This window comes from Solanum lycopersicum, chromosome 8 (assembly GCF_036512215.1).
Source record: "Solanum lycopersicum chromosome 8, SLM_r2.1".
NCBI classification, from domain to species: Eukaryota; Viridiplantae; Streptophyta; class Magnoliopsida; order Solanales; family Solanaceae; genus Solanum; species Solanum lycopersicum.
Genome location: NC_090807.1, coordinates 5209872 through 5266837, shown reverse-complemented (window position 1 = coordinate 5266837; position 56966 = coordinate 5209872). Strand labels below are relative to the sequence as shown.

The 56966-nt window shown below is 35.1% G+C and overlaps 1 protein-coding gene across 3 annotated transcripts; it reads left to right on the top strand.

The window, feature by feature from the left end:
* Positions 1–21284: 21284 nt before the first annotated feature.
* On the top strand, positions 21285–43800 carry LOC101256311 (protein LONG AFTER FAR-RED 3). 3 transcript variants are annotated; one of them, XM_004244722.5, is made up of 15 exons: positions 21285–21546; positions 21627–21787; positions 25094–25195; positions 30638–30710; positions 37661–37767; positions 37851–37974; positions 39220–39414; positions 40319–40404; positions 40967–41074; positions 41313–41408; positions 41499–41597; positions 41721–41795; positions 42046–42177; positions 42277–42392; positions 43346–43800. In XM_004244722.5, exons 1-15 carry the CDS (start codon positions 21450–21452, stop codon positions 43539–43541), a joined length of 1767 nt encoding a protein of 588 aa, XP_004244770.1. In that variant the 5' UTR covers positions 21285–21449; the 3' UTR covers positions 43542–43800. The 3 variants fall into 3 exon arrangements, with proteins under 3 accessions (XP_004244770.1, XP_019070861.1, XP_019070862.1); XM_019215316.3 differs by having other exon boundaries at positions 42046–42392; XM_019215317.3 differs by lacking the exons at positions 21285–21546; positions 21627–21787; positions 25094–25195 and adding an exon at positions 27376–27399 and having other exon boundaries at positions 42046–42392.
* The last annotated feature ends 13166 nt before the right edge of the window (positions 43801–56966 follow it).

Below are 56966 nucleotides of genomic sequence, written 5' to 3'. Positions count from 1 at the left end.
AACCGATTATTAACCCTTATTTAACAAATATTAAAAGGTATCTTTATAGCATTCTGATCAACATTAATTAACATTGATCCTGATTCCTGGTGAAAAAGAATTAATATAAGATAATAATAACTATAGTGATTTGATATAATGCATCACTGCATTGAATAGTGTTCTCCGTTTCTTATTAAATATTTTTGAGTTTTGAATATGATTTTTTTTGTATAAATTTTAAGAATCTCATAGCGTACGAGTGAAATTACCTTTTGTCCCTACTTTTTTTCTAATTATATAAATTCCATATTTTTTATATATTTCCGATACATAATTAAGGATTCGGATACACTATTGTTGATACATCATATCTTCATCTGTGACACTTATTAAGAAAAATAAAACTGAAAATTATATCAAGATTTCATAATATCCATCTGTTCCGCTAATTAGAAAAAAACTTAAAATTAAATTAAGATATCTTAAATTGTGTTTTTCCATTCTTGATTATAGTAAACAATTCAGTCATATAACGTAAAGGAACCAAAAATTCAAATTTCTTCTCCCTTTTCATTGAAGAACCTTCAAAATTATGAAGAAATTCTCATGTCAAAGAAATTGACAAGCGTCAAACAATGATTCTGATCGACCTTTGCTTGAGCACGTAAAAAGTGGCAGTAAGTGTCTTTTCGATTCCACACAATAAATCTCTACTTGTGAAATTGATATTTTGGAGCAACTAAATACATCAATTAATTTGGAATTTTTTGATTGAGTGGATACTAAATGCTAATCATTGTGAGAGTTGTATCTATTTGTGCTTCTTTCATATTCCATTGAGAATCTGCGATTGCAACTTTCCAATTTTATATGCATCTTTTCAATGAAGAATGTGTAACAATTTTGTTTTTAAGAAATAAGTAAATAACAGGTTAGAGACTATTATATTTAGATCTCAACATGTATGAATTGATTCTTCTCTCTTAAGGAGCTTCTTACTATCCGTTGTCATATTTATTGTATCATGTTGTTGATTGTTAATGTGTATCTCATAGATGTAGTAAAGTGTGTACAAAAAGATGTATTAGATACTTATTGTATTAATTCTATATTAAAATTAGTGATTAATGTACCTTGTTCTTTTTTGCGGCTACTAATTTTTTTTGAATGATACATGAGACATTAGCTGCTTTGTAGTGAATTATCATATAATGTATCACTAACTTTTAAATATTTGCAGATACTTACATATTCTGAATTTATTTTTTCAGTGAATGTTGTCAACCCTATAATTTAACAAGTTTATAAATCCTCTATCATGAGACAAGAAGATAAAGTGGTGGTACACTTGATCTTTCAAAGTGATGTTGGGGTGTGTCATGGAAATATGATGAATTTTAAAGCCATGACAATGTGCTTATAATGCAAATTTATGAAGTACATATAAATGATTAGTCCATTCCTTGAAGAGAATGTGACTTGTGATGAGTATCGTGAATGCTCGACCATTCTATAAGAGAATTGATCCAGATGTAATAAAATCATTATGGGTTGGATATATGCCACAACTCACCTCTATGGGGGGTTTGAGAAAAAAAATGATATATGTCAAAACTCACCTCTACGGGAGATTTGAGAGGAAACAAATTTTATTTGGCAGAAATGGCTAATCGTATTGTACATTTATAGTCACTATGGTTTTTTTATTATGAACTACCGAAAGGGCAAAAGAAAGAAATAGTTCTTGCCTATAAGGGTTGTGGTCATTATTGTGTGGCAATACAAATTTGTCATTGGTTGTGTACCTATGGTACAACAAAAGTAAAGCAAGACAGACGTCTTGTTCGTAATGATTTTGACCATGACAATAATAATATAATTTCCTCCTTGAAGGAGATGCTCACCATAGGGATGGTGTCATGCAATATGTGATAGTACACAAAATTAATTGCAAGCTCTAACGAGTTGTGCTATTATCAGAGGAATAATATTGGGGTTGTAGTAAGTCTCAAAAGAAACTTTTTAAGTTCCGGATGAATTGAAAATAAATATTGAGACTATAAATCACTCAAATCGAAGAGGGTTTTAAATATTTATGTAAAAGATTACCCCACATTTCCTCTTGTTTGTTGTAGACAAACATGCACATGCTGATGAAATCACATGTAAAAGTAAATTATAAGTGTACTAAAATAAAGATCAGTTGGCATGGCTGGTTGACCATTTCGATTAAATGTGATGCAAACGTAATTGAGAATTCAGGTGATTTATATGATGAAGAAATAAAGATTCTTCAAGAATTCTCTTGTTTTGCTTGTTTTCTTGATAAAATGATCATTGTACCAGCTGAGGTTGGGATTGTAATCCCCTAAAACTTTTTGAACATATAAAAGGGTGAATATTGGTCCATTCACCTGCCATGTGGATCATTTGCAACTATATGATCGATGCATCTATGTGATGGTCACATGTTTTTTTGTTGTCAACTTACAATTGGTTTTGTAAGGTTGTTTGCTCGAATTGTTAAAATTGAGAGCAAAGTTCCAAACTATGAAATTATATTAATAATGCTGGTTGATTTAGCAGAAACTGTATGCCTCCAATTATAGTTAAATCATGGTTATGAGAACAAAACTCCCAAATAAGATTTGGTATGAGATAATTTTATTTAACATGTAGCAACACATGTATGCATCAAACCAACAAGGTTTCCCCATTAAAATTGGTCCAGGGTCAGGAACCATATAATTTTCATTTAAAATATTGAATGTGCGGTTATGATTTTAATTGTTTCACCACGCACAAAAATGCACTTTCAAATAAGGTTGGAATGAATGTTAGATTTTCTAACATTAGGGGGAGAGATGATTAACAACTGAAAATTATGTGTGAGGTTAATTATGAATTATCTAGATCCTCGTTAAATAAATATGTGAACTTAAAGTTCAAGGGATAATTCAGTTGCATAATGTTGCAAATCAGTTGCCAGATGAATGCACTGACCCTATGATATAATTCAGCTGTAAATGCTCCAATGTGAAGTCCTTGAAGGACAGAGTCTATGATACGCCGGAAGCGTAATAGACCAATCGATTTCAAATATAAAATTCCTTGAAGAAGGAAGGAGCAAATGATCAATATGGTCATGATAATGAGGCAAGTGCTATAAAAGAGCACATTGACATAACACTTCATAAAATCTTGAAAAAGGTTCAGGTACCTGAAAAATAAAGAAAAATGAAGAGATCTCGAAAAGTTATGTCTTGTTGGAATTGATATCAAATAACCGTCGACGTTATCTTTGATATGAGGTAGTACTCAATGATATAAATTGTGACGAGGATCTTGAATTCAAATCTGTCATATAGTGTGGACAGATAAATGGTTGACCAAGTAAAATGCACAATTCAAGTATATTTTGTTTCACTTAGAAAAGTGACATTTTGGACTGGTAGTCCATAAATCAAGGTATAATGGCAGTGGGGTACAAATAAATTATTATGTGATAGTATAATCGTAAGATATCAAATACGATTTATGCCTTGGGGCATAAAAGTTTATCGCAAAAATCTTGACATTATTGGGGATGTTTTCTCCTATGGTGAATGCAATAAGGTTTGTTTTGATCTGGCAACATATGAAAAACTTGAATGCATATAATGAATAATGGTCATGTCTAGCTAGACAATGAAGGTTATATGAAAATCCTTGAAACAATCGAAGTGTCTGAAGCATATAAGAGTTTGAAAGAAACTTTTTCAATAAAACTTCAAGAATCCTTATATTGATTGAAATAGTCAAGGAAGAAAAAGGGTACAAAAGAATGACCCTAATTGTCCTTGTATTTTTATGAAAAGGTCTTGGTAAGACAAAATTTTGTCTTGACCTACAAATTGATAATTTGACGAATGAAATATTTGTCTAACAGTGCACATACACTGAAAAGTGTTGATGCAATTTTATATGGATAAATCACATTCATTGAGTACCCCAATGATTATGAGATCACTTGACATAAATGATGATTCATTTTGATCTCAAGAGAAGGATGCAGATCTTCTTGGTGATGAAACTCCATATTTTAGTGCAATCTGGGCACTAGTGCATCTTAACTAATAATATTTGACCAGATATTTGTTTTACAGTAAATTTGCTGGCAAGATTCAGTTTATCCCTGATAAAAGGACATTGAAATGGTGTTGAACACATGATTGAATATCCTCGAAGGACCATAATTATGAGTTTATTATATTTCGAGGAATCCAAGACAAAATTGATTATGCAGATGTAGAATATTTATATGATCCACATAAAGCACGATCTCAAACACGCAATTTGTTTTCATGTGAAGGCACAATAATATCCTGGCGATCAATAAAGCAAATGTTGCTACGCAGAAATAAAAGCCCTTCATGAAGCAAGTCGAAAGTGCGTTTGATTGAGATAAATGACAGACCATATTCAGGAAATGTGTGATTTTTCTTTGAAAAAGAATATATCAACCACAATGTACGAAGATTGGAGACAACATCACAAGAAATTAAGTGATAATACACGTTGCACTCTTTTTCCCTTGACCGAGGTTTTTTCTCACTGGGTTTTCCTGGCAAGGTTTTTAATGAGGCAACAAATAGTGCGTATCAAAAGATATGTGTACTCTTTTTCCTTCACTAAAATTTTTTCCCACGGGGTTTTTCCTAGTAAGGTTTTAACGAGGCACAATATCTATGGACATCCAAGGGGGAGTGTTATAAATCCATTGAATGAGTGGATAGTCCATAAAGTAAGTACATGAACAACTATCCATATTCATTAGGTTTCATGAACCTTTTTGGATAAGAATGTATCTATTTCTAGTACTTAATATGGTGATTTTTCAACCTATAAATAGGATCGTTCATTCACTATTGTATGATATATAGATGAGACTTACATATACTTGAATAAGAAGAAAATTCCTCAACTTCTAACTACTTCTCTCGTCTTCTTCACTTTATGATTATATTCTTATAAGCTTGATTTTATAACAATTATTACTGTTTTTAAATATTTTTTTTAATTTAGTAAAATGTTATAACATGCCATTGTTTATTGTTATAACTTGAAAGATGAAAAATAATCTCATAACTTATTTAAAGTGTCCCCCTACTCCATCAGAGAGCTCATTTTCTCATTTTAAGAAGCTATTATATTTTTAAATAAAATAAATAATCAAATTAAACATGAAAGAATTTGAAAATTTCGTCGAACACAACCTAAGAAGATTAATTAATAATATTGGGTCTCCCTTTGCCAACTTCCCAAATAAACCCTTTTTGGAACGTCATAAATTACATGTACAAAAACAAATTCATTTTGCTTCACAATAACACATAAATAAATTATTTTTCTTGAAACTACTTTATTTCTTTACGTGATATTTTAAAAAATAAGAATAAATAAGATGAAAATGGTTCGTGTCCTACAATTACACTCAATGATTGTCCAAAAGAAAATAATAAAAAAACAACGGAAAAAAACATAAAAGTAAGTAACAATACGTGATTTTATGAAAATATAACTAATTTATCTCTTAAAATTACACAAAAATACCCCTTTTTGTACGCTTTGTTACAGTATACAGTACAACTTTTACAACCCTTTACAATTTCCACTTCTAAATGAGTTAGGAACCTAAATAAGCTACATAAATATAAAAGTAACTAAAATAAGTCACTATTTTAGTGTGTAACTAAAATAAGCTTAGTGGAAAAAAAAAGTTTCACTTTATTCAATTTTCTAAACATTTTCCGTTAGTGTCATAACGTGTATTTTTAATATAAAACAGAACTTTTTCTTACACTTTATAAAGTGTAACTTTTTCTTCCACATTATAAAGTAGAACTTTTGCTTACACTTTACAAAGTGGAAGAATCTTTCACTTTGTAAGAAATTGGAACTTTAAACGGTATGCCTTGTAAAAAATTAATTGGATATTTAGCATTGTGTTTGGGAGGATAATTATAATAAATGGTATTTCTGTCATGTATAATTTCGTCATCCCAATAAATTGAAACTTTAACTGTAGGTGTAGAAGACATTTTTCTTGAGATTGAAATGAACAAAACTAAAAGACTTTATGTTGTAGGTTCAATCAACTATGTTTAAACGTCCTTAAATAGAGATCGAAAGATTTTTTAGAATAAAAAAATAAAAATACATAATATAATTTTTTTTCGTTTTTATGATATGTTAAATCATATAATTTGTTTGACAACACTGAAAAAGCTTCTTCAAAATATGAAACGTGAAAAATATTCCTCTTATAAAGTGTAAGATTTTCTTCCACTTTATAAAGTGTAAGAAAAAGTTCCACTTTGTAAAATGGAAGAAAAAATTTGACTTTATAAAGTGGAAGAAAAAGTTGCGTTATATATTAAAATATACATTATGACACTAACGAAAAACGTTTAGAAAATTAGATAAAGTGAAACTTTTTCTTTCACTAAATTTATTTTAGTTACATACTAAAATAGTGACTTATTTTGATCACTTTTCTATTTTTATGGCTTATTTAGATTTCGAACTCCTTCTAAATAAGGGATCAAAGAAATTAAGACAAACATAAAACTATATTGCTGATTTTTTTTTTACAGTAATAGAAAAAGGTAAGTAACATCATAGAACTTTTTTTTTAAAAAAATAGTCCAGAGGATAGTTATAAATAATAATACATGTCTTTATTAAAGTAAAATCAATTTATGTGTTATAAATTATTAAAGGGAAAAGGATAAAAAATGCCCTTAAACTATTTGAAATAGCTCATATATACCCTTAAATTTTATTTCGACTCAAAACTACCCTTCCCACTATACTATTGGGTCAAAAGTACCCTTCTTATTAACGGAAGTTGTTAAATGCCACGTGGATGCCATATGGATGCCACATTGCTTGCCAATAGGATTTCACTGCCACATAGACTAAATAGAGGGGGTCAAAAATACCCTTAAACTATCTGAAATATCTCATATTTACCCTTAAACTATATTTTGGCTCAAAACTACCCTTCCCATCAAACTATTGAATCAAAAGTATCCTTCTTATCAATAGAAGTTGTTAAATGTCATGTGGATGCCACATTGCATGTCAATAAGGTTCCACTGCCACATAGACTAAATCCCTAAATTCTAATTACTTCTCCCCTCATTTCATTATTTCAGAAATGATATATTCACCCGTTCTTCCTCATTTCGCGGCTAGGGTTTCATACTTTTCTTCGTGGCTGGGTTTAAGTGGATATTCATGCTTGTAGGTTGGTAAATATTTTATTTTATTTTATTATGTTTATGATTTCAAAGCATGATAGTTAGGATATCACAATTTTTCCTTAATTTCGCAGCTAAGGCTTCGTAGCTTTCTTGGGGGCTGAGTTTCAAAGTGGATATTCATGGGTGTAGGTTAGTAAATATTTTTTCTTATTTTATTACGTTTACAATATCAAAGTATGATAATTAGAATTTCACAACTTTCCCGTCATTTCGCGGCCAAGGTGTAACGACCTGTTTAGTCGTTTTGAGCAACAGATGTTATTTCTGGAAAACTGGCTGAGATGATGGATCCCACGACGGACCGTCGAGGGGGTCTCATTTCAAAACACTTAGAAATTCTGAAAAATGGGTACTGAAATCGACTCTCTGAACTTCGTAACGGAATGGCAGGACGGACCGTCACAGGCGTGAAGGACCGTAACAGACTCTTTAAGGGAATTGAGTCTCTGAACTCTGTGACGGAGCAGCAGGACGGACCGTCGCAGGCACGACGGGCCGTCACAGGCTGCGTAATCTCAGGCGGAGTCAGATTTCTTTAATGTTTTAAGGGACGTTTTTGACTATTCTTGCTTTAATTATAAAGTTAGTGGGTTAATGTTAATAAGTCTAATTACTTGGGGGTTAAAAGAGGTAACCTTGAGTAAATTAGTGGGTTATTATTGCCATCTTTTATTCTTAATTATATGATAATTAGGGTAAAAGAAAGAGGGTTTGAATAAAGAAAATAGAAAGAACAAAGAGAGAGAGAGGATCGAACGAGAAGAGGAAAACACAAAGCTTTGGGGAATTTGCTTGCTTGATCACTAATCTTCGGTGGAGGTAGGTTATGGTTTTTACACTATTCGTAATTAACTCTTAATAGCGAATGATATGTATTGGGTAGTGTTGTAAACCCTTCTATATGCTTAATTGTGTGTTTGCATGTTGTGATTATATAATTGTGATGAGATAAGCATGATGAAGCTATTGAATTCTAAATCTTGAAAAAGAAACCCTAATCTACTTTGTTAATGATGATGCCTTAGTGTAAAAGAAGGCTTGATGAACGAAAGTAGTGAGATTAGGGGATCGGGTGCCACGTTCCGTACCAGGATAGTATATGAGGATCGGAGTGTCACGTTCCGACACCAGGATAGTATATGGATCGGATGTCACGTTCCGGTACCAGGATAGAATATGGATCGGGTGTCACGTTCCGACACCAGGATAGAATGAGGATCGGAGTGTCACGTTCCGACACCAGGATAGTATATGAGGGCGGAGTGTCACGTACCGACACGAGAGGAATAAAGATAATGAATTTTGAAAGATGTTAATATACTCAATCTAATGAACCTAATTCCCAAATGAGTATGATGAGGAGGCGTGAGTCCTCATTGATGTGCTTGGTGTTGTAACCAAGGGTTATGGTCATTGTAAATGCTGCATGCTAAGGATATTAGTTGATTTTATGATGTTATCTGATATATACTGTTTTCTATTTTGAGTTGGCCGATGATACCTACTCAGTACTTGTGTTTGTACTGACCCCTACTTGTATTTGTTTTCTTTGTAAATTGTGGAGTGCAGCAAACGTACCGTCGTCTTCAACTCAACCGCAACTCTAGCCAGTCTTCATTACTCCGGATATCAGGGTGAGCTAATGCTTCTAGCTTGGACTAGATCCTCCTCTTCATGTCTTGATGCCTTGAAGTTCCGGCATGGACTAGCTGTTTATGCATTTTAGCTTCTTAGATACTCTTAGATTTAGCAATTTGAAGTAGATGTTCTTGTGATGATGACTTCCAGATTTTGGGGATAATAATAGTTGTTGAGTTTTTAGAAGTTATTGAATTGGTTTTTATTAATGAGTTTAAGTCTTCCGCATTACTTTCTGTTGATATTATATTGAAATGTTAAGGTTTAGATTGGTTGGTTCGCTCACATAGGAGGGTAAATGTGGGTGCCAGTTGCGGCCCGATTTGGGTCGTGACAAACTTGGTATCAGAGCCTTAGGTTCGTTGGTCTCATCACACAAGAACGAGTCTAATAGAGTCTTAAGGAACGGTAGGGGGACGCCTTTACTTTTCTTTGAGAGGCTATAAGACTTTAGGAAAATTCCATTCTTTCTTTCTTTCGTGCTATTACTTGGGTCCAATTGGTATCTAGGTGATACAAATTGGTATCTGACCATCTTCACTCTATGTCGCAGATGGTTAGAACTAGAGCAACAACCGCGCCAACACCAGCACCGGCGGGACAGGGTGCGTCTGAACCAGCCACTGGGGCTGTAGCTAGAGGAAGAGTAGCGGCAAGAGGCCGTAGAAGAGGTCGTGGGAGGACGTCCTCTAGAGGAAAAGGACAAGCACCTAGCCCATCTGATACTAGGGCGGTGACTCCTCCACCGACTGAGGAAGTGTTAAGAGAGGGTGAGGAAGGGGAGAATGAACAAGTACAGAATGAGGGATTGCCACCCCAACCTACCCCAGAGATGATCAATTAGGTTCTTGCTTATCTTAGCGGGTTATCTGATCAGGGCCAGACACCTCCAGTGTTTTCTGCACCAGCACCTCAGGTTCCGGAGGTACAACATGCGGCTACTGTGGCTCCCCGCATGGATGCCTCATTGGAAATAGGCACGTTTCCTCGTCTGACTACAGGGCCGATAATGACAAATGATCAGCATGAACTTTTCAGTAAGTTCTTGAAATTGAAACCTCCAGTCTTCAAGGGTGCTGAATCTGAGGATGCGTATGATTTTCTGGTTGACTGTCATAAGCTACTACACAAGATGGGCATAGTAGAACGGTTTGGTGTTGAGTTTGTGACTTATCAGTTTCAAGGTAACGCCAAAATGTGGTGGCGGTCACATGTTGAGTGTCAACCAACAGAGGCACCACCTATGACTTGGGCATCATTCTCTAGCTTGTTTATGGAGAAGTATATCCCCCGGACTTTGAGGGATAGGAAAAGAGATGAGTTCTTAAGCCTAGAGCAAGGTAGGATGTCGGTTACTGCTTATGAGGCTAAGTTTCGTGCATTATCCAGGTATGCCACCCAACTTTGTTTCAGTCCACAAGAGCGGATTCGCCGTTTTGTGAAGGGGTTGAGGTCAGAATTGCGGATTTCAGCCTTACAGGTAACGGCTACGGCAAAATCCTTTCAAAAAGTGGTGGACTTCGTGATAGAGGTGGAAGGAGTGAAGCCAGACGACTTCACCATAGCATCGACATCAAAAAGGTTTCGAAAGGGAGGTGAGTTTAATGGTTCTTACTCCAGAGGACAGGGTTCAGGAGGTTACTCAGTCCGACCAATTCAGTCCTCACTACAGACTGTAGTTGGGGGTCCACCTCAGACTGGTCAACATTTCTCTGAGGTTGGAGGTTATTCCCAGACTTCGTCATTCTCACAGAGACCAATGCTTGAATCCAGAGAATGTTATGGATGTGGGGAGACTGGACACATCAAGAGGTATTGTCCAAAACAGAATTACAGACCTCCCATAGTTAGAGGTAGAGGTGGTCATGGAAGAGGCCGTCATTCTGGAGGACGTGGTGGTCGAGGTAATGGTGGTCACCAAAACGGCCGGGGTGATGGGCAAACTGTAGCCACTACAACACAACATGGTAGGGGCAACGGACAAACAGGTGACAGGGCCCATTGTTACACCTTTCCTGGGCGGTCTGAAGCGAAGACATCGGATGCTGTTATCACAGGTAATCTTTTTATTTGTGATTGCATGGCTTCTGTATTATTTGATCCTGGCTCCACATTTTCATATGTATCTTCCTCATTTGCTAATGGTCTTAATTTACATTGTGAATTGCTTGACATACCTATTCGTGTGTCTACTCCGGTGGGTGAGTCATTAATAGTTGAAAGGATATATAGGTCTTGTTTGGTGAATTTTGTGGGAAACAATACTTATGTAGACTTGGTTATCTTAGAAATGGTTGATTTTGATGTAATTCTGGGTATGACTTGGCTTTCTCCGAATTTTGCGATCTTGGATTGTAATCCTAAAATAGTGACGTTAGCCAAGCTTGGGGCAGATCCGTTAGTGTGGGAGGGCGACTACACTTCCAATCCGGTTCGTATCATCTCCTTTCTTCGTGCTAAGAAAATGGTTAGTAAGGGTTGTTTAGCGTTCTTGGCACATCTCAGGGATGATACTACCCAAGTACCTCCAATTGAGTCGGTTTCGATAGTTCGCGAGTTTTTAGATGTGTTTCCTGCAGACCTTCCTGGTATGCCACCGGATAGAGATATTGACTTCTGCATTGATCTTGAACCGGGTACTCGCCCCATTTCTATACCCCCTTATAGAATGGCTCCCGCGGAGTTAAGAGAGTTAAAGACCCAACTTCAAGATTTGTTGAGCAAAGGCTTCATTAGACCAAGTGCATCTCCTTGGGGTGCTTCGGTGTTATTTGTGAAGAAGAAGGATGGGAGTTTTCGGATGTGCATAGACTACCGGCAGTTGAACAAGGTAACTATTAAGAACAAATATCCCATTCCTCGCATTGATGACTTGTTCGACCAGTTACAAGGTGCTTGTGTCTTCTCTAAGATTGACTTGAGATCCGGTTATCATCAATTGAAAATACGGGCAACGGATGTGCCAAAGACTGCTTTTCGGACCAGGGATGGGCATTACGAATTTGTAGTGATGTCTTTTGGTCTTACAAATGCCCCTGCTGCTTTCATGAGCTTGATGAACGGGATTTTTAAGCCATATCTGGATCTCTTTGTGATCGTATTTATTGATGATATATTGGTATACTCAAAGAGCAAGAAGGAACATGAGGAGCACTTGAGAATTGTATTGGAAATGTTGAGGGAGAAAAAGCTTTATGTCAAATTCTCCAAGTGTGAGTTTTGGCTAGATGTAGTGTCCTTCTTGGGGCATGTGGTTTCTAAGGATGGGGTGATGGTGGATCCTTCTAAGATTGAGACAGTGAAGAATTGGGTAAGACCTACTAATGTGTCAGAAATAAGGAGCTTTGTTGGTTTAGCTAGCTATTACCGTCGATTTGTCAAGGGATTCTCTTCCATTGCTTCCCAATTGACAAACTTGACTAAGCAGAATGTTCCATTTGTATGGTCGGACGAATGTGAAGAAAGCTTTCAGAAGCTCAAGACCTTGTTGACTACCGCACCAATCCTTACCTTGCCAGTGGAAGGTAAGAATTTCATTGTCTATTGTGATGCATCCTATTCGGGTTTGGGTTCAGTACTAATGCAAGAGAAGAATGTAATTGCTTATGCTTCGAGGCAATTAAAGGTGCACGAACGTAATTATTCGATCCATGATTTGGAGTTGGCTGCGGTAGTGTTTGCATTAAAACAATGGAGACATTATCTATATGGGGTCAAGTGTGAAGTCTATACGGATCATCGTAGCCTACAGTATATCTTTACTCAAAAAGATTTGAATTTGAGACAGAGGAGGTGGATGGAACTACTGAAGGATTATGATGTTACCATCTTGTATCATCCAGGAAAGGCTAATGTTGTGGCAGACGCCTTAAGTAGAAAGGTAGGGAGCATGGGAAGTCTAGTTCACTTGCAAGTTTCTAGACGTCCATTGGCTAGAGAGGTTCAAACCCTAGCTAACGACTTGATGAGGTTAGAAGTAAATGAGAAGGGAGGATTGTTGGCTTGTGTGGAGGCAAGACCTTCTTTTCTTTACAAGATTAAGGGAAAACAGTTTGAGGATGAGAAACTAAGCAGAATCCAAGATAAAGTATTGCGAGGAGAGGCTAAGGAAGCACAAATCGATGAGGAAGGTGTTTTGAGAATCAAGGGAAGGGTATGTGTACCCCGCGTCGATGATTTGATCAACACTATTCTGACAGAGGCTCATAGTTCAAGGTATTCTATACATCCTGGTGCAACCAAGATGTATCGTGACCTAAAGCAACACTTTTGGTGGAGTAGAATGAAGCGTGATATTATTGATTTTATTGCCAAATGTCCAAATTGTCAGCAAGTAAAGTATGAACACCAGAGACCCGGAGGAACACTTCAGAGAATGCCCATTCCTGAATGGAAGTGGGAAAGGATTGCAATGGATTTCGTAGTTGGTCTTCTAAAGACAATGGGTAAGTATGACTCTATTTGGGTGGTTGTTGATAGGTTAACTAAGTCTGCTCATTTCATTCCGGTCAAGGTGACTTACAATGCAGAGAAGTTAGCCAAAATCTATATCTCAGAAATTGTTCGGTTGCATGGGGTTCCACTCTCCATCATATCAGATAGAGGTACGCAGTTTACTTCTAAGTTTTGGAAAACATTGCATGCGGAATTGGGTACTAGGTTGGACCTTAGTACTGCGTTCCATCCTCAGACCGATGGTCAGTCTGAGCGAACGATTCAAGTGTTGGAGGATATGTCGTGCCTGTGTGATAGAATTTGGTGGTCATTGGGATAGCTTCTTACCCTTAGCAGAGTTCTCCTACAACAATAGCTATCACTCAAGCATTGATATGGCCCCATTTGAGGCACTATATGGGAGAAGATGTAGGTCTCCCATTGGGTGGTTTGATGCATTTGAGGTTAGACCTTGGAGTACTGAACTTCAAAGAGAATCGTTAGATAAAGTGAAATCTATTCAAGAAAAGTTGTTTGCGGCGCAAAGTAGGCAAAAGGAATATGCAGATCGAAAGGTTAGAGACTTGGAGTTCATGGAGGGTGAACAAGTCTTGCTGAAGGTTTCACCCATGAAAGGGGTGATGCGTTTTGGTAAAAGGGGTAAATTAAGCCCAAGGTATATTGGTCCCTTTGAAGTACTTAAGCGAGTAGGGGAGGTGGCTTATGAGTTAGCCTTGCCTCCAGGGCTGTCCGGAGTGCATCCGGTATTTCATGTGTCTATGTTGAAAAGATACCATGGGGATGGAAACTACATCATTCGTTGGGATTCAGTTCTGCTTGATAAAAATTTATCTTATGAGGAGGAGCCTATTGCCATTTTAGATAGAGAAGTTCGCAAGGTGAGGTCAAGGGAGATTGCATCCATCAAAGTTCAATGGAAGAATCGACCCGTTGAAGAAGCCGCTTGGGAGAAAGAGGCTGATATGCAAGAAAGATACCCACACCTGTTTACAGATTCAGGTACTTCTTTTCGCCCTTGTTTTTCTTCTTATGATCGTTCGAGGACGAACGATGGGTAAATTGGTATCTATTGTAACGACCTGTTTAGTCGTTTTGAGCAACAGATGTTATTTCTGGAAAACTGACTGAGACGACGGATCCCACGACGGACCGTCATGGGCACGACGGACCGTCGAGGGGGTCTCGTTTCAAAACACTTAGAAATTCTGAAAAATGGGTACTGAAATCGACTCTCTGAACTTCGTAACGGAATGGCAGGACGGACCGTCACAGGCGTGACGGACCGTCACAAACTCTTTAAGGGAATTGAGTCTCTGAACTCTGTGACGGAGCAGCAGGACGGACCGTCGCAGACACGACGGGCCGTCACAAGCTGCGTAATCCCAGGCGGAGTCGGATTTCTTTAATGTTTTAAGGGACGTTTTTGACTATTCCTGCTTTAATTATAAAGTTAGTGGGTTAATGTTAATAAGTCTAATTACTTGGGGGTTAAAAGAGGTAACCTTGAGTAAATTAGTGGGTTATTATTGCCATCTTTTATTCTTAATTATATGATAATTAGGGTAAAAGAAAGAGGGTTTGAATAAAGAAAATAGAAAGAACAAATAGAGAGAGAGGATCGAACGAGAAGAGGAAAACACAAAGCTTTGGGGAATTTGCTTGCTTGATCACTAATCTTCGGTGGAGGTAGGTTATGGTTTTTACACTATTCGTAATTAACTCTTAATAGCGAATGATATGTATTGGGTAGTGTTGTAAACCCTTCTATATGCTTAATTGTGTGTTTGCATGTTGTGATTATATAATTGTGATGAGATAATCATGATGAAGCTATTGAATTCTAAATCTTGAAAAAGAAACCCTAATCTACTTTGTTAATGATGATGCCTTAGTGTAAAAGAAGGCTTGATGAACGAAAGTAGTGAGATTAGGGGATCGGGTGCCATGTTTCGGTACCAGGATAGTATATGAGGATCGGAGTGTCACGTTCCGACACCTATATGGATCGAGTGCCACGTTCCGGTACCAGGATAGTATATGAGGATCGGAGTGTCACGTTCCGACACCAGGATAGTATATGGATCGGGTGCCACGTTCCGGTACCAGGATAGAATATGGATCGGGTGTCACGTTCCGACACCAGGATAGAATGAGGATCGGAGTTGTTAGTAATAGTTATATTTAAAATATTTAAATTTTAACATATTTAATAAGTGCATATAAAAAAATATTTTTCTTAAGAAAATCAATGAGTTTTATCACTACTCTGCACACTCACTAATATAGAATCAAAGAAGATGATAGGTAAAATTTTGAAGAATAAAAAATTTAAACAATAAAACACAAGATGTTTGGCATAAACATTTTATCCATTAACACAAAATTAATTTTAATACGTAAATTCCAATTTAAAATAACTTAAAAAGGTCATGAGACTTCTGTTATTTAAATGTGTGTGAAATTTATGATGAATTTATATTTTTTTCCCTATTTATGATTGTGTAAACCTATTTTATTTAAAAATTAACAACACGTTTTTGTATAATATTAATTATAAATTCAATTTCGATAATAATTAAATTAAATGAAAAATATAATATATCAAACTATAATTTTAAATTAATCCCCCAAAAACTAGTCATATAACATTTGAAGTAAAAATATTAGTTATAAAATATGCATGAAAAGAGTATAAGAGGTCTCAGGTGCTTCATTCAGAACCTAGGAGAAAATAGTTCATTGGATTAACAAATTGAAAATAGGTGATAAGTATCATTATAAACTGCAAATAAAAGTATTGAAATTGTCAATAGTCTTTTTGTTAAAATAGTTTATATATATTTTTAAATTAAAACTATTTAGTTAGATTTTTTACAATCATATGAATTTTGCATGATTTTAACTTATAAATTTAGGTCTCATATACTTACTCTTGATTTAAGTTTTAAATGAATATTCATATTCTAGGCCACTAAATGTAGCATTTACTTTAAGATATAACATTTATTGAATATGTCTTGATCATAAAGATCTTGAACAAATATATCATTAACACTTTGTTTGGATTATTGTTATCCATTGTATCATAATGTATTGTACTGTACTGTACTTTATTATATTGTATTATATGGAAGATACAATATTTGGTTAGATTGTATTGTTTGTTGTTGTTTAGTAATATTTTAATTGTTTGGTTTGATTGTATCGTACTGTATTGTAATTTAAAAATTTACTTAAATATTCTTAATTATTCTAGGGTAGGAGGTTTGACTAGGTGTAAATTATTAAGGTAAAGGACAAAATAGTATTTTAAAATATTATGTAAAGATATAATTGGAAAAAGAAATTAAGTGACAATGCAAACACACCAAATTAGTTGTTTCATAAATATGGATTTTCATTGTTACGTAACAACGAAATTTAACAATGATCCAAACATAGTGTAAGAAGTATTTTTGCGTGCATTAATTTCACCATCTCTTTTAACCATTGTTATTAGATATCATCACATTTACCACCTGCATCATTATAATTATATCAACTTCCACTATTACTAACACTGTTACCACCCCTTCCGTTTTCACTATTGCCATCGATCAATCCTTATTTATTACTGTTGGTGTAAATGTATCACGAATACAATGGATTACGATTGAAATAAATTCACAAAAATGAATTAAATTTTTTAGGTTGAGACGTGGATAATCTTGCTTTCTTTAAGGACATTCAAGTCCACTGCGGCATAATCTATTGATCCAACAATGTCACTTTTAACTTGTCTCCTCCAGGATACAACAGTCCAACAACGTCGTATAACTAAAGCAACTCCGTTAGTTGAAGAGTCTAAACTCCATATAAGAACAATTTCCTTCAACATATAAAAATATACTCTTTTGTATAGTGAATATAGTTGCCGACTTAGAATATTTTTCTTCATCTCAATTCTCTTTTTCACTACATGACTAACCTCAATATAAATTTCTCATATTTTCTTACATTATTTCTCTTCCTTCTAATACAAAGTAAGACAACATTATTTATAAGTGAGAAATTTTTCCTTATAATGAATAGAAAAATAATGGGTGGTAAATTGAGTAAATAAATGGGAAAATGCACAAGTATCCCCTTAGACCATAACTGAAATTTCAGAGACACACCTTAACTATACTAAGGTCCAATTACCCCGCTGAACTTAATTTTTTTGTAATTTGTGCTCCTTTTATCTTATGTGACACACCACGTGACTCTATGCAATTGAGGCGGGTGGAAGGTATTTGAATGACGTAGCCAAAAAGGTGCACAAAATTACAAAAAAAATAAGTTCAAGGGGTAATAGGACTTTAGTTTAGTTAAGGTATGTCTCTAAAATTTCTGTTATAATCTAGAAGGGTACTTGTGCATTTTTCATAAATAAATAGCTAAAAGGTTATATTTTTACAAGGTATAAAAAATCATGAGAATAGTGGTTACAAGACTAGTATCACCTAAATTATTCACATTTTTGTCAACTTATACCCACTAACATATGCATTTTATATTTTTATTTTGATATTAAAATGCATAAACACCAATACTTACTATATCAATCACCTTTACCATCATAAATAACACCATCAACGCGTTGTCAATCATCTCACATTTTGCAGCTACCATCAACGATACCACCAACTCCTACATCAATCAATTTTGTCATCAATATAATTAACTCTCACATCAATCAATTTTATCATTAAAATCACAACCAATTGCACTACAATACCGACTATCACCACCGCTATTACTAAATACTAACACCAACTAATTTTGTTAAATTTATAATTTTTCGTCTTTATTTATTTATTTATTTATTATTATTAGGTATAAATTTTATTATTCATATTTACATTTTACATGTTTTGTTTCTTTTTGTCAAAAATGCACCTATTTTTTTTTTTTTGAGTTTTATATCTAAACTATTGGAAGTATGAGTTTCATAGCTATACTATCACTTGGTAATTTGAAAAACACTTCTCAGTGATGTGTATGATACGCTGTCTCTTTTATTAGCAAAAATATTATCACGTGATATTTCATATGGATAAAATATTTTTCTTTGATAAAATTAAATAAATATTAGTATTAATTTTAAAAGATAAAAATTTAAGTAAATATACTAAAAAAAGAAATTATTAAAAAAAATAATTTAAAATAATTTTCTCACTCACCCCACCATTTATCCTCACCCCATTGAACTGCCCATCTTTTCTTTTCTTTTTTTTTTTTAAATTTTCTGTTAAAAGAATATTTTAAAGAAATTCAGACCTCAACCCCTCCCCCACTCCGTCCTGATAAGATTTAATATTACTTTTATTTTAAAAAAAAAATTAAAATGCTTCTCCATCCCATCTAATCACGTGCTCCTATTATTATTTTTGAAACAAATATCTTTTTCGTTTTGTTTAAAATATATACATATATTTTTAAAATAATATTTCTTTTACTTGCGCATTAAATATAGTACGAATAAAAATTTAATTTTTAAGAAAATCTTGCTGCAAGTTAAAAAAAATTACTATTTTAATAAATGTATAACACAAACCAAGAAAAAAATTTGGACGGGATGATTATGGGCAGGGGGTGGAATATTTTTTTCCAAAAAATTAAAAGAATATCTAAATTATCATTTAAAGAGAGGGGAAGGGAGGGAGGAGGGGAGAATGTGATTCATTGGGATAAAAAAAAAATTTATTTAATTTTTGTATATTTTGTTTACGTGGAATGTAACGTGATAATATTTTTAGGTTTAAATCATTTGGGGTTCTTGAAGTTGTTTGAATAATTGACATAGACACCTTAGCAAGGATTATTACATATTAGATACTTTACAATTAACATAAAATGAAAAGATATAATACACAAATATTACCCTAAGTAATTTGTCATTAACTGACAATAATGACGTTTAACATTGAATGCGCACATATAGACACTTAATTTGTATAAAATTAAACAAATAGACTTATTGATCCTACATGAAATTTTTATACTATACATGACGTTCTACGTGTATTATGTCATGTAGGACATGTATGTCTACTTGTTCAATTTTATACAAATTTAAATGTCTATTTGTACACACTTAAAATTAAAAAGACATAATTATTCGCTAAAGTCAAATTATCAATCATATTTATATATTATATCAAATAAAAACTTGCTTTAAAAATGTTATGCGTGTAATTCACACATTGTTTTAAAATAACCACAAATCAAATGTCAGATGGACCAATCTAGTAATAAATATAAATTCTCAATTTTAAAAAATAAATTTTTTTCTGGCCTTTATTTAATAATCCAGAAAATTGATTGACATCTTTCTTAATAAAATATCCTTGGCTCAAATTCATTCTCTTATTACCAATTATTTTCTATCTTCTTGAGATTTCTGTTTCAATAATTGCGTTCATAAATTATTTTGAAACTAAATTTTCAACGAAGAGAAACCAAAAGTAAATTAGATTTTTAATATCATTTTTAATAAGTTTAATGAATGGCGATGTTTGTTTAATTGTAGTGATAAAAAATAAAGATGGACAAATATCAATTAGTTCTTTTAACTCCACTGTTCAAATTTTTGCAAATTAAGTTAGCAGATTTAGTTTTTTCTTGACAAAAAATGAAGAGAGAGAGAAAAAAAAGAACAGAAACAGAAGGCTGAGAAGTAAAATCTTTAGAATAGAGGGTTGAATAAGAAAATCAATGGTACATGAGTGTGGGTGGGGTTGTTTTCTTCTTTTAAAGAGATTAATGTTGGATTAATTTTATTTTTTCAATTATTTATCAAAAAATAGATACTAACTTATTTAAAATAAATAAAAATAAAAATCAGAAGATATTCACGCGCTTAGTATTATAGATATACACTTGGTTTGTCATATAAGTGTTTTGTGTTTAATAGACGCACATTTTAAATAATTTAGGTATTTAATAGGTAGAAGTCTTAAATAAGATATTTAAGTGAATCATGTGAATAACTTTAAGAGATAGTAAATAACTTGAACCATATTTTTAAATAAAAAAGATACGTTTCTCAAACACATACACACTCTCTCTATATAAAAGAGAATCTTAGACCACCTATGTGGTACCATCATAAATAAAAAAAAAAATTTATTTATTTTCAAAATTAGTCTTTCTCTTTCATGAAAAATTGTGTTTTTGTATAAAAAGTTGCAATTTTACTAAAAAATTATGACTTTTATGAAAAATTATGATTTCAATGAAGAGTTGTGATTATAACGAAAAGTTATGCATTTTATGAAATGTTGTGACTTTTCCAAAGGATTGTAACTTTTCAGATAAGACACAACAGAATTTTTTTTTTACACTACTCTTTGTTGTCTCATTTTAAAATAACTTCTTCTTCACAATTAAATTTTTGTGTTCTTTGTTCATGTTGAGTGACTCACTCACACACCATTACATGTGTTATATATCCTACTATATATTTTTACAATCATTATTTTATACTTATCTTATTAGGGATAAATGACAAGATATAATAATTTTCATTTTTCTTTACATTATTAATGATTGTTACTCAAAAATCTTGTATGTAAGATAGTATAATGTCTTTAATTTTAATGCATGATAAGTTTTAAGTATCATTTTTTTTAGTTCCGTGACATTAAATTTCCGCACGAAGCGCGAATAATCTTACTAGTTAGTATTTTCTCCGTTTTACAAAGAGTGATCTAATTTGACTTGTACGAAATTAAAAAAAAAAAAAAATAACTGTTAAATCTTATAATCCTAAATTAAAGTTATATCAAATATATAAAATTGCTCTTTAATATAGCGGATTCATACATGTACGTATAGAACTAAAACTAAAATAGGACCAAAAAAATGTCATTTTCTTTTAAAAAGATGAAGTGAGATAATTTAGCACCAAACTCAAAAATAAAATAAAATAGTTTAGACGTGTTTTATCTAATTAATGAAAAATATATGTGAGGAGTTAGACAGCCAGCAAATGATTCTTCGAAGAATATCCCAACTTTTGCGAAAAAAATTCTTGTTGTTGAGATGAATGCCTTGTGGGTTATTGTATCTGCTTCTTTTGTCCTCCTTCTATCTGTAGCTTCAATTCCTCTTCTCAACAACAATGGAAATTACTTGACATGTACTTATCAATGCTTCTATCACTTTTTCTTTGTTCATTTTTTCAACTATTCAAAATGGATCCTTTTATTAATTTTGCAGACTTGCTGAACTGGAGAAGTTCTTCATTTTTAAGTGAAGGGGCAGATTTGTTGGTGACGAATGGGACCATTTATACCAGTGATGAAGCTCTCCCTTTTGCTGATTCTATGGCTATTGGCAATGGTAGAATTCTTCGAGTTGGGAATTACTCTTCTATAAAGGTTCTTTTTTTTATCACCAGCTTTCATTGACTAGATTCTCATAAAAGTTAATTTTAAAGGTTTTCTGGAGAAACCCCTTTTTGTGAAGTCTAAGAGTTTATGTTTGGATGAGTTATTCAGTCTCGTTTCGACTTGACACGAATTTTGAATGTTGTGGATTTAACCTAAAAATATGTAGAATATATGTTATAATCTTGTGGTTTTAAACCTGGTGGAAAGTTGAAGTTAAAGAGTCGTAAGAAAAAGGAAAGATCATTCTTTTTTGAACTAGATTAAAAAGGAAAGCAAGACAAACGAATTGAAAAAGGGAGTGACCTCTTTATGGGAAGAATTTTGTTGGAATTTTTGTGTGTGAATGTTTGTGAAGAGATAAAGCTTGTAATACACTAATATAAACGAATCACCTATTGAGCCCAAATTTGAAAAATCCATATCCTATAAAATTGAATATTCCATTGTGATAGTTGACATCTATAGTATAGGTACAGTATAAAAGATACAATTGTATTGAGGAGGGACGAGATTAAAAGCGAGTCCTTAGAATATTTTCGTGTGTTGAAAAAGTAGTACAACTTTGCCTTAAGGATCAACATACATATTTTGGACATTTCAGCAGGGAAAGTAGGAGGAGCATTTTGTGATGGACAGAGTAATAAGTTCAGATACATCTTATCCTCCCCGAAATCTCACTTGTGGGATTACAATGGGTATATTGTTTTGGTGCTACAGTAATAGTTTCAAATAAATAGCAATAGAACACTTCTTTTTAAAATGGTAACTTTGTGTCTATTGATAGAAACATATCAGTACATGGACTGTACTAGGGCCATATTTTTAAGTAAATCTAGATCCTATGGTCCCATGTCTATACTGAATCTAACACATCAATAATAGATACAAAATAACTAGCATTTCTATCCTTCCAGATTGTCCACCATATGCTGGCTGGTATACTTCTCCACCTAAATCTGCTTCTTGTCAGAACCACAGCTTCTTCCCAGCTTTGAAGGGCCTCTGTAGCCGTTCTTGGCATAGTCTAGGAGAAGCCTCTAAGGTTTATGAATAGCCTCCAAAGCTGACATGTGATCTTGCAGTGAAGGAACAAATGTCGAACAATTTCTACTTGTTCTCCGCAAGAAACACATCTCAGACAGAAAATTATCCCCCCTTTTCATCAGATTGTTTTGTGTAAGAACAACTTCCTTAGATAGGAGCCAAATAAAACATGATAACTTATAGGGTATACACTTTCCACATAGTTTCCAGGGCCAGTTGACATTCTGTTGATTGTGATTATTCAACCATCTGTATGCTTTGCCTACCCTGAAGGTTCATTTGTTACTGCCCTGCCACCAAAGCTCATCTTTCCCTTCTTGTGTTCCTTTAAACTGGTCAATAGTGTTAAGGAAATCTGCAACTCTTGTGATTTCCCAGTCAAACACTTGTCTTCTGAAACTGATTTCCCACCGATCAGGTGTTCACATTCTTGCAATTGTTCTTTGCTGATTATACATTAAGTCTAGACATTCCTCAAAATCCCATGTCATGCCATTCATCTCCCCAGAAGCTTGTCTTTTCCCCATCTCTAACCTTAACCTTGGTTTTGATCTTGAAATCATCCCACAAGGCCCTTATAGATCTCCACAGATTATATGGGGAAATTACTTCCTTTGTCATCCACCTATTTTCTTCCACATACTTGGCTTTGATGACTTTTCTCCATAACGGATGTTTGTCGTTAGGCATATTTCCACAACCATTTCATTGTGAGGGCCTTGCTATGATTCTACAGATTTTTAATACCCAAACCCTCGTATCTTTTTTCTATGATCAGATCATTCCACTTTACCAGATTGTAACCTTTCCTATCCTTGTTTCCATGCCTTAGGAACTTCCTTCTGATTCCTCTAAGAGACAAGTATTGCCCCTTCCATCTAGCCAGTTTCTTCTCACACTTTTCTATTACATTGCTCCAGATCTCTTTAGACATTGATTTAGCACCCAAAGGCATCCCAAGGTATGTAGTTGGGAGAGCCCCAACTTGTCCACCTAGGATTATGTTTAGTGTCTCTATGTTATGTACTTCATTAATGGGATAAAGAGAACTCTTTCTCCAATTAATATGCAACCCAGAGATTCCTTCCTTCAAACAGGACCAATATTACTCTTAGATATTTGAGTTGTTCTTCTTCTGCCCCACAAAAGATGAGTGTGTCATTAGCATATTGCAAAACAGATAGCCTTTTGTTGCTAGCAAGTGCTTAAAATTCAGTAAAACAAAGGAATATTATATGTAAGGTGAAATGGCGTGGCTTTTTAGGATAAGTAAGAAGGTTTGGATGCGCAATAACAACATACACATTGAAATCCCACAAGTGGGGTTTGGGGAGGGTGGAATGTACACATACCTTACCACTACCTCATGGAGGTGGAGAGACTGATTTCGAAAGACTCTCGGCTCAAGGTTTGGATGGGCAACCACAACATATACAGTGAAATCCCACAAGTGGGGTCTGGAGAGGGTAGCATGTACACAAACCTTACCACTATCTCATGGAGGTTGAGAGACCCGAAAGACCCTCGATTCAAGGTTTGGATGGGTAAAAATTGCAAAAAAGAAGTACTACTATTCAAGTACTTTTTATAAACGTGGTGTCAGCTAGCCAACACACAACTTGACTGATTCACGGGATACTTGCCACCTCCCACTAGCAACACCTGCCAGTTAGGAAGGACAAATGAGAATAAATCACATAGTGTTTTGTCTCTAATGAAATTTGAACTTGAGACCTCATGGTTCTCAACCCACTTCATTGACCTCTAAGCCACACCCTTGTCTAGTGTCCTTGGAGTAGATGCAAGTTTTGCATCTAATTCAAGCCCTAAGCAATCTTTGAGGTTCATTAGATTGCAGCTTGCATGTAGTTCCATTTTCACTATTGGTTCTGAAGATAAAGCGATTGCTATTTGATCATGTCTATTGCCCTTCTCAACCGACTGATTTCATGAACTTTCCTCTGGGTATATGTTGATGCCTTCATGAGATCACATTAATGAGACCCAATTATATATATCTGCTGGTGTTTCTCCCACTTTTAGTACTTGTGTACAATTAGGATATGAATGTCTTTGCTATCTTAGAGCTAATGTGGGATTATTTTTGGTTTCATGGTGCACATTTGATTTCTAATTCATTTATCCCATCAGCTTTTCTCAAATGCTAAAGAAACACAATATGAAGATTCAAGTAGTAGATGAAGCATACACTCTATTTAGAGCTTATGTTCAATTTACATGTAAATGCAGGAATTGGCAACAAGTTGGACCAAGGAACTAAATCTAGACGGAAAGATTGTGGTCCCTGGATTTATTGATTCCCATGTGCACTTCATCCCTGGGGGACTACTGGTTTGCATCTGTCCTACCATCTCATATCTGTGTTTTTAGTCAAGCTTAATCATTTTTCTAGGTTCTTGACAAAGTTTGGCTGCAGATTCATTTCCCATGTATTGTGTCTTTGTTTCCTATCTCTGTCATGGTAGAGTAAAGGATTGACCAGTTGAGAATGAATTTTCCTTAGAATGATGATGAGAACATCTTTACTATCCTACTTTGTTGAGGTGTAAGGATATGATGCTTGATGAATGATCCTGTGAGAAGTATGGACTTAGGAAATGTTATTAAGATTCACATCTTTATTATTACGTTGAACCCTATTTATAGTTATATTCTACACAGTACATGATGATCTTTTTCCAAGTGGGACACATTATACATTTATATTCTAGCGCCCCCTCAAGCTGGTGCATATAAGTCATATGTACCAAGCTTGTTATTGATGCAACTAATACGAGTACCAATGAGGAATATGGTGAAAATATCTACAAGTTGCTCATTTGACTTCAAAATTTTGGTTATAATATCTCTTGAAAGTTTTTTTTTTGATTTAGTTAAAGTTAATATTTCTTGAGAGTATCTTATTTAGTAAAGTGACAGTCAATCTTAATGTGCTCGGTCAGTTGGTCCTCTCATGAAAAACCGAATTGACTTAATGTGAAGAGCCATTTGATTATCTTATACAAGTTTCATCTGATTGATTTCTCCAAATATGAGATCTTTGAGTATCTGTTTGATCTAAATCATATCATCATATACTATTGTAAGTGGGAAGCTCTAACTTTAAAAGTTGAATTACCATTTTGCCCCTCCACCAAATTAAAATAAATTGATTTATTTTTTAAATACTAATATTTAATTACATAATGATATAATATGAAGTCCAACAACTACACTTTAATGTTTTAGTTATGACATTAAAATCATAATTAATTAGGTTGAATTAAATTAGAGTAGAAAACAATAATGTATGTACCTCTTCGAATTTTGTGATTCTTTGAATTTTGAAATTAACATAAATTTATCTATCATGAAACAATAATGTATGAAACTCTTCAAATTCTGTGATTCTTTGAATTTTGAAACTAAAATAAATTTATCTATCATGATTCATTATGCACCATTAAAAATTTTTGGTAGATGAAAAGACAATCAAATATCACTATAAATACATGTTAATTGTTTCCTAGGTCATCACATTATTTTCTTTTCTATCATCTACTATTCTCTTTTGTTCTTCTTAGATTTATGATATGAATACAAGTTGTTAAGAAGCTAACTGAGGAGAAGAACAAATAACTTCATTCTGAAATTAGAAGAGAAACTTTCTTAGAATATAGTTCAACTGTTAATTAACATTACAAGATATGACTTATATATTTCTTTAGATTTTTCTTATGGATTATGATTTTATGTTTTTCTTTTTCATTTTGGAGTTACGGTATGGTTGTGCAAAATGGATTGGTATGCAACCCATATTTATATGTAATTATGTATTATTTTGCATTGATGAAAAGAAAAATTCCTTATTTTCGTGTTATTTTTTTAAAGTGTTATTTAATTACAAAATTTCTATTAATACACGAGTTTGATAATATTTGAATAGTTTATGCAAAATATGCTTTTGTTTAAATAGAAGTACTTTAAATAAATACATGATAGTGATGTTAGGGAAAGTAATAATGATATATATATATATATATATATATATATATATATTCGTAATATTCACGTGCAAAGCACGTGTCGAGAACTAGTAGGTCATTAGTTGCTACGACCATTATCCGATATTCTGTTTCTGCACTAGATTGAGCAACCACATTTTGTTCTTACTCTTTCAAGACACCAAATTACCTCTTTTGTTAACTTTGTAAAAAATAAAGACACCAAATTACCTCTTACTAAAACACAATATTCAGACGTAGAACATCTACCAAAAGGTGATCCCGCAACATCTATGTATACAATGATCTGCTCATAGCCTCGATGCCTTGAGATGATTTTATATCGCAGAATGCGGACAATTGCATCCAAATGAATATCACAGGGAGAATCCAAAATGTGACTTATGACACAAAAAAGAAATATCAAGTTCAATTGCTGTTCGATCATTCAACTTACCATTTAATCACCTTTATCTTCCAGGATCACAAAGTGGCTTCCACTGCCCTGGCAAGAGTATAGCATTCAAATCCATCGGAGTGTCAATAGATAAGGTCTAGATCCTACCTTCCCCAGTTCCCACTTGTGGGAACATTGGCTTTGTTGTCGTTGTTGTGTGCATATCTGATGAATCATTCCTTGGCAAGTCATAAATGGCTAAAATTGGGAGGATAAGTATTCTAAGACACTATTACTATGAAAAGTATGAATATATGAATAAACACTAAATTGATCTTGTATTTCAGCACAAAAACTCAGGAATATAGAAAACAAGTCCAAAAAAAAAAATCACTAAGATAATCCAAGTACATCTTGAATAATCATCAATGAAACAAACAAATAATGAAATCCTAAAGTTCAATGGACTTTACTAGGACCCCAAATATTCGAATGAACTAATGGAAAATAGACTTTGCATGGATCTCAGAACTATGTGAGAAAGTAGTGCGGCCCGCGGGTGTGTTTCCGAAGTGGACACATCTCACAGTCTAATGTGGACAGACTAGACAAACTAGACAATCTTTGTAGCTTGAATAAAATCGGATGTCCCAAACCTCGATGAGTTAAGTCTGGAGCATCTGTAACTGAATTTGCTGCAAAGGAATTAGGAGAGGTAAGGCAGTAAAGGCATTGTGATTATGCCTTGCACCAATTTTCTGTCTCGTACTATGGTCCTACATAACAAAGAATCATTAAGAAATATTATGTCACAACTTAGAGCGTGAGTCAATGATTGACAAAAGAATCAGGGGCATAACAGAGGATAAGAGATTATTTTGCCCAACTCTTTGTGCTTTTGTTTGGAATGTCTTGGCTAAAGTAACATCGGGAAGAGACCATGAATGAATAATATTTGACCAAAGTGATTTATTACAAATAAATATGATTAGAAGCATCTGAGTCCATGATCCATGGTGCAAGGGTATTAGACAGTGAAACACAAGAAAAATAATTATGAACGATAGAAGAATTAGGTTGAGCACCCGAGGCTACTTGTAGAGATGTCTGTTTACTTACTTGATACTAAAGGCATTCATTATATTCCCCTCTAGATAAAGTAAACCCATGATTAACTGCAGTCTTAGTCTGAGCAACATGAACATTCTTAAGTGATCGACCAGGCTGAGAATAACATATTTCACTAGTATGCCAATCCCATTACAATAAATATACTTGGATCGAGTTCGTCCAAAATGACTTCCTCTTCATAAATACTCCATAGACTGGGACGTCTGATTTTTATTGTCTGAGACGTGAGAATAGAGAAGTAAGTGGTTGGTGAGAAAACCACTTCTTGACTGGGGGGTGGCACAACAAGGCGAAGAAATAGAGAGAATAGTTCATCGACTATAGGAATGGTAGGACTAGCCAAAATTTGGTCATGCACCGAATCAAGGTCATTAGGCAGTCAGTGAATGAACTAGACATATTGTCTATTGTTGCTCCTGTTGTTTTTTGATACTAGAGTTACTGACATCAACTTATCAAATTCTTCCATGATTGCCTACACCTGTCTCAAGTAAGTAGGCATATCCAATTCATGTTTCTTTGATTTTGTTATCTGGGATCTCACATTAAAAAAAACGAGATTTCATCAGTTGAAATCAAGAGTTGAGCATCACCCTTCTCCCATGGTTCTCGTGTCTTTTCATCTCCATCACTAGCCTTTTGATCAAGTGACCTTGAACACTTTGCACCATAACTCAACTGAGGAAGTCCAAACTAATTAGTTTGAACTCATAATCAAGGCATCTAAATTAATCATAGGACTAGAATTTCCAACTCCTATTTTTTCAAACCGAGCGCATCAAATTCGAAAGACATAGTTGGATTGAGAGTTCTAATCAAATAATCACAAAGAAAGGGACTGGAAACTTGCTGGTTGATAGAAGTTGGCAGGAAAGTCACCGGGAAATAATCTTAAAGTAGTGAAGAGAGATCTAAAGGCTCAGGCGAGTGGCTGGAGAGATCTGGAAAACATGAATGTGGCCGAAGATGGTTACTGGAGTTGACAGATTACGATTCCTGCGATCGAGAATTGACATAAACTGCATATTCTTGCGTGGAACTACTACATAACCTTTAGGGAACAAGATCTGCTTTGGAAGGTGGTTGGAGATGACCTTACGCGACAGCCCATTGATTTGATGTGTCGCCGGCGCTGCAGCTTTTGGTGGCACGTGAGTGTGTGTGGGCGGTCCTCTTTCTTAGTGGTTGACTGGGTTTTTCATTGGCAGGTGGGGGACCTCTTGTGATGTTTTCGCACAACATTCGAATGATACATCATCCTATAGAGTTTTCTGAAAATTGAAGCACATTGATTGTGTGGCTGTCTTTTCTTTCCCAGATATTTCTCACAATGTTCTGATACCATGTGAGAAGTAAAGACACGGAAAACATTATAAAAAATTGTATTTACATTATTACACTGAGCTCTATTTATAGTTATATTTTACATAATACATAATAATCCTATTTTAAGTGGGACACGATATACATTAATATTCTAACAGATCCTATGTGAGTTCATGAATTTCTCTGGAGAAGATAAATATTATATTGCATTATCATCACGAAAAGAGCGGTATACAAATCTCAAATTGATTTTGGATTTCATCATAAAAACTGTAAAAAATAGACAACTTGGATCGATTTTTCATCAAGAATATCCATGTGCACTCGAATAATATGATCATCAACAAAATTGACAAAGTAATAGGAGTCCAATGCAGAATTCACCCGTCTTTGACCTATAACATCTGAATAGCCTAAATAGACTTGAGATTCATGGACGATACAACAAAAAGGCCAAGTCCAAGACGACAAAAGGATCTAGAAATATATTTGCGAAATGAAAAAAGAGCCATGGACTGAAAGAATGCACGAACTTCACCAATCTTGACCACTTTCGCTCATTGCTCTTTATGCCAAAAAAGGAAAAAGAAGAGAGAAGCATGACACATTCTGATTTTAGTTTGTGCATGGGGACAGTGGATCCTTTAAATATCTTTTATTTCTCTACTTTCACAACATTCAAACAAGGCAAGATGGAAACTTGTTGCACATCCTATGTCTATGCTTTCTAGTACTGATCAACAGAAGAGTTGTTACAAATGATCAGACTCTCAAAATTTTAGCTTTTGAACTCTATTCACACTTAGACCACGTATACATGTACGAATAGTTACTGAAACACTCCATCAGTCAAATGCTATTAATTTGTTATGGTAGTTGCTCTACAAATTAAGGCATAATATTGTATTTGTCCTGACCTGTTATTAATGTTGGCAGATGGCACTAGTGGACCTTCGTGGAGTAAATACAAAAGATCTTTTTGTAGACAAAATTAGAAAAGCAGTTGCAAGTAAGTTTGTGGTTGTTAAGCTGCTCATAAAACTACAATCTTTATCACTTTGACACTTTCCATCTTTACCTTGATGATACCAGTTCAACCCCTTTCTTGTCACTAGATAAAATATTGTATATTCCTCCTTGGTAGCAGACATTTTCAATTATTTTCCCATTAATTACAAGTTTGAAAGGGGCTAATTTTGACAATAATTATTGAGGAACTGGAATATATACTTTGATTTGTATCTGTATGATTCAATGTAGTTTACCCAATAACACTGTTGTTGAAAGATCAATTGACGAGCATTTAAGACCTGAAGCTTGGTGTAGTGCAGGGTTGGCCCTTCACTTTGCTCACACAGTGCTCAAGTTCAGGCATCAAAGGCACTAAAGCATATGTTTGATCGCTTCTGGACTCTGTTTTTGAAGAGGGGGGCTTTAAATATTAGGTATAGCTGGCAAAATGCTATATAGATGTATATGTTAGTTATAACTGCTTTCAAGATAGTTTGTTATGTGAGGAGACAAGAATGCTCTTAGTCACTTTTCCTGAGATAACTCTCTTCCCTACTTCCTGGGGGAGGGGTTTCCTCTTTCCGGTGTTCTTTGGCCGGAATTCGATTTCAGTCCTTCTTGACTTCTTCCTTGAACTATTACCTATGTGATAGTTTATTTCTCAAATTTAGTCCGTTAATTTTTGGTCCTTATCTATGGGGGAAAATAGGATTTATTTTTATGGTGGCTTCAAATCATATGATATTACTAGATGGAGATCTGAAGGGAACAGTGTGATATGAATGGGCTGAAAGGAGCAGAAAAAAATCATGTAATGGATCTGCTTCACCCTCAGGGAAGCATCTAATGATAAGAGAAAGTCGATTAAATAATGGAGAACTGCAGAAAGAGAGGCGGAACACTATTGCATTAAAAAATACAATGAACATGGGAGATTTGTGAGTATCACATCCACTAATAACCGCGCTGGGGGGTGGGTGGGGGGGTATGGTATCTGTCCTTATTATGCCTAAGCTTGCCACGAATGCAGGGTGGTACAGCATAGCTATCAAAATTGAAAGCTACGTTAAATGCCCCAAATTTGGAAAAGGCAGGTCCACCAAGAGTTGCTGAAGCTTCCTACCCCTATAGAGCTGTCAAGGATAGTAAATGGCTGTCAAAATCCATCAGATTGGCAGAGAGAAATAGCTCGGAGGAAAACATTGAAGTATATCTTAGAGAAAGTCATGAGAATGGGCTATTGAAGAGATGTCTAGTGGGACATCTGATAGCGGGAAAGAAGGAGAAACCTACACTGTCAGTGGTCAGATGATGGTCATCCTTAAATGGAAAAAGGTTTTTTGGTGTAAACATTTATGAGATGTATGGGGGAAAATTTCTCTTTGAATTCCCCAACAGGAACCTTAGAAGGTTAGTGGAATTGGAAGAACCAAATGTTTAACCCGGAATGGTGGTTTCTGTTTGTAGGATGCACCCACAACAACATCCTGACAAAGAAATCATGCGTAAGAATCGTTGGTATCCCTCTCCATCTTTGGTCAAGCCAAGTTTTCCAAGAAATTGGAAACCTTTGTGGAGGATAGGTAGCTATAGTGGAAGAGACAAAACTGAAGAATCATATGACGTGGGCGAGAATCTTAGTAGAAAATGATGGAAGAAACATACTCAGAGAAGTCTCTATCTCCAGGTATGGGGTCATTTACCATTTCCCGATATGGGCAGAGAGTCACGTGAGAGTTGAGTGTCGCCGGAAGTTGGGAAAGGTGATCCTAGATTAGTTGGAGAAAAAACTTTCATTCAAAGGTCCATTGGCTGCAAATCCTACAAAAAAGGTACTCAATCCCTTATTTTAAGGGATTTCCCAGATGGAGAACATGTGGGTGGACCCTGGCGCTCAGCTGGCAATGAAGAAAGAAGGGGGAAGCATGTGAGAGGTACATGCGTCATTTAAATAAGGGGAAAAATTGGGCCTCCATCAGCAGCCCCATACAAAGAAAAGAGTTGTCAGAAAACTTGGGCCTGATTACTCAAGCCAAGTGATTTTCAATGACACTTTAGGGCAGAAGATGAAAGTTGTAATATATCACTTGATTCTCTTGAACCTCAACACTGTCGAGAAACAGAAAATACACACATGTAGAGGGCCAATCAGATTATTCACGAGGAGAGGGAGATGACAAACGTAGTGGGAGAAACAATAATCGAATAACTGCATCACTTGATAGAAGAGAATGATATGAGCATGATGGATACAGAATTGGAGGACATCAGAACTTCAAAAAATAGGAGACAAAGATCGATCACCGAAGTAGCGGAGTGGGAGATAGAAGAAACAGAACCACTATAGACTTGGCAACATGAAGTGGTCAGAAATAAAGAAAAGGAGACATTAGTATGGTAACAACAAAACTTAATCAAATTGGGGAAGCTTTTGGGACTGATTTCCAGGTCATGAAGAAGAGGCCCTTGAACTGCTATTACAAGTGGACAGTGCGAGACAAGCAAGAAGAATAGAAGCAGAAACACTGTGCAAGAAAACAAAATATCGAGGCTGCCAACAGTTGAAAAGCCTAGTGAATTTCAATGTCAAGTTCAAAGATAGTGGGAATATGAGTAACGGGAGAAATATGACTATGTGATTTATGAAATTCAAGTTAGTGACATGGAATGCAAAAGGGACTGAATGATAGGACAAAAGAAGATTTGTAAGAGTGTTATGGAGGGGTGGAATGCAGATATCATTTGTTTGCAAGAAACCAAACTAGAGAGAAATATGGAAGAAAAGGTTAGAAAAATTTGCCAGCGAAAGCAAGGGGTTTTCCTTCTGAGTTGAGCTCGTTGCACCGGGCTTGCCTAGTGCAGGTTAGCTCTCCCATGTGATTTGCGAGCTATTGCATAGGAGTAGGGGCTTTACCCTATGCGCACCCACAGGGAAGGCTGGGGTTTCCCTTCTCATAAAAAAATTTTTGGGAGTTAGATGGATCAAATATGCAAGCTTGGAGGCTAGTGGAACTAAAGGGGGAATTTCAATGCTATGGGATAGTAGGGCCTGGGAAGGCGACATTTTGGAAACTGGTATATACTTTTTGATCTGTTTTGAGTCTCAATTTTATAACTGCTCTTGCCATATCACGGGGGTGTATGCCCCTAACTATTTTATAGAAAAAAGATCTGTCTGGGAGGAAATGGGGCTACAAGGGGAATGAAGAAGTTTTTGAGAAAAACTTTCATGCAACATTCATTGCACTCATACTAAAGAAGAAATGAGCAAATGAACTAAGGCACTTCAGACCTATAAGCCTGATAGGTAGCATCTATAAACTACTCTCCAAAGTACTGACTGAGAGGCTGATGTTAATGATTGGAAAATTGGTTGATTCCCAACAGACCGCATTTATTAAAGGTAGACAGATCATGGATGTTGTGTTGATTGCTTATGGAGTTGTAGATTCCAGAATCAAACAGAAGAAGCCTGATATACTATGCAAGTTGGACTTAGAGAAAGCATATGATTATGTCAACTGGAGGTATTTATTGAAGATTCTGGATAGAATGGGCTTCGAAAAAAAAGACTGAGACGGGTAAAGTATTATATTTCAACTGTCAAATTTTCCGTGCTTACTAATGGAGCCTCTATAGGATTTTTCAATACTCAGAGAGGTCTCCGGCAAGGTGACCCTTTGTCACCTTTTCTGTTTTTAATCATTATGGAGGGGCTGAATAGTATGATTAGAACAGCAAATAATAGAGCTTGGTTGAAAGGTTTTGATGTTGCCAGAGGGTGGTAACAGTTTGGAGGTGACACACCAATATGTAGATGATACCCTAATTTTTTGTGATGCTGTGTAACAACAGTTGAAATATCTGAGTGTTATAGTGATTCTGTTGGAAGGGATGTCAGGATTACATATCAACCGGAGGAAGAGCTTTGTGTATCCATTCAATGAAGTCACAAATATGAACTGCCTAGCAGTAATCCTTAGTGGGGCAATTGGTACTCCGCCAACAACTTACTTGTGCATGCCTTTTTTGATGAAAAATCCAACTCTGTTGATATATGGAATGGTGTGCTGTAGAAGTGTGAAAAGAAATTGGCTTGATGGAAAACTCAATATATGTCCTTCGGAGGCAGACGGACTCTCATCAATTTAGTCTTAGGTTCCTTGCCCAACTTAAATGATGACCTTGTTCCCAACACCAACAAAAGTCATCAAGAGATTGGATAATATCAAGAGAAAATACCTATGGCATGACAACAAGGCGAGGAAATGCTTCAATTTGGTGAAGTTGAAAGTAGTGATAACTGGCAAGAAGGTAGGCGTATGGGGATAAAGAACTTGAAGGTGCAGAGTAAAGCTCTCAGAATGAAATGGTTGTGGAAGTTTGCCAATGAAAACCAGATGCTATGGGAAAGGGTAATAAGTGCAAAATCTGAAGGTGAAGATATGTAAATGACCAAAGAAGTGACTACACCTTATGGAGTGAGTTTGTGGAGATCAATAATAGACATGTGGGATGAAATTAAGAGTAATGCAAGGATCAAATTTGTGGATGGAAGCAAGACATGATTTCGAAGGATGAGTGGCATGAAAAGGGTTACTTGGAATTACTTTTCCCTGACATATACAATATAGTTCTGGGACAACACAATAGTATAGTAGAGTTATGGATAAATCAGGGGTGGAGCTTCAATTTCAAAAGTCATTTTAATGACTTGGAAATAGCAAAAGCGGCAGAATTTCTCAATACTGTGGAAGCTTTTAATGGGCTACAAACAGGGGAAGATGTAATGCAGTGGAAGGGAAATAGCAGAGGGGAATTCGAAGTTAACTCAGCCTACAAGTTGATGGATCAGACAAACCAACAAACATACTGTTGGTCATGGAAATGTTATATCATGAAAGCTTTTCAAATTCTATGATCAGGAAGTTCTTGAGATGAGTTTGAATGCCACCTTCATAACCTTGATTCCTAAGAAGAAATGTGTCAGAATTGAAAACCTTCAGACCTAATGCTTGATTGGAAGCATCTACAAATTGTTCGACAAAGTTTTAATAGAGAGAATGAAAGGGGTCATGGCCAAACTTGTGGATTCTCAGCAGATGGCTTTCATCAAAGGTAGATAAATTATGAATGTGGTATTATTTGCTAACGAGATTGTGGACTCTCAACAGAAGCAAAAGAAGAATCACGTGTAAGCTTGACGGGGAGAAGACATATGATCATGTAAATTGGGAATACTTGTTGAATACTTTGGAGAGGATAGGTTTTGGAAGGAAGTGGACCCAATGGATCAGACAATGCATGTCCACAATAAGGTTTTCAGTCCTCATACATGGATCCCCTGCTGGATTCTTCAGTGCACAGAGGGGACTCAGACAGGGAGACCCTCTATCTCCTTTTCTGTTTTTTAATTGTTATGAAGGGTCTGAATAGCATGATTAAAACTGCAAAGGTGAGGGGATGGTTGAGGGGTTTTGAGGAAGAAATGGAGATAATAGTGTATAAGTGACGCATTTGTGATGTGCAGATGATACTCTTATTCTATGTGATGCTGAGGAAGGCCAACTCAAGATTTTAAGGGTGATTTTTGTGCTTTTTGAGGGGTTCTCAGGTCTGCACATCAATAGGAGGAAAAGCTATATGTACCCTATCAATGAAGTGCAAAACATTGTGTATCTAAATACAATACTGGGCGGGGAAATAGGTGTTTTTCCAACAACATATTTAGGAATGCCTCTGGGGGATAGATCTGTCTTATGAGATCTAGAACAGGGTGGTAGAAAAATGTGAGATGAAGCTAGCGAGGTGGAATCACATTATCTGTCCAGAGGTGGGAGAATGACTTCGATAAATTTTGGCCTTGATGCACCTCCAACTTATATGATGTCAGTGTTTCCAATTCCTCGAACAATCATCGACAGATTGGACAAAATTAGAAGAAAGTTTTTGTGGCAGGGAAACAATGAGGAAAAGGAGTTATAACTTGGTCAAATGGAATGTTGTAACTGTGGCTAAGAGACAAGGGGGATTGAGTATTAAGAACTTGAAAAATCAGAGCAAGGCTCCCAGAATGAAATCGTTGTGGAAGTTTTGCAATGAAAATCAATTTCAGATGTTTTGATTGTATAGAAAACAATCTGCAAAAATTCAAGATTAATTGCTTGTTGCTACTGTGTTTTTGGTGTAATCAATTATACTCCAATGACACTACCTCCCTAATTGATGTACTAGACTCAATTTAGGTTCTGTAGCTGGATTTGATGATCTTATTGTAAATATGGCTTAGTGCCTATGTACTGTTATAGTAATATACAAAGTTACCTGTTTCAAAAAATATGTAAATGTATATGTTAGTGATTTAGAATGGGACACTGGAAATATGTATGCAAAAGTGGTTACCAAATTTGAATAGATTGAAGTTATGTATTTGCATCTGAAACATAAGCTGACTCATTCTTTTATATGCTCAATTTAGTTTAAAATTTGTCGTGACTTTGGATAAAGATTATGTATAACGAGCAAATGTCACACGATATACCCTTTTCAGCTCGCCATGATTTGGCAATGCTAAAGATTGGCTTTTGCCTATCAGATACAAATTATCTTTCTTATTATTTTTTGGAAATAGCATATTTGTTATTCTTTCTTTGAAATGATCTTCCCCCTCTCTAGCTCTTTTGGGAAGAGCAAACTTTTACTTATTGAAAATAGTTAACTACCACGCCTTTAGGTTCTCTCCTTTTATTGTCAGGGATAAGTCAACCAAGTGTGAAATATGCTGACAAAGAAAAGTATGCACTTGGAAGAAAAAGAGGCTCAATCCTGGAAGTCCATTAAGGATTTTGTCTAAAGAAAATGAATGAATAATATTATAAAGTATTGGCTGTCTTGAATTGACACTAATCAGTATCAATTTATCATGTTTTTCTTTGGAAATTTTAATAGATGTGAAACATGGTTCTTGGTTACTGGGTGGTGGTTGGAATGATGATATTTGGGGAGGTGATTTACCAATGGCATCGTGGATTGATAGTATTACTCCTCATAATCCAGTAAGACAATTTCAGGAAATTACATTCTTTTGCTTTAGAAAATACATCAATGTCTTTTTTAAGATTTGGTATTTCGCATGCAGGTTTGGTTAACAAGGATGGATGGTCATATGGGCTTAGCTAATACATTGGCTCTAACACTTGCTGGAATTTCACGTAACAATGACAATCCAAATGGTGGAGCTATTGTAAGAGATGATGAAGGGGGTAATTCACTTCTCATCTTCATATATCACTCTGTTTCTTTGTTCATCAATGCAGATCTTGACATATAGCCACTTACCAACGATTATTAGGTAGGTCATTGAAAATATAATCTCACTTGAACCTAGATTATTTTCAGTTCACCTAAAGGTTCCACCTATTAGCGTTAATCAATAAGGGTCACATTTAGTTTTTGAATTATACCTAAATTAAGTCCATTTCTATAAATAAATGCTTTTATTTAGGAGAACTTACTGTTGATGACTTGATTCTTTAAAATAAATTAAAATTTCCTACTGAATTTGGACCATTACTTGCAACTGGAATTTGTAGGTGTTGCCTTCCTATGTTTTCTATGTTGCTAAATCACTGAATGATTCTTTTTTATTTTATTTTGGTTAACCATGTCAAATAGTTTGAAAGGATTTTTGAGTTTGGAATCATTTTTAATAAATATAGTAGTTTATTGAACTGATGGCGACGCAGTTTAAGATATTTACAGAAGTAAAGTATCCCTCCCCAAAACATGAATTTCTATAAAGAGCATTCAATCATCGACAATAATTGGAATGTCATATTTGCACTTCACAGAAGAAAAAACATTCAACTAATGTGTACAAAAGATATTTTCAACTCCTTCAAGAGCTCTTGTTTTTCTCTCCTATCTTTGTCCTATTGGTCCACATGAGTACAAAAGAGCTACTCTCCATGCTCTTCTTCTCATAGTTTTGGCTGCAGCAACTGAACTTCAAACATTTTCCACAAGATATAGTATGGCCAGTATGCAATGGAGCACCGAATCAATTAATGATTGACATCCTCTCTTACTTTCTTGACATAAAGCACCATCTGGTGTAGATTATCCTTCTCAAATTCTGTACTGTTATGGTGGCTCCCTTGGCTCTGTTAAAGTGAATTAAGATACTTATCTCGGTGTCGTAAGAACCCTTATTGAAGAGTGAGGAGATTCCCTGTCTCTCCTTTTAGAATTATGACATAGAAAGACTTAAATGCGATGATTCATTCCTCTGTTGTCCCATTTCTCATATTATAGTAATCCAAGCAACCTGTTGAGCTCTTCCATCTCTAGTGTTGCAGGTTTCTCCTAAAATTCAGAGATTGACAGCCTTGTAAATAAAAATAAAGTATCCAGATCAACTGCGCAAATTTCAATGATGTTTGCTAAAATTTTACATGTTCAAATAAGTTTATAGAAGATCCTTACTTTCTTCGGGTCCTTTACTGCAGAACCTACTGGTCTGTTGATTGATTCTGCTATGAAGCTTGTCCTTCACCACATTCCAGAAGCCACTGTTGATGAAAGGAGGGAAGCTCTTAAAAGAGCTAGCAATCATGCATTAAAGAGGGGTGTGACAACAGTTGTGGATTTTGGCAGATATTTTCCAGGGGCTTCTCCTGAGCAGTCATGGGAAGACTTTTCAGGTTTCAGTTCCTACAAAAAAAATCAATTTACTCTCCTTTTTAGGAATACTATGGTATGGTTATTTTTACTAGAAAGGTCAATGCCTCTTTATACTTATAATACGGAACTTTAAACATTTCAAAGATTAATTACTCGATCATCAGAGATGAAATAAGCAAGTTGGATCTGCTTCCTAGCTTTTCAACTAGGACATAGAAGTTTGTCTATTGAACATGTAAAAAAAAAAGTTCAACAACTCAAGTTTCTCTTAATTCACTTTCACTGCCCGCGGTATCGCAATGGACCAGGTTTTTGAGAGATTGCTCCATAATACAGCAGGATCGAGGTAATGGGGGACTAAGTTGATGTTAAGCATCTGTAGGCCTCATCCTTAAAACCTGATCAAAGGAAATTTTTCCAGTAAAATATAACAGTGTGTGCCATGAGTTTGGCAAGATGTTATTAAGATGATGAAAGAAGTGCGGGAATTAAACCAGTTATTGGAAATTTAATCACATTTACAGAGAAGAAATAAAGGAATAGAACATTTCTGCTAATATGCAGATTAATTAAGGTCTAAGGTAAAACTGCAATGATATTATTCCAATATAACACCCCCCACCCCTCCCACCCTGGTTTTCTTGCTTTCTCACTCTTTTGGTGGAACTTGGAAGTTAGAATTCCTCAAAAAATAATTAGAAACTGCATCTACTTCTTGGAGGGGAAGGGGAGTCTGAAAGGGGCAGCGGGATGACAATGAGAGGCCCCAAAGAAATGATTTGGGGCTGGGTGGTCGAATGCTTAACACTGAAGATCTGCCTCAAACTGCCTCTCTATCTGTCATGCTCATTTAGTTATTCTTCTAGCTACGGGTGGAACATTTATGTAATCATTAGCTTAGTAACACTTCCCTTATAATTGCAGATGTATATAAATGGGCAGATTTATCGGGAAATATGATGACCAGAGTTTGCTTATTCTTTCCAATGGAGACATGGTCGCGGTTAGTGGTATGGCATGATTAACAAAGCTTTACTTTTAGAGTTTTTCCTTCATATGAAAATCTGTTTTTTTAACAAACCAGTCAACATTACTCATACGCTACCCTTCAGAATATGTAAAAGTGAAAAGGATCAAATTTTCCCCTCTACTATGCAAAAAGGATTAATTTACCCTCCATTATATTATTGGTCCAAAAATACCCCCACCTTTACTTAAATGATTCAAATATATCCCTCCTTTGTTAGGGCTTTCCAAGGTGGAACCGATCCTATGTGGCAGGGACATTTTATAAGGTAGACACCACATGGCATGTCACCTAGTGCCCTTACCCAATTTCCCCTCCCCTCCACTTGTTCTTCCACTGCTAGAAATTTCTTCATCATACTGTTAAGAATGGATCTTGGTCCTAACTAAATCCCAAAAGCAAGCACAGGAATAGTGTTGGACCTTATGTAAGATTCTATGGTCATTCTTATTCTAGCTGATACTAAAGTTAGTGGATTATGTTGCATTTCTCCTTAAATGCATTCTTACTAAGCTTGATCTTTTAAATCTTGTACTGGTATTCAGGATCTTATGAGCAAGTCAGGCCGCGTGCTGAGCCAATGGATTTATTTGGGCGGTGTCAAGGCTTTTGCTGATGGATCTTTAGGATCTAATAGTGCATTATTTCATGAGGTAATGCTTTCTGGTTTTGTAGAGCCTCTCTGAACCAAAATATTCTCTCAATTCTTTTTGTGAGTTCTGTCTTCTCGATGCCTTGTTGGACATAGGTGGCCTGCTTGTTTGACGAGTAATTTTCTTAATATCTGTTCCATTTTTATTCTGCATGAGCGTTTCAAAGTAACAGGGCCCATTCTGATGCAATCAGACTTCGTTGTATTTAGTGTTCTGATATCTTTCATTTGTCTTGTAGCCATATGCTGATGATCCAAACAATTATGGGTTACAAGTGGTGGATCAGGATGGTCTATACAACATGACTCTTTCTTCAGATAAGTTTGGCCTTCAGGTCTTGAGCTCATTTTATCTTTGTCTGCCATTTCAACTCTTTTGAAGTTGCAAAAATTGACTGTTCTTAGGGCTGATATTTACATTTCAGGTCAGCATCCATGCTATAGGTGACAAAGCTAATGACTTGATATTGGATATGTATGCTTCTTTGCCGTCTGAGAAACAATTTAGAGACCGACGATATAGGGTATATCCTACTGCTCTAAAAAGTGGAGATTCATCAATCAATTAAAACTCTACTTTTGAGGTCTGTTGTTTCTTCGAGGAGTAGAATTTCAAGTAATCTCTATTGCAACTTACTACTTCACAGATTGAGCATGCTCAACATTTGGCTCCAGGAACAGTGGCTCGTTTTGGTGAACAATCTGTAATTGCTTCAGTGCAGGTTGTTTTTCACATGGTTGTTCTTTCGCATTATTTTCTGTTGAGATTAATTCTGTTCATACATATAATAAATAACAAGGATTGGGGCATCAGTGCTTTTAAGTCACACCATTGATAAATGTTATATGCAAGAACCCAGGACTAACAAACTTTATCGCTATCCATTTTTCTCAGCATTGAGCAATTGGTATCAATGTCTTAGTTTTCACGATGTGTCGAATAATATATTATAACAAAATCCAAATGAACAGCCAGATCACTTATTAGATGATGCTGATTCCGCAACTAAAAAAATTGGTTCTGAAAGGGCAGAAAGAGGATCTTATCTGTTCAAGTCACTCCTGACAAATAATGCACAATTGGCATTCGGATCAGATTGGCCAGTATGTAATTTCTGGATTTCATCTGTTTATGTTTCTTTCAGTACTTTATTTCTTGTCAATTACTGTTATGTCGTGTGTTTTGTTGCTGTCCCCTTTCAGGTAGCAGATATTAATCCATTGAAAAGCATAAGGACATCGATGAAGAGAATGCCTCCTGGTTGGGAAAAGGCTTGGATTCCATCAGAGTGCTTGTGTCTCGAAGATGCGCTAAAAGCGTAAGTAGTGGTGTTATTCTGTTCCAACTCTTATCTGCTCATTAAGATAATACTTTATGTAGCAAATCTATAGTTTTTTTTCTCCGAGCCTGGAACTCATTTGAGCAGGACTAGTGAGAAGCCACTTTAACTGATCAACAGGGAGAAAATCAATATCGTAGTGAACTAACTAATCTGCTACTATATTTCAGCTCTCTGGTCCATTGAAATTTATTTGACGTTTGCAATGACTAGTATTAACAATTAGTTACAGCTAAGGTTTCATTTAATAAAAGGTACACAGTGATAAGATATAAATCTTCATAGAGGATAAGGTAGTCAGTTGAGCCAATGACACGTGCTGAACCGAGTATGTGTTAAATTGTTACTTTCAAAATTTAAGGGCAATTCATATTTCGTAACCCAAGGTGTGTCTTAATCGTTAATGAAGTGGGTTCAAACCTAAAATACTACCAAAATTCAAATCCAATTGAGATAAAAAGAGCACTAGATAATTTCTTCCTATCATCATAAACCTTAGTGGCCAGAGTTACGCTGCACCTTTGCTAGTGGGAGTTAGCTAGCTAGTACCCAATGAAATAGTTGAGTTGCATGCAAGCTGTGCCAAACAAGAATAGTTAACCAAAAAAAGAAATAGAATAGATGCAATTTATTTACTCTTTTCCCACCAGAATTAACCATGTTTTCCAATATTTTCTTCTTTTTTTTCAAACCTTGATCTGGTGAACTAAGTCTGTGTAACAGAAAGAACTTGGATCCATCATGAGGTTCATTATGTCCTTGAGTTGTATTTTTTCAAAAACTTGCCTCTTGAAATTCTATTACCTATCTTCTCTACCTTCCAAGGTAGGGGTAACGTTGATGTACACTTTATTCTCTCCAGATCCTACTTGTGGGTTTACATTACGGATGTTGTTATTTTTACCTAATCCTAGCTTATTTTTCTCTGGCAGGTACACCATTTCAGCTGCTCATGCATGTTTTCTTGATAAATATGTTGGTTCATTGTCTCCGGGAAAATATGCGGATTTTGTGGTTTTGTCAACTAATTCATGGGAAGACTTTGCAACTGGAGTTAATGTAGATGTTGAGGCAACATATGTTGGTGGTTCTAAGGCTTACTCCATAAAACCTGAAGATCAAAAATGAATAGCACAGGCGACGACAATTGTGCTGTATTTGGATACATAAATTTGAAACTGCTGTGCCAGACAAGAAGCGCGATATACTAATTGATTTTGGTTGGCTTCACTTTTGATAACGAGTCTTCAAACTGTTATAAAGGAATATGTAAATTTTATTAGTGAAATTGTGTAACTTTTCTGTACTGGAATGTAAATGTTTTGAATCCATTATCTCACCTCCAGTGAATAAGCCTATATATGCTTCTTTTAAGGTTTAACAATCAGTATCAACTTGTTTCACATCTATGTTTACTGTTGTGATTGCTCATGAATTTTTTTGTCTTGGCACATAATGCACCAGTTGTTGCAACAGAATCTTTGGTTCATTTCCCACCTTAACGTTAGGAAATAGAATTGATCAAATTCTATTGAGTTCGACTCATAATATGTTACATCACTATTGGTGTGTGAAGTTGTTGGAGTAAATTTACTGCTGAAGATGGAATCAAAGATGATGGAGGAATGATTCCTTAATTAAATGTGAGAGGAATTCATCAAGGAGAAATTTTGTCCAAATATTACTCAATTTATGTGATTTTTTTTTTTTTTTTTTTTTGTCAATCAAAAATAACCAAAACATGTTTTTCTTAAAAGGAATTTGTTCAAATTTTCAATCAATCCACAATAAGGCAGTGTGAGCCCAATTAAGAAATAGTTGTATGTATATATATATATATATATACACACACACAAAAGCTCCATATATCCACAAAACTACACATTCACATCTTACTAATATAACTATGTACTATATCATCATATCATATGTCATATATTACTAAAAGTGAAAAAAATGTTATATGTATATTTATTAGATAATTGTATATTATACATATGTAATTGTATATATGGCAAGAGAGATTGGGAGAGGGGGGATACATATGAGCAAGACTGGGAGAGAGAGGAGAGAGGCAAACGAGATTGATAGAGGTGAGTGAGAGAGGACAGAGAGTGGTAGAGAGGTGAATTGTATATGTATATAATTGTATATAACTTAATATATACATTTGTATAAATGGCAAGCAAGATTTGGAGAGGGAGGAGAAAAGCGAGCGAGATCGAGAAAGGCTAGCGACAGAGGGCAGAGAGTGGGAGAGAGGTGAATTGTGTATGTATATAGGCTAAAAAATTGTATATTGTACATATTTATTTGTATATCCTGACGAATTATACATATACAAACATGACTAATTATACAAACTCGAAGTCAGCCCACGTAATTAATGTATACTATTAGTCGCGAGTGATAATTATAGCAAACTATAGCTATCATGAGTAATTAAATAGTATAAATTTGTTTATCTACATAATTTTCTCATAAAAAAGTATTTTCATTTGGGAGATCACTTGAATTTGATATAAACCCAATTTAGTTTCTTTTTTCAAATATTATCTAGATCTCTTTTTTGGATGATATAAATACACCTCATTTTATCCTCTATTGAATGGGTTGGTTCTTTAAAAAAATTTATATGAGATTAAAAGTTTGTGTGAAATCAACAATGGTGAATTCGGTGAAGGAATTTGATTGTTATGGAGAAGAAAGACAATAAATAAGAAAAAAAATACATATTTTTTAAAAAAAGAAATATTAAAAATAAAGTTTTAATATTTGTTTTTTGTGCTCACTCTCTCAAAGAAAATGAAATGCACTCTCTTTGCCAACTAAGCATTAGGGAGGTATTGATTTCAATTTTAAACACTTCAAGGGGTGATAGGACTCCCGTAAATTTAAAGTGTGTAGTTGAAAATACTGGTATAAATTAAGAGGGTTGTTTGGCCATTTTCTCCTCCTAATTATATTGTTTAATGGATTAAAGGTGAAGACCAAATGTTAAATAATTATGTACGAAACTGGTGGACCTCATCTTTGGTGTATCATTTCTTTCTTCTTTTTTGATTTTCTTTTTGGTCATAGTCATAGACCGCAAAATAAAAGTTGTCATTGATCTTTGTATAACTGTTAAGGACAATAAAATTGTTGTTGTATTTGGATCAAATACATTATAATTAGTTGATTGATTGATTAATCGTAAAGAATGTTTGGAAGAAAATAATATTTTTTTATCATGTTGTATGAATTATAACAATATAATGAATTATTTGTACTATTTTATGTAACGTACTTATAGTGATGACCATTTATAAGTGATTTTTAGATTAGTTTCAGATGTTCGTTTATAATGTATTATTTACTAATTCCTTTTTAGTTAAATATGTTCTCTGCTTATATAAAGAAAAATGTGTATAGATTATAATTAAATAAATACTATTTATTTAGACTTTATATAATTATTGGCGTGAAATAAGTACAATATTATATTTATTGTTTCTAAATGAAATTAAAAAGTATCACAATAAAAGATTAGATATTTTATTATATGCCAGATCGTTAGTGTTTTACATGGATGATATGAAATATTTGACAGATATGTTGAATAACTACACATGCGGTTAAAATTAGTTCATTATTTCACAAATTATTATAATACCTCTTTAATTAATAATAAATAAATCTAAAAGTATGAAGTTTATTATCAATGATCCATATAAAATTAGATAACTACTTTAATTTTCTAACAAACATTCTTACTCTAACGATCATATGTGTAACACTAATTGGTAAAAAAATCTTCCTATATCCACCATCATTTATGTTTTTTACTGCAACACAAATCTTATAAATACTTAACATTTCCAAGTCAAACATTATAATAAGATGTCTAAGGACTTATGTGAAGCACGATTGTCAAATAAAAGGTATACTTGGCTACACGTGTGACGCGCGTACCCAGAAACAAATTTAAAAATAAAAGCAGACACTACTTTTAAATGGAAAGACACTTTATCTAAAAGGTATAAAAAATAGGATCTAATTAGAAATACTTTTCATTTATGTGTTTGATAAGCTAAAACATTTTATAGAAAAAAAAAATTCAATAACAAAAGACATTCTAAAATTTTAAGGAAAAAATTATTTTCTATCAAAATGGGGGAAAGCATAGAAATTATTATAAACTTTAATACTCATAATCACAACACTACATTATACTCCATCTTTCACCTTATATGATATATCATATGACACTTTATATCAACAATTAGACCAAAAATCAGATCAAGTATTGATTTTGTATTATTTACATTCATGATTCATTGGTGACAATTCCAATTTATAGAAATAATACAAATGAATGTAATAAAAAATATAAAAAAAATACTCATAAAGCACAAATAAAAAAACTATATATGAAGTACATTATCAGAGTATAAATGATTGGTATGGGCTGAGAAATTAACTAAGTATATGAGACAATATAACTGTCACCGCTTGATCAATTTCTTATTATTCATACTTTGCATAAACTTCCAATAAAAGAGACTAAAAGACAAATAACTTCTCTATAAAACTAATGTTAATAAATAACAATATCAAGTGTTTGATGAGATTGAATCTAAACCCACATCCTTTCAGGTCATTTCTTAATTTAGGCCTTAGACCAGCTCAGTCTCTTTAATACTTGTTTGTAATGGTTCAATAAGTGTCCAATGTCCATTCTCTTGTTTGTTTTATTCATCCACTAGACATTGATTTAATTAAATATCTTTTTATTGAAAACTAGGTTAGATTTTATTTTTATTTTAATTATTGAACTTCTGTAATAACCGGAAAGGTCATTTTTGTAATTTTTATAAAAATGCTATTTTTTCCTCTTGATAATTACTTTGATACCATTTTATCACAACTACCAAAATCAATCAACCTAAACACAAATATAACAATAATATGCAATAGTAAAATAAGGATGAAAGTTTAATACTATACTAAAGCGGAAAAAAAAGTCAACTTAACTAAACCTCAAAATTTGATTGTCACGTGTACAAGCCTCTAATGTATTTCAATAGATTTGAAAGAAATAAACAAGTCTCAAATTATGTTATCTCTAAAGTAGGACGAGATCATAAATATGAGTTCAATAGTCCACTGAAATGGTAAACAAATACCTTAGAAAACTCCTTAGAAAGCCTCGAGCATAAAGAAGAAAGAGAGTATCACGAAGATCCGGACTAATTAGAAAAATTTTTTATATAAAAAATAAATCATGCTAAATTACCGAACAATCCCTATTAGTCAAACAAAAAAATCAACTTCTTTTTTTAAAAAAAAATTACAAAATTCTTCTCCCTTTAGTAAACAACTTAGGAATGGCAATGAGGTCAGGTAGGTTTAAGGCTATGTGGAACAATGCAGATTAAATATCATACAGGATGGATTGAAGTGTAGTTACCGGTCTATGCAGTTTTATGTAGGTTCAAAGTTAATTTAACCTTGAGAAAAGACATAAAGTTACACCTTAAGGTGTCCTGAATTTTCAAAAAGACACTTAAACTATGCAAGCAACCTATTACCCCCTAAACAATCCTTAACTGATATTATTACATTATTTTTTGTTCACCTATCATGGAGAGTGTATGCACTCTCTTAAAGAATGTGAACAAATTCAAAAAACAAGGAAAAAAGCTCACATATGCCATCAAACTTTTAGAAAATGCTCATTTTTGTCATCCGTTAAAAGTTTGGCTCATCTATGTCATTACCATTTAATAAAGGCTCATTTATTTCATTATTTTTTAACAGTGATTTTGCAAAAACTATTTTGACACGTGACCGATTATAATTCGTTCTCGTCATCAAGAATCTTAATCAAAAAATCAAAATTCAGAACAAAAATTGAATTATAATAATCCACCCAAATATAATTAGGAATATTTTAAAATTTGGTTGGGTCTCTACTTGAGTGGGTTATTTTAATTCAATATTTGTTGCATTTTGATATTTATTCATTACAAAAATTAATGACGTGGCTGAAATATAATTGACCACATGTCAAAAATGTTTTTTTGCAAAACCAATGCTAAATGGCATAAATGATCATTTTCTTAAACAGTAATGCCATAGATGGGCCAAACTTTTAACGAATGACAGTGGCTGAACGCCCCCTCGACTCGGCAACAAGAGTCGGTTATGGAATAGCCTTTTAGTCGGCTTTTAAGTCTTTTCTGAAAGTGTGACGGCATATTTGAGCCTTTTCCAAAAAAATAAATATAATTTTATTTTTATAAATATTTTGCTATAAAATATATATTTTATTTTTCTTATTATTTAACTTTGGAAAAATGCACAAGTACCCCCTAGATTATGACCGAAATTCCAAAGACACAACTTAACTATTTTAAGGTCCTACTACCCACCCACCCACTCCTTGACTCTTTTTTTTTTGTAATTTTGTGCACTTTTTTGGCTTACGTTACATCACGGAGTGTGCCATATAAGACTAAAGGTGTATAAAATTATAAATAAATAAAAAGTTTAGGGGTAATAGGACCTTCGTTTAGTTAAGGTGTGTCTCTGAGATTTTGGTTATAGTTTAGAGTGGTACTTGGACATTTTCCCTTTAACTTTTTCTCCTTATTAATTTCTTTCTTTCTTCTTTCTTCAAAAATTCATTGTCAACTTCATTGTAGCTTCTCACTGTCAGTCACTTTTTAGCACAACTCCACCTCCATTTTTTACTACTATTAGTTTAAATCTCTTAAATTTTAAAATTCAATCTAACTATTTTTTTCATTTTGAACAATTTGATAAACTCAATAGATTTTAAAATGATTAGTAGGTATTTAATAACAGATAGTATTAAATAAATAGTATAAAATAATATTAGTATTTACTGTGTACTAATCCTAGTCCTATTAGGATTAGTACTCCTTCCTATATCTCCTATATATATCTCCCATGTATTCCCTTAACACTTCAATACAATCAATATTCCTTCATGGTATCAAAAGCCAGAAAATCTAGATCTTCTTTTCTCTAGTTTTTTTTTCTCTCTTTAGGGCACCGATCGTTCCCTCTCTTCTCTTGGGCGGCGGCAGCCATGACAACCGAGGTGGATCCTCTCGATTCACTTCCTTTTGGAGTTAAACTCCTTCTCAGACATCTTCATGCCCTGATTCTCGAAAAATTATCAGACATAAATTACCCTACATGGAAAATCACCGTTCTTACAGCCCTTGAGGCCAATTACCTTCTCAAATACGTCGATGGAAGCACAGAACCGCCGCCGACAGTCATCACCGCCACGGACAAATCAGAAAAAACCAATCCGGCCTATGCCGCCTGGAAAGCCGTGGATGGCCAGATCCGATCATGTTTGATTGCGGTCATCTCTCCCACGGTTCAGAAACACGTCCGATCCTACACAACTGCTTCGGTCCTATGGACGGCCCTCGCAACACGCTATGCATCAATTTCCCACTCTCATATTTTTCAATTGCGTGATCGTCTCCACACAATTACCAAAGGCACAAAAATTATGGCGGAGTATTTAGACGAGGTCTCCACCATCATCACAGTCCTCGACACCGTGAACGAAATCATTCCCGAAAAAGATCTCGTCATGTGCGTCGTTTCGGGGCTCCCATCAGCTTACTCCTCCATTAAACAGGCGGTTCGCATCAGTACAATGCCCGTTGACCTGGCTACTCTCTCCTCGTGGCTAAAAAGTGAAAAAATCAACATGGATCTGGAGAGCAAACTTCTTCTCCGAGAAGCCGCTGTTATGGAGCCGGCCACCTCCCTCACCGCAAGCCAGAACTATCGCGGGGGGCGTGGTGGCGGCCGACAGGGGAGCTGCAGCGGCTACGACAGAAACAGCGGAGGTCGCGGGCACAATGGTCGGCACGGCAGTCGTCCATCGAACGATGGTCAGCAGCACGGCAGCAACAACAGCCTGCACTTCTTCGGCAGCGGCGGACAGTCATCTTCCAGCGGCGGGCAAGGCACTTACGAGCGAGATCATCCAACTTGTCAAATCTGTTAGAATACAGGATATACCGCTGTTTGTTGCTGGTTTCGGTATGAGGAGAGCCGAAATAGTGATAACTGTGCCAATTATGCATCTCAAGCCAGCCCTTCCTCTGAATGGTTGTTGGATACTGGAGCCAACATGCACGTTACTTCTGATCTATCCAAGCTTAACGCTCCAAATCCATATCATGGCTCCAATGGTACTATTGTTGGCAACGGTGAGTCCCTTAATATTTCTCACACTGGCACGGGTACCATCAAAACCCCCACCGCTATCTTTTACCTAGGTAACCTTACCCACGTCCCTTCTATTAAAACCAATCTCCTTTCAGTTCACCAATTCACAAAAGACAATAATTGCTCACTCTTGTTCACCTCTAATGATTTTCAAATCCTAGACAATACTACCAAGAGGGTGATTTTTCAGGGCCCATATGAGCATGGTCTCTACGTTCTTCCTGGCATAAGTTCGTCTGCCCACCCAGTTTCAGAAAGCGTTCCTGTGGCTCCGGTGGCTCTTTCGGCTGATGGCCACAGTCTGTTGAGGCACAGTCGTCTAGGTCACCCATCTACTCAAATAATAAATTCTTTAATGTCTCAATTAGGTTTTTCTTCCATTCATGTAAACAATTGTGACTCATGTTCAATTGCTAAATCTCATAAATTACCTTTTACTTTATCTGAGAAGCGTACAACTGCACCTTTTCAACTTATTCATTCTGACCTATGGGGTCCTACTGCTGTTCCTTCATTTGCTGGTTTTCGCTATTATATTTGTTTTGTGGATGATTTTACAAAATACACTTGGTTGTACCCACTAAAACACAAATCACAGGTATACACCACCTTTGTCACTTTTGAAAAAATGGTCAAAACACAATTCAATTCTCATGTTAAACTTTTTCGAAGTGACAATGGAAAGGAATATGTAAATAACATCTTTGGACAGTTTCTGCAATCCCTGAGAATTATACATCAAACCTCCTGTCCATACACTCCCGAACAGAATGGGGTGGCTGAGCGTAAGCATCACCATCTCATTGAAACAGTGGTTACTCTTCTACATCAAGCTCATCTCTCTGTCTCCTTTTGGGTAGAAGCTCTAGCCATCGCAAACTACCTCATTAACAGAATGTCCAGTAACACCCTCTCCAACAAATTACCCTATCAACTCCGTTACCAAGAACTTCCCAATTATGCCAACCTCCGCGTCTTTGGGTGTCTTGCCTCCCCTTGGCTACGCCCTCATATTACTCACAAATTACAACCCCGATCCCGTCCTTGTATTTTTTTGGGCTATCATCCTACCTCCAAGGGTTATCGCTGTCTTGACCCACAAACTCATAAAGTCTACATATCTCGTCATGTCAAATTTGTCGAAAATGAGTTTCCCTACGAGTCTATTTCCCTTTTTCCAACATACTCACAGGGTCCCTCACCACCTTCCCCCACACCTCCACCCCCTACCCAATCACCCCTCATCGCCCCTTCGACCGTCACCCACAATACACCCGCAACCATCACCCACACTCACAACCAACCCGAACCACCCCATACCCACAACATCTCCAGCCCGATCCATTTTGGGTCCTTCCCGGCCACCCCCGAATAATCACCGCCCGTGCCACCCCCCAATACTCATCCCATGTTAACCCATGGCAAAGCCGATATCTTTAAACCCAAAACCTTTCAGGCTATCATACTACCAAATACACCCCTTCCCGATAGTGAAACAACAACCTACTCTGTTGCCTCAAAAAATGCTTATTGGCGTCATGCTATGGATGACGAGTTTAAGGCTTTGACTGATCAGAAAACTTGGGTTCTTGTACCTAAGCTCCATGGGCGGAACCCAATGGGCTATAAATAGGTGTACAAAATTAAACACAATGCAGATGACAGTATTTCCAGGTACAAGGCTCGTTTGGTTGCTAAAGGCTACAATCAGAAGTATGGGCTTGATTACTCCGAGATGTTCAGTCCTGTTATTCGGCAGGAAACCATTCGCCTGGTACTGTCACTCGTCGTGCGCAACAATTGGTTCATCAATCAGTTGGATGTTTCCAATGCTTTTCTTCATGGCATGCTTGATGAAACTATCTACATGATGCAACCACCGGGCTATGTTGATCCCCGCTTCCCTCAACATGTTTGCAAACTCCAGAAGTCTCTGTATGGGCTCAAACAAGCCCCTCGTGCTTGGTACATACGTCTGAAAACGTTTCTCCAGGGACTCGGCTTCACGTGTTGTGTACACGACACGAGTCTGTTTACTCGACATTCAGCACACGGTACAGTCATTCTTCTTGTCTATGTAGATGATATCATTATTACAGGCTCTACTGCAGCTCTCATTCAGTATGTCACTCGAGCTATGCATACTACCTTCAAAATGAAGGATCTTGGCCCGTTACATTATTTTCTGGGAATGAAGGTTTCTCGGACAGGCAGCGGCTTGTTTCTTCATCAGTCAAAATATGCTCGAGATCTGTTGCAGAAAGCTGGACTGGAAAAATGCACCAGTCAACCAACACCAATGGCAGTCTCTTCGTCTACGAATGGAGCCGATATCACCCACTTCCGCAGCCTCATTGGGGATCTACAGTATCTGGACATTACCCGTCCTGACATCCAGTTTGCTGTCAACCGAGTTGCTCAGCGCATGCATCAACCAAGTGAAGATGATTACCATTGTCTAAAACGCATTCTCAGGTACATTTTTGGCACTCTTGGTCGTGGTTTACTCATTCGACCCGGGGACTTGGAGCTTCGGGATTTCTCAAATTCAGATTGGGCGAATGATAAAAATGACAGAAAATCTACATCGGGGTTTCTCGTTTTTTTGGGGCCGAACCTGATCTCCTGGTGTACAAAAAAAAAACCCAAGGTCTCTCGGTCCTCGTCTGAAGCTGAATACCGCGCCCTTGCTCTTCTTGCTGCTGAGACCATGTGGGTCACATATATTCTTCGCGAACTTCGCGCCACTCACACTGTTCGTGCTCTCTATTGTGACAACAAATCAACCATCTGTGTGGCCAAGAATTCCGTCCTACACACCAGAATGAAGCATGTTGATACCAATTGTCTCTTTGTTCGCGATGAAGTTCAGGCCGGCACCATGACTGTGCAGTATGTACCCACTGAAGAACAACCGGCTGATATTCTCACCAAGCCTCTCCCGAGCCGACAGCACGATTACCTCAGTTCCAAGCTTCCGTTCGCTTCCGCTCAGCTCAGCTTGAGGGGGGATAATAACAGATAGTATTAAATAAATAGTATAAAATAATATTAGTATTTACTGTGTACTAATCCTAGTCCTATTAGGATTAGTACTCCTTAGTCTTAGTCCTATTAGGATTAGTACTCCTTCCTATATCTCCTATATATATCTCCCATGTATTCCCTTAACACTTCAATACAATCAATATTCCTTCAGTATTATTTAGTTTTTTAATCCAAATTTCAATTGAACTTTTTCAATTTTTGGAGAGTTTCGATTCTTTCAAAATTATTATTTCTAGTTTTAAAGTTATATGAAAACGAAATAAATTAATTGATGATATCTTCAAATTTTTATTTTTTTAAAAAAAAAATTAATTTTGCTATCAATAACTCAATAAAGTCTAGAAAATAGGAGAATTTGACCAAGATAAGCCATTCTATAAATCAATTCATCAAAATAGTATGTTTTTAATTTTGTTTACAAAACTAGTATAAACGTGGTTCACAGTAACGTTTTATACTTTATTTATTTTTAAAAAATTTAATGAAAAAAAAGGAGCAAAAGTTCACGGAGCAAATAGAAATAAAACGTTATTGACAATAACGTTTTATACTTTGTTATCTAGAATCACGTTTTAAAGCTAAAACGTTACTAAAAGTAACGTTTTATCCAGTCACGGGCTCTGCAATTAAAGAATCGAATCCTGTATTTTACAGATTATAAAACGTAACTGACAATCACGTTTATTATATAAAACGTAACTGTCAATCACATTTTATGTTTATTTAATCAAGGGGCACCGGATTAAGAATAAAATCTTGCTACATTGGAATCTTACATATCATAAAACGTTATCGCTGATCACATTTCTGCATTCTAAAATTAGGAGATGGCCATATTGCCTTATGGCCAACCGGTGAGAAGGACCCAGAATATGTTGCAAAATTCTCTACAGTGAAATGTTCACTAACAAAATTTCTAGCTAGCTCTCCCATTCTATCAGTAACCTTCATGACATGTGAACATAGAAGTGACCGGCAAGCCACGTGCTTTTTTCAACACTCCATTGAACGACTCTGAAAGATTTGTTGTCAACACTCCCCATCTTTTACCACCATCATGGCTAACCGTCCATTTCTCCAAGGGGATTTCCATGAGATATTCATATGCATCTTCATTTTCTTCTCTAATTTGCCAAATCAAGGACTCAAATTTTCTTACTTGATGGGTTGAAGCAGCTCTCCACATCAGCCTACTAAGATCCTTGTTTGGAAATCGAGATTGAAAATTACTCTTAAGATGACTTAAACAATATCGATGGAAGACTCGAGGCTCCTGAAATCGCCGCAACTCCTGAAAACTTGTCAATATTCCTTTTGCCCTATCAGATATAACACAAATATCTTCTCTATCTTTTATGACATGTGCACTCAAATTCTTAAAAAACCATTTTCATGCTTCTTTCGATACTTTGTCTACAATAGCAAACGCTAGAGGAAGAATATTATCATTTACATCAATTCCAACAGCAATCAATAATTTAATCTCATACTTTCTATACATATGAGTTCCATCTACTGAAATAACAGGGCGACATGTTTGAAATCCATCAATGCATGATTTGAAAGCCCAAAATACATATTTAAAAGTTTTTACCTTTAACGAACTCATAGACTCTTCGTGTTTCCATTCCACAATTGTTCCATGGTTAAAGTGTTAAAAAGCTGCAAAAAATTTGGGTAGGTCACTAAATGATTTCTTAAAGTCACCATACACCAATTCAAATGCGTGTTGACGTCCAAGACACGCTTTTCTGTATGTTATTTGATGACCAAATTTTTCGTGAACCTTGGAAATGACATCTACCACCAAAACCTTGGGATTTTTTTCAATTTGATTAAGAATCAAAGATGCAATTAAATTGGTATTTAGATTGGCATGACCTCTAGAAAGCCCCTCAGTCTCACATCTATGATTTTCAATATATTTTCCTATTTTCCAAAGGTTATCTCCAACCTTTCGTCCTCGAAGAAACCACAAGCAACCCAATGAAATATGAAACTTGCATCTTGCAACCCATAAACTCTTGTTTGATGTCACCACCTTGAATTCTTTATTTTTTTTAAACTCCAAATTGTCACAACTCGTTTTAATTTTTCTTTACTATTAAAAAACATACTTTTTTTCAAATCTTTTGTGCCATCTTCAGACCAGACGAAACAATACTCCATCTCAGATTCACATGTAGACATGAAAATGTCTTCCTCGTTATCTAATGTTCTAAAATAGGGTACATCATTTTGCACTTCAGACACATCATTTTCAAATTGATTAGAAAGATTTATACCAATGTCATTTTGAGAAAAATCTCTAGCATTATTGATATCTTATCTGATTCACTTTCACCATTATCTTTTGAAGGTTCATCTTCCTCCGAACTTTCTTCACTAATTTCAGCATTTACATCACTATATGGATCAACATTGTTCTCATTTTCTCTGTGGAAAAAGAAGTTCAATTAAATTATAGGAAATTATGATACATAGAAGCTTGTTTTAAAATCAGTAATTTATTCTCCATAAGGTTATTCATAAAAAAGTTAAGGTAATTAATCACAAAAAATATCACTATCTATCTATATATGTATATTTATAATGAGTAAAATTGTGTTATCAACTAATTATATTAAAATTCATTAAAACATAAATTTGTTGTTTTACCTGCCCTCATATTTTCTCGAACTATTGTCAACATGTCTTTGGCTACTTGAACCTTCGCCAAATGATCCTTGGTCATGCATTAACAATTGTTGAAATGGTGGTTGAGCAATCGGCTCTGCATAATGAGGTTGACTAACCGTGGCAAATCCATAATTTTGAGACAATAAATTCATGTGATAACCATGTTGACCACTAATTTGAAATATATCATTTTGATTTGTTGATTTGGTCTTAACATACATTTCCAAAACATTTATGTCAATCTTATCCGCAAAGTTTTGAGGTATAACAAAGAATTGTAGCAAAGATTGATCATCATCAATTTTAAACTCAATGAACCTTGTATGGTTGCCTTGAATCGAACAAGGATATTTTCCCGAAATATCCATTTGAATATTTTCACTAGTTGTACTCATTTTCTCATGCAATAATTCAACCAATTCAACATACTTCATTGGAGTATACATGTTAATAATCATTCTAGCACATTCAGTATACCTGCATCCGTTCATTTCAGTAATTATTTCGCCACCTCAGTACAAAGCAACCATCACATTATGTTCAAAATTTGCCATTTTT

Excerpts from the sequence above, each read along its gene's own strand:
- LOC101256311 (XM_019215316.3), top strand. The coding sequence starts at position 21,450 with ATGAATGCCTTGTGGGTTATTGTATCTGCTTCTTTTGTCCTCCTTCTA. Across the intron at positions 41,796-42,045 it reads CTGTAATTGCTTCAGTGCAG|CCAGATCACTTATTAGATGA; the intron begins GTTGTTTTTCAC and ends CCAAATGAACAG. Across the intron at positions 42,393-43,345 it reads CTCGAAGATGCGCTAAAAGC|GTACACCATTTCAGCTGCTC; the intron begins GTAAGTAGTGGT and ends TTTCTCTGGCAG.